This window comes from Hyperoodon ampullatus (assembly GCF_949752795.1).
Source record: "Hyperoodon ampullatus genome assembly, chromosome: 14".
In the NCBI taxonomy this organism is placed as follows: Eukaryota; Metazoa; Chordata; class Mammalia; order Artiodactyla; family Ziphiidae; genus Hyperoodon; species Hyperoodon ampullatus.
In genome coordinates, this window is record NC_136927.1 from 37,252,388 (window position 1) to 37,324,476 (window position 72,089).

The following is a 72,089-nucleotide window of genomic DNA, read 5'->3' on the forward strand; positions in this document are numbered from 1 at the left end:
GTTTTTAAGGGGTAGAATATGGTCTCCAACATGGCTCCTTCCTGAGAACTTTGTAGAAATAACTTTGGCTCTGCCAGATTTTTGATGAGACTCTACTGCAATTATTTAAAAGGAGTAGGAATTTGGATCATCAGGATGAATGTGACCTAAAGTTGTATTGAATTAGTGTTGAGGACGTTGGTTGAAGTTTAGGGATTGTGTGGCATCGGAGCCTTTTCTACCCTGCTCATTTATTGCAAGTTCCCTTTAAAAGGGTAGACATGTCTTCCAATTTAGGGACAGAAGTGCAGTAAAAATTCAGCCTGAGGAACCAAGTGTTCCAGGTGGACTGTCTGCTTTTTGCTGGGTCACCAAAAATATCATACAATTCCAAAATCATTTTGGAAGACTTCTTCTAGAACAGGGATAAGTTCAAATACTGGGAATCTGGGAGAGAAGTTTTTTTTAAAAATGTAACTGACAAAAACTCCAGCATGGATTTTTCTTTCAAAACACATCATGGGGTACATAGGAACCTAATGTAATCAAGTCTGTGTGTGTGCACACATGAGTTGTAGTTCCCAGGGAAGCCTCTATTAATTACACCCTAGAACTGTTCTTGCCTTGGACAGACAAGAGCAGAATAAATAAATTCATATTTTATTATTTTGCAAAGGATCTGGGTTAAATAGCATCACCAAAAACTGGCACCACCCTTTTGAGCCATGTGCATCAAAGGGCAGACATGCAGACAACATGCATACCTTTCCACTGCCATTTGTGGCCGAATGGCAATGCCAGCTAGACAGTGGGGAAGAGCTGCGAATGTCTCCCTTCACACCTGGGGAGCTACAGTTCCTGACCCTCAAAAATTAAACCCAGTTCCAAAGTCACTTCAAATAAAACAGTTTGGTGATGGCTTCAGCAAGCAAGGAGGCAGGGTTGGCAACTCTACACACAAAGGCTTCTCCAGGAAGCTTGAGTGGCACCGCAACAAGAAGCTATTTGAGTAAGGAGACCGTACACAGCTGACACAAGGATGGATTGAAACAATGGCAAGAGTGGGCTTATTTTTTTTGTTTTTCTGGGCTCAAGGACTCCTCCTATATCCCCACACACCAGGCAGGGTCTTTGTTTTGGAGGAGCTAGTTAAAACCTATACATAAGGGCAAATAGAAAGGCTGCATCTTAGACCCCAGGTCTGAGTGTCGTGGTTATGTTGGTTAGGAGCCTTTTCACAGAAGCTGTGAAGAGTTTGAGCAAGATCCAATCCTCCCCTGCCCCCAGAATCTCATTCTACAGATTGGGGTGCCAGGGCCACTTTAAGACCAAAACCCTCACTAGGACAAAGGGCACCTTGGAAAATTCCCAAATTGGTCAGCATCGTTAGCTGCTGGTAACAGCACAGGGAAATGATGGATGACCTCAGCTCTTGGAAGAAGAGTGTGGGCTCAGCTATGTGCAACTGTGGCTTGATGTGTCACATAAATGAGCAGTTTCCAGTGACTGTGGATGGTGCCAAGGCTAAGTCATAGACTATTTCTCAACTGTGTGTCCTTACAGGCCACAGGATAATGACACAGCCTCCAATGACATCTTCAAACTGGTAGGAAATTTTGCTGTCAGCATGACTTGGTAGAAATGAATGCATAAATGAAAACAAGATTCATGCTTTTCCTTCTTCTCCTCCATCTTTCCTCATCTACCAGTCTGAGAGTTGCTCAATCTGTGGAGACAGGAAATCAGGTTAGCACTCTTAAGGAGAGCTGTTTAGCCATAGGATGGGCCACATTCCCATCTGGAAATGGATTATGCAGAGACACTGGGTGCCAAACCTATGAGGTCATGGGGATACCTTTATAGGTTTTCCATTTTTGTCATACTGGTACACCAGCATCTTGATACAGTGTGAGTTGGCCGGCGAGATCCAAGGGCTACTTGTTATGGAAAAGTTATGGTTGGTGTAGAACTGTATCGGTTGCTTCTGGCACTTGAAGAAGGCCTTGAGGGTAGCAGCCGCCATTTTGCGGAACCGCTTGCTGATGAAGCAATAGAGGAAGAAGTTGATGGCCGTGTTCAGAAGGGCCAGCATGTTGGCAATGTCGGACATAATGTGCATCAGCCAGCGGTTCTGGATGGGTGCCCCATAGAGGTGGTAGAGGATCATGATGATACGTGGGGCCCAGAGTGTGGCAAAGATGGAGGTAATGGTAAACAAGATGGCAGTGGTTTTCCCTGTGGAGTAGCCACGGAGGCGAAAATTGCTCTTCCGCCTGAGCTTGTATACAATGATTGAGTTCAAGATGAAGAAGATGGAACAGGGCACCAAGTACACAGTGAAGCAGTGAATCCAGATAAGGACATGATGCACGGAGGTGCTGATGTAGTCTTCAGTCCAGATGTTGGGCCACCAATAGTAGGGGATGCTGGTCAGGAAGCAGGTGACATAAACACTTACAATGACTTTCCGGGTGCGGGCTGGGTAGGAGACCGTGTGGTACTTGAGCGGGTGGCAGACCGCAATATACCGGTCAATGGTTAATGGAACAGTAATCCAAATTGAGGTGTGGATGGATGAGAATTCCAGTACTTCTATGATCTTGTCGGGAACCTGAGGCATCTGCATATTCAAGACGAAATCTTCCAACAGGAAGTCCACGAACACAATGAAAAAGAGGACCAAGATGTCAGCAGCAGCAAGTGCCAAGAGATAGTTGTAGGAGGACTTCTGTCTCCTAGCCACCAGCTGAGAGAGGATGATCACGGTTAGGATATTTGCTGTGGAGAGAAGAGAATCTGGTTTACATCTGAAGCAAGATGACTTTATTGGCTACTAGGGGCCCCCAGGCATAGTGTATCAGGCACTCCCATGGAAATCAAAGGGACTGAACCCATGCTCTTGAGGGACAATCTCTGCACTGCAATCGCACCTCATACAAACATCTGGATACTATTTTGACAAAGTTTCATCTTCACATTGTACTTAATTTGTCCCTCACAGTCATGACAGTGGTGCTGCCATTGTCCTCACTTCAGAAATGAAACTGGGTCTCAGAGAACTTAAGGAGCTCACTTAGAGCCACAGAGTTAGTCCTTCATGGTGACAGGGACCAAACCCGGATCCTCTAACCCTCAATCCTGTGCTCTTTCTTTTGTCTGACTGCATGGAGAATATGGGGCTGGGATGGCATTTCCTGTTTCCTGTGCTCAAGTAGGACACTGGACTATATAACCTCTTAAGAACCTTTAGAACTTTAAGGATTTTAAGACCTTTTTTTTTTGTGGTACGCGGGCCTCTCACTGCCGTGGCCCCTCCCGCCGCGGAGCACAGGCTCCAGACGCGCAGGCTCAGCAGCCATGGCTCACGGGCCCAGCCGCTCCGCGGCACGTGGGATCCTCCCGGACCGGGGCACGAACCCATGTCCCCTGCATCGGCAGGCGGACTCTCAACCACTGCGCCACCAGGGAAGCCCCAAGACCTTTCTTTTTTAAGTGGGTTCAGAATTGAAGGAATGGAGAAGATCATGACCTTTAGATTAATTTAAAAATAAATTATATTTATTTTTAGATTAGGTACACATGGTACATAATTAAAGTTAATAGAAAAGTAAAATTTCCTTCCACTCTTATTCTGCAACCACCCAAATACCCCTCCCACAGGGCAATCATAGTTAATAAAATCTGTGCTTATGCATGTCTGTATAATATGTGTGTATATAGGTTTTGCAAAAATAGTAGCAATAGATTATTTTTCTGGGGGTCAGAATTGTTTTGGAATGCATCCAAATAATTCTGATCAGTTTTAAAAAAAAAACAAATATCTCTCTGAATAAGATACATCTGGAAAGTCATTAGGGACTCACTCTAAAATGATATCCCAATGGATAACATCTGGAAGTCATTCTACGCATTTATTCTCATTAAGTCACAACCAAGCCTGAAATTTGAACATGATTAATCCTAGTTTGCAAACAAGGGTCTGAGAGAATTTATGTCCCCTGTCTGAAGTGCAGTGGCAGAGCTGGAATCCAGGGCTCTCTTTCTCGCATGTGCCTTTAAAATTATTTCACAATAGTTCACATGTGAAAATGTCTTTAATATGCACACCCTGGTGTATTCATCACTCAGGTTAAACAAATTTTAACACTTTGCCACACATGCTTTAGTTCTTTTTAAATAAAGAAACGACACTATAGATGCAGTTGAAGTCTTCTTTGAAATTGTTCCAGCCCATCATTTCCCTTCCCCCTTTCCCTGCCAGAGGCAGCCACAGTGCTGTGGTCTTCAGGGCCACGTGTGCATACTCTTAACTTTCTTTTATACAGAACCTGCCACTCTACATGCTGCTTTTTTTCACACAAGTTGCTTTTGAGACCTCTTTTTTTTGATACATGTAGATTTATTTCACTCATCTTAACAATTATAGAGCAATTCCATTAATAACCTTATTGCAATTTATTTATTCATATATACATAGACATATTTATACATATACACACGTGTCTATATATGTATATATACACATATTATGTAGACATATACATCTAGCTGTCTATATGTGTGTATATATACACATATACTATATAGACATCTATGTGTGTATATGTGTATATGTGTATATATATATATACACATTTAAATTGCTTTTAGGATTTTGCTGTTATAAACTGCTATAGTTAATACCTTGATATGACTCTCCATGAGAAGTAGCTATGTGTCAGAGTTTTTCTCAGGTAGTATATACATATGTAGAAGGGTGTTTATTATGTTTTAGAATATGTGCATCTTCATCGTTACCAGATATTGCTGAATTGCTGAATTGTAAAGTGGTTTTACTAGTCTGCACTCCCAACAGTAGAGTATGAGAGTTCCAGTTGCTCCATAACCTCTCATTACTTGGCACTGTCAGGTTTTTTTGTGTGTTTATTTGTTTAAGTCTGTGCTGTTCTTGTTCTTGCTCAAAGCACTTTGAAATAACATTTTGAAGTGGTGGAGAGTTAAGGTACCAATTATATTAATTATCCAGTATTCATTCCCAGTGGTTTAGAACATTCAACACCCATGCTTTAAACCACTCAGCAATATCAGTACTTCTAAGCGGGGGTGAGGGTACCATGTGAGTATGTTACACCGTGCACAATAAAGAAAAATTATGAGTAAATTTTACTTTAAGTCAGTACCTAAGAAAAGAGGTCCATTAAAGAAAAATTCTTTATATTCTTAATCCTGAAATTTCAAAAGTTTACTTATGCATTCAACAGTGTTTTCCCATACCTACTATGAGCTATGCCCTGGAAGGAGATATTGAACAAAATAGGCATGGTCCATCTTACGTTCATGGAGCTTAGAGTTTATTATGCAAGAAAAGCATCAACCGAGGAATCACAGAAGAAAATGTGTAAATGGAAGCTCTAGTAAGTGCTATTAGTGATCAGAAGAATCTTTACTGAGGAAGTGATGTCCAAGCTGAAATTTGGAGACCCAGTAGGAGATAAATAGGCAAAAAAGGTGGTTGGAGAAAGTGTTTCAAGCAAAGGAAACAGCATGTGCAAAGGCCATGAGGTGGGGAAAGCATGAAGAGTTGAGTTTATTAAGGCAAGGAATACTCATATTGATTTCTACTTGCTTTGTATACATTTTTGTACTTCATAGCTCTCTTTTATTAAACAGCCTGTTGAAAAGTGTTCGAAAATGCCTTTTTCATTTAGAAATCCTTTCAGAAAACATCTAGCATCTTCCTTCTGTGTACATGGGCCCAAGATGGATACAAATTGGTATTGTAGACATTCAGAGTCTCCACTCAGAGAGTGTAGAAACAGCATGCAAGGGGCTGAGTATTAAAGAGACAAACAAGAATACAAACAGTGATACATGAGCCACAGGTGCATAGATACAGAATGAAGGGCAAAGGCTTTGGAGGAGGTTATGGGTCAAAATTTAGGCTATTCCGACCTGACAGTCAGAGTTTCATGGAACTCAAACTGTAAAACCAGCCGCATAGCACAGGGAGATCAGCTCGGTGCTTTGTGACCACCTAGAGGGGGGGATAGGGAGGGTGGAAAGGAGGGAGACTCAAGAGGGAAGAGATATGGGAATATATGTATATATATAACTGATTCACTTTGTTGTAAAGCAGAAACTAACACACTATTGTAAAGCAATTATACTCCAATAAAGATGTTAAAAAACAAAAAAACAAAAAAACCAGGTCTGATGCTTTCCCATCAAGCCAAGAGCATCAGAGCACAGTGATTTAGAATGTGGAGTTTGGGGCCAGGCTGCATGGGGTTCAGTCCTGGCTCTATTATTTATTGACTCTTTGGCTTTGGGCAAATTTATTCAATCCCGCTGTGCCATAGTTTCCTTTTTTATAAAACAGGTTTAATAGGGTTATTCTGAGGATTAAGTGAGATAATTTTTATAAAGTGGTTAGAACAGTATCTGGCATGTGGTAAGTTCTCAATGAATGTTAGCTCTTGACTGAGAATCCACTCATTCAGCAATTATTAACGGGGCATTTACTATGTGTCAGGCACTGTATGAGGTGCTGGAGATGCAGGAATTAACAAAATGGACAAGTTCCCTTTTATCATGGGGCTTATAGTATAGTGGGTGAGAGAGACAACACATAAATACAAAAATGTACAACAGAATTTCAGATAGCGATGCTATACAGAATAAAACCAAGGGATGAGACAAATTGTTGGGGGGTGTTGTTTTTTAGATTGGACATTTGAGTTCACTTAAGGATGAGGAGAGGAGTTCTGCCATAAAAAGATCCGTGAGAGGGCTTCCCTGGTGGCGCAGTGGTTGAGAGACCACCTGCCGATGCAGAGGACACGGGTTCGTGCCCGGTCGGGGAGGATCCCGCATGCCGCGGAGCGGCTGGGCCCGTGGGCCGTGGCCGCTGGGCCTGCGCGTCCGGAGCCTGTGCTCCGCAACGGGAGAGGCTGCAGCGGTGAGAGGCCTGCGTACCGCAAAAAAAAAAAAAGATCCATGAGAAAAGAACTCTAAGCAGGGGGAATGGCACGTGCAAAGGCTCTGAGTTAGGAAAGAACTTGGTATTCATGGAACTGAAAGGACTCTCATCAGTCCTATTATCATCCCTATTTTACAGGGGAGGAAACTGAGGCTTGGATTTTTAGGTTATCTGTCCATAGCCACAAACTGAGTAAGTGGGAGAGCCTGAAGTTGACTCCAGCTCTCTCTGACTTTATGGCATATCAAGTTCCACTTTGTTTCCAGCCGGAGGAAAGTGATTCCTGTTCTCTCAGTTGCCCCTGACTTAGGAAAGTGCCATCATTTCTCAGAACCTCTTTTTTCCATTCATTAAACAATGCCCACACACTCTCTCATGTCCCTGTTCTGCTCCCCAGCTTATAAGGGGGGTAGGAATGAATAAATGCTGGGGTCGCCCCAGAAAAAATGTTACACAGTCATCCTTTAGTACCTGCAGGGTATTGCTTCCAGGACCCTCCTCTGATACCAAAATCTGCGGATGCTCAAGCCCCTTAAATAAAATTGTAGAGTACAGATGGCTCTCTGTCCCCGTGGGTTCCGCATCCACGGATACAGAGGGTTGACTCTATATATTCTGTGGAGAATCACTTTTCACCACCATCTCTTACTTCCTCATCAAACCCTGTTTGTAATGTGTTGCTAAAAATTTTCCATATCCAAACTCTTCAAAAATATTCCATCTCCATCTAATTAATGCTTTAAGTCAGGCAAGTCATCAACTCCAAATTAAATTTCCAGCTATTCATGTTTGAAATTTCCTTAAGTTTCTAGTAATTGCATCTCTCGAGAAACTAACCCGCAGCATTGAGTTTCCCATTTCTTTCGTGCAGGTCGATTTGCTCCCAAGGCAATATCAAGAACACTTAGAACATCCTTGGGATGAGAGAGATGTGTGAGCCACAGAGGCCCAGAGGGGAATGGAACAATGCCTGTGTATTGATTTTCTGAAAAAGAAATGAGAAGGTAGAATTTTCAACTCTCAAGGTTGGCATTTGCTATAATTCCCTACATTGAAAAATCCTTTCATTTCCACTGTGATAGTTTTTTCCCCAAAGAAAAGGAGTGGTGTTGACAGGGTCTGTGTGTATTTATAAAGGGTGAATAAGCAAAGAAACCCAAGTCATCACCACCTGAAACTCCATTTCTCAGCTTTTTTCTCAAAGTAACAGGCCCAAGAATCTGTTGTATGGAAAACCAACCAATCCCATCCAAGCAAGTCCACGTGAACTTCATGATCAAAATGTCAATGCTTCTGGGCTTCCCTGGTGGCTCAGTGGTTGAGAGTCCGCCCACTGATGCAGGGGACACGGGTTCGTGCCCTGGTCCGGGAAGATCCCACATGCCGCGGAGCGGCTGGGCCCGTGAGCCATGGCCGCTGGGCCTGCGCATTCGGAGCCTGTGCTCCGCAACGGGAGAGGCCACAGCAGTGAGAGGCCCGCGTACCACACACACACACAAAAAAATGTCAATGCTTCTAAAACCATACCTCCTGGTATTCGTGCGTTGTGTAGTCTCCTCCCCTTGAATTGGAGCTTGTCCTGTGATTCACTTTTTTTAAAAAAATAAATTTATTTATTTACTTTTGGCTGCGTTGGGTCTTTGTTGCTGTGCATGGGCTTTCTCTAGTTACAGTGAGCGGGGGCTACTCTTCGTTGCGGTGCACGGGCTTCTCATTGCGGTGACTTCTCTGGTGGCTTCTCTTGTTGCAGAGCACGGGCTCTAGGCTTGCGGGCTTCAGTAGCTGTGGTATGCGGGCTTGGTAGTTGTGGTACATGGGCTTAGTTGCTCCATGGCACGTGGGACTTTCCCCCATCCAAGGCTGGACCAGGGCTCAAACCCGTGTCCCCTACATTAGCAGGCGGATTTTTAACCACTGCGTCACCAGGGAAGTCCCTGTGACTCACTTTCAACCAATAGACTATTGTGGGAGTGACACTGCATGACCAGGTTGTAAGTGGGCCTTTTGAATACCTGCTTTGGGATGCTCCATCTTGGAACCCAGCTGTGAGAAGGCCAAGCCACATGGAGATGTCATGTGTAGGGACTCTGGTTGAAAGCCCCAGGTGAGCTCGTAGCCGACAACCAACATCAACTGTCTGTCATGTGTCTGTGTCTGTGTCATGTGTCTGTCATGTGAGTGAGCGCTCTTGGATGTCCAGCTCCAAGGAACCCTCAAATAACTGCAGTCCCAGTGCCCTGCGGCTGCCACTGTGAGAGACCCTAAGCAAGAGCCATCCGGCTGAGCCCAGTCAGCCTAAGAACCAGGACAAATAATCCTAAATGGCTGTATTAAGCCTCTAAGTTTCAGGGTGGTTTGCAATGCTGCAACCAGAACAGAGGTTTATTAACCATTTGGTGTTTGTATCTCTAGGATATTTATATGCCTATAATTATAAATATAGTTAGTACTATGATTATCACCACAAAATGAGATCATACACTAATACTGTTGTGCAAGTTGGTTTTTTATTTTCCTTTTTAAAAACTTTAATCTATTTATTTATTTTTGGCTTCGTTGGGTCTTCGTTGCGGTGTGCAGGCTTCTCATTACGGTGGCTTCTCTTGTTGCAGAGCACGGGGTCTAGGCGTGTGGGCTTCTGTAGTTGTGGCATGTGGGCTCAGTAGTTGTGGCTCGTGGGCTCTAGAGCGCAGGCTCAGTAGTTTTGGCACACGGGCTTAGTTGCTCCGCAGCATGTGGTTTTGGACAGCTCTCAGCTGTCCAGTCCCTAACAGCTCCCTCACTGCTCTTTGACTGGTTCCCCTCTAGATGCTCTCTCCCTTCCCCAAAGAAGGAGCCATGGAACCCAAGGACGATGAATATGCCCTAACCTACTCCCACATGCCCAAGTTGGTTTTTTTATCAATTAGAAATAAATCATGGATTTTTTCCTATGTCAATTATATTCGTGAAATATTCACTTATGGCTGGACATTACTTATTTTATTTTGTTTTATTTTTATTATTTTGGCCACCGCAGAGCTTCATTAAACATCTTTGAATATTTCTGTAGAATAAATTCTCAAAAGTAGAAATGCTGGCTTAAAGGGTAACACATTCTTTCCCTTCCTCTCTCTCCCCTCTCTCCCTCCCTCCCTTTCTCCCTCCTTTCTTCTTAAAGGAAGCTAATAGAATTTGTAAGAAGGGAAAGAGCTCAAGGTGACGCTACAAAAAGATTTAGTTTAGACACCAAGAAGCACTTTCTGACTACAGTGGCAGTTACGTGGACAAGAGCAGGCCACTGACACCACAGCTGTTTGGTCCACACAGGTCTTTGAAAAGAACAAAGAGTTGTGTATCTGGGCTGATTAAATTCCTGGCGTTACCTTCTGCAAATCCTCTTTCTCTGCATCCTAAATTATATTTTCATGAATTTCCAAAAAGAGAGCAATTCACCCCTTTCAGCCACCATCCCCTGTGACTTAAATGCATCCCTCCCTCCTTCAAGGTGCCTATCTTTTGTACTAGAAGAGTCAGCCCTCATGTCCTACAGACACATGACGACCCCTGACATTGTGAGCCATTCCAGTGGTGTTATTTATATGGCTGCTGGAAGGTGCCTCAAGGACAGATTTTTAGGAAAAGCAATTTCTAAGCCTCGCAGGCAAGAAGTGATCACTGCCCTTGTTTAGATCAGCTGGGGAGTTGGGACTGAATTGGGTGATGGGGCATTGCTCTTGAGGGCTGTCATCTCCCTTACTGTTACCAGCTCCACTACAGGTCTCAGAGGGATCTTGGAGCAAGGGGAGATAAAGGGGAAATAAGATGCTGGTGCTGGCCCTGGAACCCTGAACCAAGCCGCTGCTGCTGCCCCAGCTCCCCGGTGGTGGGCAGGACACCAGGTCGCTGCGTCCAGAGGGGCCAGAGGGGGAGGGAGGCATTGCCTCGACGCGGCAGCTGCACCCACCATGCAGAGCATCAAGCGAGTGGTGGTAGGTGATGGGGCTCCTCTGCTACACAGCTGATGCCTCCCCCAAGGAGTCCACCCCCGCGGCGTTCGACGATTACAGTGCCCGAAGTGCACCTGAGTGGTGCACGGTGAGCCCGAACCTGTGGGACGCGGGGCCAGGAGCACGACCGTCTCGCCCACTCTCCCACCCTCAGCCCAACGTCTTTGTCATCTATGGCTCCACTGCCAGAGAACGTGCGGCACAAGTGGCATCCGGAAGTGTGTCACCACTGCCCTGAGGTGTACATCCTCCTGGTGGGCACCAGAAAGGACCTGAAAGCTCAGCCTGACCCCTGCGGCACCTCAAGGGCAGGGCCAGGTGCTGGCCGAGCAGATCCATGGTGTGCGCTACCTGGGGGCTTGACCTGGCGGCAGGACGGCGCTCAGCTTGGAGGCTGCCCCTGTCCCACCCCGGACAACGTGTGCCTTGGTGCCTTGTCTGCCCCCAGCTGAGCCTGAAGGACAATTCTAGCACCCCTTCGGGGGGGTGCTCCCTGAATGCCTTTTTCTCCTTAACGAGGCCCACAGGGAGGGGACCTTGGGTTCTGCTCCACTCTGCCCCAGGTATTCTCGAGAGCTCACCCAGGCCAAGGTTGGCTCCCTCCCCAAGAAGCCACCCTTGCCCCTCCCCATTTCCCCACACAGACGTTGGTGCCTCTGTGCTGCGTCCTCTCAGGTTAGGAGCTCTCAGCTGTCCAGTCCCTAACAGCTCCTTCACTGCTCTTTGACTGGTTCCCCTCTAGATGCTCTCTCCCTTCCCCAAAGAAGGAGCCACGGAACCCAAGGATGATGACTATGCCCTAACCTACTCCCACATGCCCTGGTCTTATGCATTTGCTGACTGACTCAGCCTCCCATGCCCCCCGGGCCTTTGCTACCCCATCAGCATTATTAAGATCTCTTGTCTCCAGCAGGGGATGGGGGGAGATGATGCTGACGAGACTTTTGGTGTTCAGTCTTTTTGACCTCTGTGGATGGTGCCAGGAGGTCTTCAGGTGGTTGTGCCCTGAGGGCTTCTAGGAGAGGAGCAGGGAAGGGTTTCCCAAGGGCAGCTGTCCGTCCATGTGGTCCCAACCCCAGGCACTGCCCGCTGGCCAGTGGCCAACCTTGTTTCCCATTGTTCCACTTGCTCCAGGGCAGAAGCCAGGGAATGTGGAATGTACTTGCTGAAGTTGGCTATTAGGGGCACAAAACTGACTGTGAACTAGTGGGGTGGAGGTCAGGCAGTGGGGCCCCAGCTCACGGGAAGGGAATCCCTGAGGGATAGCTTCCAGATTCCTGGAAGGGCTCTGAAGGGCCATTTGTTCTTTTTGCTCTTTGCAGGGTGAACTTCACCTCACATATCCAAGTACATAAGAACCTATCGTAGGACTTCCCTGGTAGTGCAGTGGTTAAGAATCCACCTGCCAATGCAGGGGACACAGGTTCGAGCCCTGGTCCGGGAAGATCCCACATGCTGCGGAGGAACTAAGCCCGTGCACCACAATTACTGAGCCTGTGCTCTAGGGTCCATGAGCCACAACTACTGAGCCCACACGCCTAAAGCCTGTGCTCCACAACAAGAGAAGCCACCGCAATGAGAAGCCCACGCACCGCAACAAAGAGTAGCCCCCGCTCGCCGCAACTAGAGAAAGCCCCCGCGCAGCAATGAAGATCCAACACAGCCAAAAAAATAATAATAATTTAAAAAATTCTCACTTGAATTAAAAAAAGGAAAAAAAGAACCTATCATAGCTGGAAGAGGTTGTGAAGTGTAGTGATTAATCTCCCTGAACCTCAATTCCTACATCTGTGAAATCAGCATCAATATAAATAGCACCCTCATAGGTTGTAGAGGAAATAACATGTGTAAAATGCTTAGTACAGCCCCTGGCACATGGTGAGCACTCTGTAAGTGTTAGTTTTTTTACTTTTCACACCTGGCCAGTTCAGTTCAGCGACAATTATTGAGCTAGAGACCAGACACTTTGCTGGAAGCAGAGCTGAATAGGAGAGTCTGAGCTCTCAAGGAATCCATGGCAGATTCTCGTTTACCTCCATGGATCATTCCAGGCACTATAGTCCTGTCACCTTATCTGGAAATTCTTCATTCCCAATTCCTCTAGCTGCAGCTCTATCCCACCAACAACCCCCCTCTATTTTTCTCTGCTTGGTGGAGAAAAACATTGGTCTTTATCTATGGAACTATACCCTTAAGAGCCATTACTATATGATAACTCAGTTGTTTCTTGCATTCTCTGAAACAGCTTTTGTTCTTTTAAAATTTTAGTTCTTATTTGATAGCTCTTTAATTTTCTTTGTAGCTTTACTATCATGACCTTCACTGTTATTTTTTTGTGGAGACCCTACTTGTCACCACATTTAGCACTTGAGTGGATCCTTTTCAAAGCTAGGATTGGTGTTTCCTCCTTTCTTTGAATCTCCCTTTCTAGGATCTCCTGCCCAGGGTGATAGCATAGCCTGAGGCAGGGATGACAAAAATGTTTACTCTTCAATTGACTGGTAGGGGCTGCTGGGCGCCATGTTGAAAGTTATTCCAAAACCACACCCGGGTTTAGCAGTGCTGCAATGAATTGGTGATGCCTGCCTTGGTGGAAGAAATGCTGTGGATTTGCCACAAGGAAGTCTTGGGACCTGGATACATGGTGCAGTTTTCCCAGAACTTAATAAAGTAGTGTTTTCCAGTATAGACCAGGACTAGCTGAGACCTAGCAAGCCTGCCCTTGTGGTTGAGTAGTCAGCAAGAGCTAAGATGGCTGCCACCCCAGGGCAGTCTGACTCAGGGCAATGGGGAGAAGTGAGTCATCCTCTAGGCTACAGGCCAATCAGTTGGCCTTCTCTTGACAGTAAAATTGCTTCTGGCTTTTTGACTAGGCTCAGCTTCTTTGGGTAAGCATGACAGCAACTAGATTCTCAACTGGGAAACCACATTCAAGTCGGCCAACAGACTCAGAAGTTTCCAAACCATACTTCTCAATGCCAAGCTTCATTTTCTTTTTTTTTTTACAACTTTATTGGAGTATAATTGCTTCACAATGGTGTATTAGTTTCTGCTTTATAACAAAGTGAATCAGTTATACATATACATCTGTTCCCATATCCCTTCCCTCTTGCGTCTCCCTCCCTCCCACCCTCCCTATCCCACCCCTCCAGGCGGTCACAAAGCACCGAGCTGATCTCCCTGTGCTATGCGGCTGCTTCCCACTAGCTATCTACCTTACGTTTGGTAGTGTATATATGTCCATGCCTCTCTCTCGCTTTGTCACAGCTTACCCTTCCCCCTCCCAATATCCTCAAGTCCATTCTCAAGTAGGTCTGTGTCTTTATTCCTGTTTTACCCCTAGGTTCTTCATGACATTTTTTTCCCTCAAATTCCATATATATGTGTTAGCATACGGTATTTGTCTTTCTCTTTCTGACTTACTTCACTGTGTATGACAGACTCTAGGTCTATCCACCTCATTACAAATAGCTCAATTTCGTTTCTTTTTATGGCTGAGTAATATTCCATTGTATATATGTGCCACATCTTCTTTACCCATTCATCGGATGATGGACACTTAGGTTGTTTCCATCTCCGGGTTATTGTAAATAGACAAGCTTCATTTTCTTATGACTACCGTACACTGAGCACCTACTGTGTGCTGGGTGGCTCTGTATAGATGAGATGATTTTATGAGATTTGCTGATGAACATTTTTACTTTCAAAGTTATACATTTAGTTTAAATGGTATTAGAGGAATGTTATTTTTCCATTTAGGATAGTGATAAAAGCCTGTTTATAAAATAACTTTATCAAAAAAGTGAACTGACTTAAAGAAATATTTAAGGAGATGACAGTGCAAGCAGAATGTAGGCTCTCATCTCCATTTTACAAATGAGGAAAAACTAATATTCAGAAAGGTTTAGCCACCTGTCCAAAACAGCACAGCTGGTAAGTCAAAGAAGCATTCGGAAAGCACTTGATGGTGCCATTCTGGGTCAAGTTTTGTACTAAGTGATGGATGCGACTGTGTTTTTTCAGCTCTGGGGGTTTGTCACAGAGATAGATGGGGGCAGGGCTTGAGGTGGCTCTCCAGCAAACACAGAACAAAAGAGTTATCAGAAAGGACAGGCTCCTTAAAGTGAGAGGCATGAATTTTGAAGTCTGGAGGAGCTGAGTTAACACCCCACATCTGCACATTTCTTGCTGGCACTCTTGGGCAAGTAAACGCAAGGAAAAATCAATAAAATGGGAGTAACGATGGTGTCCAGTTCAGAGGGCTGTTGTGAGGATTAGAGGGAATCTCACACACACACACACAAAGCTCTTAGCACAGCGCCTGGCCCAGGGAGAGTGTGCAGTATAAGTAGTCACAGTTATTGTCTGTGAGTGTGATGACCAGTCCTGTGAAGGTGACAAACTGAACCAGGCAAAGGCCTGGTGCAGGCGAAGCAGCGCCCGCACATCTAGGTGGGGCTTCTCCTGGTGTAGTTCTTGAGGATGGGAGAACTGGCTGTAGAAAAGACCTCTGATTTGTTTCTCACACTCGGTCAGTGAAAGTGTCCTTCATGCTGCTGTATGTTACCGATGAAAGTTGTTAAGAGAGTAAACCCTAAGGGTCCTCATCACAAGGAAAACATTTTTGTTTCCCTTTCTGCTTTTTCTTGTATCTCTGTGAGATGATGGATGCCAACTAAACTTTTTGTGGTGATCATTTCACAATATATGTAAGTCAAATCATCATGCTGTATATGTTAAGCTTACACAGTGATGTATGTCAATCATATCTCAATAAAACTGTGAAAGAAAAAAGAAAGCATCTTTAGCCTTTCCATTTTTGTTAGGAGACCCCTCGGGTTAGGCTGAGTTCTCACATAGTTGCTTGTGTGTTCCTGGACAAGCCCCTCCCCTTCTCAGAGCCTCAGTTTCCAGATCTGCAAAGTGAGCCGGTTAATAATAAAGAAATAATTAAAAAAATAGTATCATAGCTCCCATTTGGTAAAGGTGGGCAGGGGTTAAACAGGCACACAAGACAAGGAGAGGCTCCCAGGGAGAGTGAATAGCATGTGCAAAGGCAGGAAAGAGGAAGGTCCTCAGGGCAGCTAACTGTTTGCTGTTTGTCAGGCTCTGAACTCACTTCTTCATGTACATGAAGCATATTTCATGTCTACAATATCAAACATTATCTAATATTATAATATCTAACATTAAATATCCAGTACGTAATCCTTGCTAATAAAGTAGGTACTATTTTCATCCCCTATTATAGATGAGAAAGACTGAGGCTCAGAGGGTGAAGAAGTTGACTGAGGTTGGATGCAAAAGTGTCAAATGCCTCTTCCAGTTCTTCCATTCACGCAGGCCTGTAATACAAGGGCTGAGCACATGCAGTAATAACTGGTACATTTATTAACAACAATTCCCTTTATTAGGCACTTGCTATGTGTGACTCACTTGCTAAAGGTTTTACTGGCATCAAATTTAATCCTCACATGACATAAAGGGATAGATGCTATTAATATCCCTATTATAGAGATGAGAACACTGAGGCTCAGTGGGTTAAGAGACTAGCCCAGATCAGACATCAAATGTATGCTGGACCCAGGATTCAAGAACAATTTATTAGACTCTAGAGCCCATTCAATACACCTGCTCATCCAGATGCTTCCATCATTAGCTTGAGGGAACTGACCATTAAGTAGAAATGGGTCAATATTTTCTTTGTTTCTTTTTTAACAGTGTGTATCAGCTGGCATGTATGGTGGCATGAGGTAGCTGAGGGAAGAATTCCCTTCAGAGGAGTTGTAGTTCCTTCAAGAACACCCGCCACCCCCAGTCCCTGGGAATAAGCGAAGGTAAAGAGACAGGGGGTTCATCTCTGCCTCTGAGGGTCTAATCGCTTCCTCCAAGTCCAGGGCTTACCACCGAGACCCTCTCCATGGCGCTTCCTGATATGGAATGGTGCTCGCGCGGGCTAATTCTCCCTGGGATTCACCCCAGGTGCACGGTTTCCGCCCACATGGCCGTCCCCAGACTTGAAGCTGGTGGCTGCCATGTGCACAGAATGCTCATTTGTTTTGCTGTTTTGTGGACCCAGAGTGATGGTCACTGGGTGTCAGGGGACCAACAGGAAGTCAGAGGCTTCTGGGCTCTTCATCCGGAGTTCACCGGGGTGTCAGAGGCTTTTGTGGCTCTGCTTGGGTTGTTGCTACTTGATTAAATGTCTTGCACTAAGCACCATTCGTCTCCCACTGGCTGTCGGGGGTGGGTATTTTTAGCTGTGGGCAAATAGCTTATCAATTGTGCATGCAAACGCAGCCAACACAAAGCCTTCATTCCTGTTGCTGTCTTCTTCCACGCAGGCAAGGACAACTGAAGAATTAAAGGAGGTTGGCACTCATTTGCTCATTCCACAAACATTTACTGAGCTGCCCACCATGCACCAGGCACTGGGCCAGGCACTGTGGATGCAGCAATGTGCAAACGCACAGGTGGCGTGAGTCCACATGGCGCTTACGACCTATTTTGACAGAGTTGAGGTCTGCTCTGCTACCTACTAACTCTGAGGCTTTTGGTGAGTCACTCATTTCTCTGGACCTTTTTTCATTCAAAATGCACATGCTGGGCATATACTATGTGCCATTCACAGCACTGAGGTTGCTGGTGTGGAGAGACAAGTCTCCCCCCACTAGCAAGCGAGGTAGAAAGGGAAAGAGGTTGCACGACCAAGCAGCGAGCATGACTCAGGTGGCCCAGGCATTTTCTCAGGCCCACGGGAAAAGTGACAATAAGTTCTGACCTCGGGGCCTGGGAAAGTTGCACGGAAGCGTGAAGGAGGGGCTGGTGGGATCCAGGAGCCACATGGGCAAAGGAAACAGGACGGTGGGCAACACAGTCAAGAACTAGGAACATAATAGATAAAGTAAACAAATAATTCTTCAGCTAATGACCCAAGCTGTCTTTCTAGCCTGAAGGCTTCTCTTCCCAGGGGCCACTTCCTAGGGACAGCTGGTTGCCCTGCAGCCAAGGCCATGTATAAACTGCAGCAATCAGCTGTCACTTTGCACCTCCAGCTGCTTTCTAGTATTAGGTCTGCATCAAGTGTCTCCAACTTAAAAGAAGGAAAAGCAATACCATGTGATGTCAGGAAAAAAAAAAACAAAACACTGACTATTATATACACAGGTCCCAGAACATGTTGTTATGGTTAATCTACTTACCCAGGGTTCCATTGCTATAGACACCACCAGTGCTGACCACAACTATCACAACCATCACTCTGATGATTTGGGAGGCACTTCAGGGACTCCCAGTGTCATCCCAGAATGGTAAGAGGCAAAGAGTACAGATTCCGGAGCCATGCTGCTAGGGTTCAAACCTGCCTGTGCCACTCTAGCTGTGTGACCTTGGACAATCTACTTAACCTCTCTATGCCTCAGTTTGCTCATCTATGGAAAGGATGATACGGCACTTATCATAGGCTTTTGTGAGCATTAAATTAATTAATATATGGAAAGTACCGAGCACAGTGCCTGGTACCATACAGGTTATATAATTTTTTTTTTTTCTTTTTGCGGTACGCGGGCCTCCCACTGTTGTGGCCTCTCCCGTTGCGGAGCACAGGCTCCGGATGCGCAGGCCCAGTGGCCATGGCTCATGGGCCCAGCCGCTCCGCGGCATGTGGGATCCTCCCGGACCGGGGCACGAACCCGCGTCCCCTGCATCAGCAGGCGGACTCTCAACCACTGTGCCACCAGGGAAGCCCAGGCTATATAATTTTACCATCATAACTATTAGGTTAGAAATCTAGACGAGCAGGAAGTGTGTTTGATTTTCTTATTACTATTAATATATTGCCAACATCTTACACAGTTCTGGGCATATGGTAGGTGCTCTAAATATCTGTTGAATGAATGAATGAATGAATGAATGACGATGAACATAGATTAACATGGCATTTTAGACATGCAGAAGGGCTTTGTCATAGTTTTGAATAGACTGGAAGACTGCTAAGTGTTTACTGCAGAAAATGAGTCAGGTGATGTGATCAAGGGTAACTGGAAATTAATTGGAAATTAATTTAGTGTTCACTGTGTGAGATCTTTTAGAGACTACCAGCTTCTCCAGAAGAGGTTTTGTGCCAGAATCTTCCATGTGAATCCAATTTCATCTCAGCATAAATTTAGTGATGCTCAACTCTGTAGCCAAGCCTGGATCAGACTCTCAAGGAGTACAAGACCCTGCGCTCAGGGTGCTGAGATCTTACTGAATAAGTCATCCCAAGGCAGCATGGGGAGTCATTCAAACTCCCTGCTACCTTCAATTGCTCTATGCCAGGGCTTATAAACTCAAATGGCACAAGGGACCAGTTAGTTGACATCAATGTGTGAGGTGAGCCTGCGGGGGCCTTTAGTGAGCTGCCCAGCTTATACCCCCTTTCAAGAGAGCAGCCACTGTTCAGTTCCACCTGGTGGTTTCCCAGGAGGGCATGACAGCCAACTGTGGCCAGGTCATCCAATGTTTCAAGAGAGGCTTGCAAGCAACACACACACACACACACACACACACACACACACACACACACACACACAGAGGGTGGCCCATGGGTTTGAGACCTCTGCTCTGTAGCAAAACCCAGTGTCTTTGCACAGCCGACCAGATACCTCCCACACCATCAGCGCCCTTCTGCATCCCATGCAAATGCTCTTCACTTTACGAGCTGTTGCCTAAATGTGCAGTGCTCTTTCTTAGCTTTGTAGCATTGTATGGGCTATTTCTTTTGCCTGGAATGCCTTCCCTGCCTACACCACTTTGCCTGGCAGACATTTTATTTTTAAAGCCTTTCCTGATCTCCATGCACTGAAGTAAGCACCTCACTGGGTAGAGTACTTAGAACATTTTGGTACTGATCTCCTTCAAAATCTTTATCACCCATTCTCTGGAAGGCAGAGACTGTATCTTTTTTCTCTGAACCTTGAGGGCCTATCACAGGGCCCTCAAGGGTCAAAGAGTATGCACTTCGTCAATGTTAGAGGAATAAAAGTGTGACAGATGGATGGATGGATGGGTGGATGAATGGGTTACCCAAGGCACTCTCTGTGGAGTATTCATCTGCTGCCTGTCACTTCTGTGGTACTCCATTATATCCATGATGACTTGATCTTATCCCTTCCCACTGTCTTCTCTCTAAACCCAGTCTCTCTAGGTAGCCTCTTGGGAACATTTTCCTGTTTCCTCTTATGATGGCTGATGGATCTGGGCTCAAATTCCCCATTTACTTGTCCAGGCATGATCTTAACTCAGTTTCCTCACCTGTGCAATGGGGAAAATACCATCTCCCCAAAGGGCTTATTAAGAAGACTGAGTAACTTCATATATAAAAGCATTATTACTATGCCTAGCATTTAGTATGTACTCAAAAGTATTATTCATTTCTCTATTGGGTGTGATAGTTTCTTTCTTAGAGCACTGACTCTTTCCCTTGTTGGAAAGTGGGAGCACCGATTCTGAAACCAGACTTCGTGGGCTTGAATCCCAAGTTTGTCATTTCCTAGCTTTGTGATCCTGGCTAAGTTACTTAAATAACTCTGTGCCTTAAAGTTCCTCATCTGTAAAATGGGGATAATGATACCTGTCTCTTAGGGTTCTTGTGGGAATTAAATCAAGGGCTTAGAAGAGTATTTGGCACATAGTGATTGCTCAGTAAGTGTTCATTTTGTTGCTCACCAACCCAACCCAAGAGACTCAGGGGTGAGGAGGATTTTGCATATTCACCAAGACTACTCAGGCCGACTTCCAGACCCTTCCTTCTATTATAGATATTGACTCCCTGCTGGATTCAGCCACCTTGCTACAGCTGTGGATGTCATAGTAAACCCAAGGAAATGTTTTTTTCCTTTCTGTGGCTCCTATCCTGGCAGAAGCCAGATAGATCACCAGAGAGAAGCTCCATGACAGCAGGAGGCATCGTGCTATGGGAGCACTTAGGAAGGCGTAACGAGTCTAGCCTAGAGGATCACGGAAGACTTCTTGGAGGAAGTGGCACATGTGCAGTGACATGGAGGAATGGGAGCCAGTTGAATGACTGGGGAGCAAAGTGTGTCAACAAGAGGAAACAGAATGTGCAAAGGCCAAGAGGCGAGAGAAAGAGGATGGCCGTTGCAGCAGCTCAGCTCATAAGCTCAGCATGGAATGGAGGCCACAGACTGGGGGCTTGAGGGGCTGATTCCAGGCTGCAGATGTGTCTTTAAGATTTTTGAATCAGTTGCCATGTTTACAAATTGGAGTATTTCATGTCCAATTGAGGATTTGAACTTCTTTTGAAAATCAGAAGGGGAGGCCACACTGGGCCCACATTTCCACTTGGGGCTACCCTCCAGCTCAACAAGTCCCCATGGGCCTCACTCATTTCTGCCATCTGCCTGCCCCTGCCCAGAGCCGGGGAGGGAGTTGGAGGGTGACCTGGCGGGAGAAGAGGTAGAGAAGTAACAGCACTTGATTCTAATAATTCAAACTGGGTTTGAGTTGAATTTGTCCTGAGGTGATGGAGATTCATTGAACGGCTTTAAGCATTAAAGGGTTTTACTAAGTAAGATGCTTGTTATTTAGACATCCTTGAAGGTAGATGAGGGGGGTGGTGGATAACAGAGGGTCCTTTATATAACTCATTGAAACTTTCAAACATGGGTTGGTATTGTAGCTTCCTCCTGTATAAAATTTGACAGGAGCAGCAGAAATGCTGAGAGGTGCCATCTTCCTGCAAAACGTGTCCCCTCCCCCTCTGAGGCTGGCAGGGGAAAGTTCCATGGGATCTGGATGTTCAAAAACACTGGAAAATTCTCTGATGTACACCACCTGGCTGCACTTTCTCCAAGGCCACCGTCCTGGTGGTTGTTCTGTTCCACGACGGGACCTGCATTCTCCCAGCAGATGCAGGGTTGAAGCGGCAGCATCTGTGCCAGAGGACATGGACGGACAGGGAACAGGCCATGCCCAGAAGACAATGTCTAATTACCCGGGGGCCTCAGGAAGCAATTTACTCCAGTTGGAGAAATTGATTTTTGTGCCACACAGCCGAATGACATGTAGGTCAAGGAGGTGTAATTATATGGAAATGGATTTGTTTGGGAACTTCTAAAGACCCACCTCTGCACACTGGGAGGTGGCAGAGAGAGAGCGTAGCTTCCATTCTGCCCAAGCTGGGTTCAGCAGGTGAGAGTCAGCTTGCTTCCTCGTGATTTTGAGGGGGGTCTCTTTCTTTTCTAGCTTGGGGACACACACCTGAATGTCACAGAAGAAAAGAAGCAGTGCCCTTCCTAGTGCTGAGGTGATGAGCATGGGCACTGGATCCAGATGTGACTCCTACTGGCTGTGTGACCCCGGGGCAAGTTACCTAACATCTCTGTGCCTCCATGTGCTCATCTGCGAAATGAAGCCTATTGTGAGGACTAAAGAAGTCAATGCATAGAAAGTGCTTACAAAAGTTAGGGCTGCATAGTCGACACCCCTGGAATTGTGGCCTCGGCTCCCTTCTCCATCCCATTTCACTCACCACCCATGCCTTCCCTCTGTCCCAGTGGAGAGGAACCAAAGCACGTGCAGCTCCCCAAACAAGCCTCACTGTCTCCAGCTCTGGGTCTTTGCTTATGCAGTTGTCTCTTCCTAGAACACTCCTCACCCACTTTGTCTGGTTGACCCTTGTCCTTGACCCTTCAGGAGTCAGCTTGTCCAGCCCCCTGGATTGATGCCCCCCATGCTTTGCTGTAGCCCTGCTTATGACAAAACAATCTGCCTTTTTTTTTCTGAGCAGGAATGTCATTTCCAAGAGAGGACAGGGAAAGTGTCAGTTGAAAAACAAGTGGGTTTTTTTCTCCCTTTAGAAATAAGAGAAAATGTAAATAATAATAGCAGTAGTAGTAGTAATGGTGATGATGATGATGATGATGAGTGATCCTATACCTTTTTCTGCCATGAGGGAAGTGGTTTTTTGTTTTTTTTTTTAAATAATATTACTATTTAAAAAAATTCAACCCAGCTCTCCAGGCTGTATTTTTTTTTTTTTTTTTTGTCTGCATTGCACGGCTTGTGGGATCTTAGTTCCCCAACCAGGGATTGAAGCTGGGCCCTCAGCAGTGAACGCGTGGAGTCTTAACCACTGGACCGCCAGGGAATTCCCGGAAGTGGTTTTTGGTTTTTTTTTAACATCTTTATTGGAGTGTAATTGCTTTATTTACAATAGCCAGGACATGGAAGCAACCTAAGTGTCCATCGACAGATGAATGGATAAAGATGTGGCACATATATACAATGGAATATTACTCAGCCAAAAAAAGAAATGAAATTGAGTTATTTGTAGTGAGGTGGATGGATCTAGAGTCTGTCATACAGAGTGAAGTAAGTCAGAAAGAGAAAAACAAATACCATATGCTAACACATATATATGGAATCTAAAAAAAAAAAAAAAGGTTCTGAAGAACCTAGGGGCAGGACAGGAACAAAGACGCAGACAGAATTGGTCTTAATAATAAAAAGAATAGCTTCCACTTAGCAATCTATTATATGCTAAAAACTGTGATAAGTGTTTTACACTTAATAGTCACTGCTGCTCCCCTCACTTTAAAGGTGGGTATTATCAGATCCTTTCTATAAAGGAGGGAATTCAGGACTGGGTTTAGAGACTTGCCCAAGTTTACACAGTTAGTAAGTCACAAAGCCAGGATTTGAACTCAGGTCTGTCCAACTTCAAATTGTTAACTGCTACACTCTTTAAGAAGTCAGAAGTTGGGACCATTGCTTCTAATGACACCCAAATCAGCTGCAGGACAGGCCCTGTGCTCATTGGCCTGCTGGTCTGCCTCTGACATGGGCCCCATCCTTGGGTGCTCCTGACTCCAGGGTGTCCCAGGGAAAAAGGCCTTTCCCTGCCTGCCCAGGGTTTTCCAGAATGAAGAGGACACTCCTTGGTTGTACAGGGAAGGAATGGGCTACTTTCTTGGCAGAGGGAACTACAAGTACAAAATCAAGCCAATATGAAACCATGCTGTGTTTGCAGAACTGTAAAATGACAGGCTTGGCTGGCATGTGGACCGCAGGGAAATGAGGTTTGAGAATTCAAGTCTCCAGTGTGATAACCTCAGTGAAATTGCTTTGCAAACTCCCAGGGTTGTCGTGGGGACCAAAGGAGACACTGCACGGAAGCGGCTTTGCAAACTGGAAAACGTTAGGCAAATGTTAATTATCACAAGATATTTCAGAGGAGCCTTATTGGTATCGGGAAAGAGAGAGCAGAAAATTAAAATACCTGCTAACTTCTCTTGAATCCACATTCTCAAAAGAATTCATAAATGAAAAATTCTCATTTCATTGCCCTCATCTTTTTTTCAGGTTAGTAAATTGTAATAGATTTTAGACTCTAATAAAAATTCAGTCAATTTCCTGGTCATTATCAATTACACTAGCAGGTTTTGAGACTTGTAGGAATTTTTGTTGCCCACCCATAAGGCCACATCCAGCTAATTCTTTATCCAAATACTTCTTAGATGCACCCTGTCTCTTCTCTTTCCTCTGACACTGGGGTGGGGGACAGGTCTATGTCTCCTTCATTTCTGGACATATTCTTCGTCACTAGCACAGTGTCTGACAGATAGTAGGCACTTGATAAATATTTATTTAGTGCAGCATCCAAGCCTGAATGGCATCATATTATACCTGAGTTACTGCAGGGTCTTCTTAGCTCCACCCTGGCCCCTGCCCCTCTGTTCCCGAAGCCATTTGTCTACATTTGCTCAAAGCCTCAATTCATTTTCCTGTCTAATAAAATACTATTCGTAAAACTAACTTAACTAATGTTACATACTAATGCTACTAATGAAGAGTCCAAATCTACAGTTTAACCAAAACACTAAGGTAGGAAACTAAACAAAGAGGTGAAACTATTCAAGAAAGCCTAATTATTATTATTCTTATTTGCCAATTATATAATAGTATGCTTAGAGAACTCAAGACAAGTAGTCAAAATTTTATTGGAACCAGCAAGTGAGACCTCAAGAGTATCAAAGCCCAAACATAACAGCAATGGCTGATCAGAAAATGGAATGGGAAGAAGATTCCATTCACAGCATTCTAAGTGCCCACAGGTGGGGAGGATGGCCTCCTTTGCGATGACTCTGGGTTGTACTTTGTCTCCTGGGTCCCGAAGCAGCCCTGCTTGTGCCTGAAATCTCCCTAAGTCTCTCACAAAACTGATGGAAAGCGCTATGGAAATCTCCATCCCTTGCTGCAGCTAACAAGGAGTGCACAGGCTCTGGCTCCCAGTGTCTGGGTCAGAAACCTGTCTTTGCCATAGCATTAACTGCGTGACCTTGAGCCACTTAACAACTTACCATGTGCCTCAGTTTCCTTACCTGTAAAATGGGGTAATAATAGAATTTACTTTGTGGGCTTATCAGGATTAAGTTAGTTAATTCATGGAAAGTGCTTGAAACAGTGCCCAATAGGTAACAGGCACTCAATTAATGTCCATTATGATTCTACCATCAAGGTTTCAGCAGTCGTGCTCTCTAAGCTTCAGCCATGGATAGTGCCGCAGCGGGGTGGCGGAGGAGGAAGTGTGCCTTATTTGGCTGAGGATGTGGGGCTTTCACATCATCCTGAGTTTTTCTTCAGAACAGCAAGTTATTACATTTATAGGGTAATAGGTTGAACCATACAAAATGGGCATTTTAAAAGGCAAAAAGTGGCCCAAAAGTGGCCTAATCATTTTCAATTTACTTGTTTTGCCTACTGGACTGTGTATGTCTTGAAAACCTGCGCAAAGTTCATTCCTCTTTCTGGTCCCCAGTCCTTGGCAATGGTTCTGATGCTGAAGGAGGTGCTCAGCGTGTATGTGAGATGAAGAAAAGACTTGTGGTCAGAACACACATAGCATGTCCATCCCAGAAGGGAGGAAGGGGAGTTCCAGAGAGCAGGGGCAAATATCTGCCCCGATAGCCACACCCCATCCCCAGCACTGCCCCTACCCCAGGATGGGAGTTGATGCTTTCCTCTCTGTCCCATGGTACACAGGCTCCCTTCTAGTATATCACACTCCAAGCTTCACATTGAGGTATCTGCTTTTTCATCTCTCCAACTAGTCTGTGCTCTCCCTGAGAGCAGGATCCCAGATCTATTTGTGGCACCTGTAGGAAGCATTCAGTTCTCAAATGAATGAATACTGGAAAGTCCTAGCAGGATTCAGTGGGGTGGCTCCATTTGTGGGGACTCATTCCCATCTTTAACAGCTTTGTGTATTTAGTGAAACAAGGAACCCTTGGTTTGAGGTCCAAGGATGTGGCTTTGGTTTTTCAGGCCTGCTTACTAGGAGTAACTTGGGAAAGCTATTTGACTCCTCCTGACTTCAGTTTCATAATGGATGAGAAAGCCCTTTGTAAATTTTAATTCACTTTGCGTATTGGCCAACACTATATTGACATTAATGGCTATTACTGATGACTCTTTTTAAGCATTAGAAACAGCCTGGTACATAATAGGTGGTCAATAAACATTTACCCCACGGACTAGATTTGGAATTCTGAGCACTTGATTGAATTGAGTCCACTTCTGGCTGATAAAGGAGACCTTGGAAGGCTCTGGAAGACGGCAGGGTTTTCCAGGGAGTTGTATCATCACAATGTGCCACTTGAAAAAAAAAAGAAGCAACTCAATTTCCTTTTTGTAGGTTAGATGTGGGCTGGAGAGGGAATTCACCTTCCTGTCCTTGCTTAAAAATAATTTCAAGTAATTAAACCATCTGCTTGGGGAAAGGGCAATGCGGACGCCGGGAGAGTCCTTGATCATGAAGGAAGACATAGTCCCTCAAAATGCCTGCAAAGACCAGGCTGGAAGGGTGAACCGAGGCAGAGGTCTGTAGACACAGCATTTGTCTTCTCCAATGCTCTGAATACCAATGTCCACTGCAGGCCCAGCGGCAGCACAGGCACCAGCAGGGGTGCACAGGCTTGTCACAGCCCAGCTCTGCTGCTCAGTGGCTGAATTCTCTTGGGCAGCTCACGTTACTTCTCAGAGCCTCACTTTCCCCATCTGCCAAGTGAGCATAGAATTTCCAAGCTCACAGCCACTGCTGTGAGGATTAAATGAGGCATCGTGGAGAAAATGTTTGATCTAGTGTTTGTCTCAGAGTAAGTGCTCAGTAAATGGTAGTGGTGGTGATGACGACGATGATGATGATAATGATGATGGTGATGATGATGATGATGGTGATGATGATGGTTATAGTCAAGATGTTTTCTTCAGTCTCTTCAAGATTAGTAAGGAAATTACACTTATGGAATTAAGAAGGCAGTCATCTGCTTATTCATCCATCCATCCATCCATCCATTCACCCATCCGATACTTAACAAGACTCTTACCACATGCCATGCGCCAATGCCAGAGGGCATTGGAGTCAAAGAGAGGACTCAGACTCTGTGCCTACTGTCAAGGGCACATCGCCTGACTCAATATCTTTTTGATGCTCCCAGGCAGAGATAAGTTTGAGTCCCTACAGGAGTTTAAATGCCTCACCCTCACTTCTGTTATAGAATGTGTCACATTGTATTATGATTATTGATTTGCCTTCCTACCTAACTAGAGTGTGAGTGCTTTAAGGGACCGCTTCGCCATCATCTTTGTCTTTTCCCACATCGTTATCCCCTATAACCTTCGGCACAGAGCAGGGCCTCATGAAATGGAGCCTGAGCCTTTATGCAGCCTAAGAGTACAAGTGGGGCTCAGATGAGAAATCCTTGTCAGTCTCTCCTTTTTTTTTTTTTTGATGTGGACCACTTTTTAAAAGTCTGTATTGAATTTGTTACAATATTGCATTGCTTCTGGTTTATGTTTTGGTTTTTTGGCCCCAAGCACCTGCTACATGCCAGGCCCATGATGTACATCGTCTCATGTATTCTCAGCAAGGTGGGTACTCTTAGCCTTATGTTATAGATATGGAAATAAAGGCTCAGAGAAATTAACTACACACACCTAGAAAGTCCAGTGGATCTCAAATCCAGGTCTTACCAACTTCCTTTCTTGCAGTAAAGCATTTAGAGTGGTAGGAAAGTGGCTGTGAGGCCAAAAGTGTGATGGTGTAAATGGATATGGCATGTGTGTGTATTGTACACGTAGTTAAATTTGAGGAAAGGCGTTAACACAGAAAATTCCAAATCCTAGAGGGGCAAGGCAGGAGACATAAGTGAAAGAAGCAGACCAGACAGAAGAAAAAAATCTTTGTGTTGGGCATGAGTAGGGAGAGGTGGGGCTGAGGTGAGCTGGACGACACCAGCTTCATGTAAAGTGACCAGAGCTGCCTTGTTCTGGGCACTTGATGACAGTCAGGGAGAGCTCAGTTTTGCCAGACTTTAAAATTTCTCAAGAGTCATGAGAAATCTGAATTGTTATGAGCTTGTCTCTATGTTAATAGGGAAGGTGCTGCATTTTAAGAGAACCTTGAACAGTCTTCTCTCACATTCTGAAAGTTCTGAGACTGTGACCCCTAGTCCAAGCCTCTTTGGAAAGTGAATGAGGGGCTTGAGAAGAGTGTTCACCAGCAAGCATCTGACCAGCATTTAGTGCTGACAGTGATGAAGAAAAAAAGTCCTCTCATTTCTCAGAGCCCACCTCTTCTGGCCGGAAGGTCTATTCCGAGAAGATCCAAGAGGCGACCAGCCTTTTCTTCCCTCTTCCACGAGCTCCCTCTGCCCATTGTCAAGATGTCCTCAGTGTCTCCACCTAAGTCCTGGGGACATTACTCCCTTCCTCTTGCTGGACCCTGGTCCTCAGAACTGAATGCAGTCACAGTGACAATGTCCCTCTGCCACAACTGGCCACAACTCGCTCCCGTTCATTTGCAAGTGACAGAGCTGAAGGTGACCCTATTCTTCTCACCCAGGCACTTGCTTCCTCTCTGATCAGGACTCTTGCAGCTGACAGCTGGGTCATCAGCGGGACTTGCCCATGGCCATGACCGAGACCATGGCCCTCCCAACGCGGGCGCCCCCCACGGCCCCAGGGCGGGCACATGTCCCAGAACATCGTTAGTTGGCTCACTTCTTTTGGCCGCTTCTGTTTTACTTGGAGACGGAGGAGATGGTGGAAAGGGCAGGAGTGGGATGTGAGGGCTGTGAACGTGACCCTTGACCCGCACTCCCACGCGTGCCCTGTGCCGGCGCCCAAACCCTTCACATCCCTTCCCACGGCAGCCACCTCCTCAGCTTCTCGCTGTTCCCCTCGCACCACCTTCCCTCGATTCTTCTCACAGCAGCTAGACAGGCCTTTGAAAACCTCACATTAGGTCATGTCACCTGCTCAGTGTGTCTTGCAACACTTAGAGTAAAATCCAAGCTCCTCACTGGACCGAAGGGCCCGCAGCATCCAGCCGGTGACTCCCTCGTCCCCACCTCTCGCTCGTCACATCCCAGCCCCCGAGGCTGCATGCAGTCCCCCTCCCGGCTTTCACCCTCCGGGTCCCTCTGCCCGCACACCCTTCCTTCCCCGCTGCCACTTCCACCTTCTCATCACTCCAGTCTCCACTCAGACATCAGCTCTCTGGAGAGCCCTTGCCTACCCCCCATCACTCTACCACGTCTTCTTATCCCCGTAGCGTGCATCACTAGCTAACACGACTCTGCGGATGCATATGGTTGACTTGCTGACTGCTCGTCCCCCTGCTTTTTCTCCAGGGACAACAAGGGTTCCTGGCACGTGAAAGGGCCTCCACATATGTATGCTCAGTGGGAGACTGAGGCTCGAAGAAGGGCAAATTACCTGCTCAAGACCTCACAGCTAGCAAAGTGGAACTTAATTCCTAAACCAGTGTTACTTCCCTGATCCCTCTGGCCAGGAGCAGTGGAGTTCTGGAAGGGTCCTGGGTGTGGAGGGCGGACATGTGTAGGAACCACATTCTATGAAGGTCAAGAGCGTGGATTGTGTGATTCCTTTAAGGAACATCCATCCCCACCCTCCTCAAAAACTGGCCCCACTGGTTCGAGTTCCCTCTGCTGTCACTGCTCTGTTCTACCACCTTCCAGGGAAGCCGGTGCTTTTCTTTCAAGAGGCAGATGGTGGTTCTTGTCAGCGGTTCTGTGGAGCTGAACCGTGGGGTGAGGCCAGGAATGCTAAAAGCAAGGGCTGCAGCCAGAACAGAATCGCTGGCCATTCTATGACTTTGATTGTGGAGTGTGTGTCTGTGTGGTATCTTTGTGTGTGTGTCTGTCTATATGTCTGTGTGTTTGCGTGTGCGTGTCTGTGTATGCACATCTCTGTGTATCTGTGTGTGTGTAGAGGCCCGCAGTTGAAGTGATGCGGCTGATAGTTTGCTCTGCACTTAGCTGAAAAGAAATGTCTGTGGCAGAAAAGCAATTCCCTGAGCTCTATCGATGGCAAACGATGGGCAAGGAAAGAAGTCGCTGGTGGGCCCGTCAGTCCTCACACTGCAGAGCGTGTTGTCCCAACTCAGGGTCAACGTGCGTGGTTTTTTTTTTTTTTTTTTGCGGTACGCGGGCCTCTCACTGCTGTGGCCCCTCCTGTTGCGGAGCACAGGCTCCGGACGCGCAGGCTCAGCGGCCATGGCTCACGGGCCCAGCCGCTCCGCGGCATGTGGGATCTTCCCGGACCGGGGCACGAACCCTCACCCCCTGCATCGGCAGGCGGACTCCCAACCACTGCGCCACCAGGGAAGCGCACGTGCGTGGTTTTTATGAAGCTCTGGCTTCCTGTTCCCCTTGGCTCTCATCTCACACCACGTTCTTCCCCCACCTCAGCCACCTTTTGGCCCCCAGACTCAGGCGCTCCTTCTGTCCCACTGTGCGGGCACCAGCTCCCCTCCTGCCACAGGTGGCTGCACAGCCCGCTCCCGTCCCGCTCATCCTTCCATCCTTCCCTGTCTCAGCCTCAGTTTTCAGCTGTTCCCCTCGAGGGTCCCCATCCTTGGGCTCCCCATTTGGGCAGGCCCCCATAAAGAGCTCTCCATGTGCCTCTCTCTCCTTCATGATCTTTTCACGGGTGACTGTTTACATTTATTCGGGTTTCTGATCATGCTGGTCTTCCCCATCTGTGTGTGTGGTTGTGTGTGTGTGTGCGTGGTGTGTGTGTAGTTGTGTGCACATGTGCACAAAGGCAAGGCAGGGGTCTTCTTTGGTTTGCCATATGCCTAGTACAGTGCCTGGTACTTGGCACTGCCGGGCACATGGTCAGATGGATGGATGGACGGATGGGTGGATAAGGGAATCAATGAATGCAGATGCTCTCTGGATTGAATTTTGTGCTCTCTGGTTTCTCATCTCATGCTTCTTCGTCATGGGGCAAAATGAAAACATACCTATGGGTTAAGAGCCCTCGCTTCCCCTCAGTGTAGTTCAGCTGGTTATGCCTTTCCTCAAGAGAAGCCCCAGTCATTCTGCTTCCACTTGATAGGAAGACCAAGCTCCTGGGTCGTCTGTGCACAGAAGTTCCTTCCCTTTGAAGCCCACCGGGGTCCAGCCACTTCCTCCCCACACCCTGACCCTACCTTCCTTACGTTTCCCTTGGTGGGGGTAGAGATGGCAGGATTATCCCCTCTGCAATGACCAAAACTCACTTGATTTGGAATCTGGAAGGTTTGGGGTCAAGGTCACCCCTAATGAGCTCTGAAACCTTGGGGGAACTTCCTTGCCCTCTCTGGGCCTCAGTTTTTTCATCACGAGCATTGTACTAGATCAGTGTTCCCCAGATTTTAGTAATTGGCCCACCAGTGTTGTGACTTTTGCCATGTTCTTATGTCCCCTGTACTGTTACTTACTTAACATCTTGTTTTAAAGTGATTTGCCTTTTTTTCTTGAATTTATATTTTATATAATACTACTCTCCAATATAAATGTAATATGAACTACATATGCACTTTCAATTTTCTAGCAGCCTCATTTAAAAAAATAAGAAACAGGTGACATTAATTTTATTTTTATTAATTTATTTTTTGTTGCGCTGCGTGGGCATCTCTCTAGTTATGTCATGTGGGTTTTTCTCTCTCTGGTTGTGGCATGCAGGCTCCAGAGTGTGTGGGCTCTGTAATTTGCAGCACGCAGGCTCTCTAGTTGAGGTGCAAGGGCTCAGTAGTTGTGGTGCACAGGCTCAGTAGTTGTGGTTGCCCTGCGGCACGTGGGATCTTAGTACCCCAACCAGGGATTGAATCCGCGTCCCCTGCATTGGAAGGCAGATTCTTTACCACTGGACCACCAGGGAAGTTCCGACATTAATTTTAACAATATATTTTATTTAACCATGTTCATCCAAAATGTAATCACTATAAATTACCCAGATATTTAACTTTTTCTCATACTAAATGTCCAAAGTCTGCTGTGTATTTTACACTTCCAGCACATCTCTCTATGGATGCTAAATTTTCACTGGAAATCCTTGATCTCTGTTTAGCTGTTATAAAATGTACAGTTGAAAGAGTAGACTCACATACTCAAGTTGTTCCAAGCACACAGTTATTTTCTAATAATTGAGTCAAGTATCAGATTTTAATTGTAAATTAATTAAAATGAAATGAAATAAAAAACTCAGTTCTGCAGGTTGTACTGCAGGACTTCCCTGGTGGCGCAGTGGTTAAGAATTCGCCTGCCAATGCGGGGGACACAGGTTCGAGCCCTGGTCTGGGAAGATCCCACATGTCGTGGAGCAACTAAGCCCGTGCGCCACAACTACTGAGCCTGTGCTCTAGAGCCCGTGAGCCACAACTACCGAAGCCCACGTGCCACAACTGCTGAAGGCCACACACCTAGAACCTGTGCTCTGCAACAAGAGAAGCCACCGCAATGAGAAGCCCGTGCACCACAATGAAGAGTAGCCCCCTCTCGCCGCAACTAGAGAAGGCCCGCGTGCAGCAACAAAGACCCAATGCAGCTGAAAATAAATAAATAATTAAAAATAAATAAATAAATAAATGTCAAGTGCTCAACAGCCACATGTGGCTGGTGGTGACTACAGTGGACAGCATGGACATATGACAATCATGGATAACAAACCCACCTCCCTGTTGTAAACAGAAGGTAGCCTTAAAAATAAATACAATGACAATACAAGAGTGACATTAAATTCTAGCTAGATACTCTGCCTGCTGAGGTGCTGAGCCCTAGGTCTGCTCTGTGTCTGTTAAAAAGGGAGATTTAGCACATATGTAAAGGTGTTAAAAACACACTGGCACCTAGCTGAGACTCTCCTTTTGATGGAATCAAAAGGATTAAGAAAACTGAAAAGGGATTTAATGCTGCAGCCTTGTACCACCTAAAATAATCCTGCATAAAACATCAACAGACCACCCAAATCTAGATGACCACTCTGAACTCTGAAATTCTGTAGCCTTTTGCTCCTTTACTCTTATCACTTTGCTTCCTCTTCAGAGACCACTAGCATGTGATCTTGTAAAAAGTGAACTAAGCAAGACTTGGAAAAACTAAGTTCTGGTTCAGACTGTCATTCCCAGCTCTGTGACTCTGGGTGAGGTCTCAGTTTCCTCATTTTGTGAAACGGAAGTGTTTGGACTCACCAAATACCAGCAGCCATGGAGTGGCGGGCTCTGGGCCCTGGCTAGCCGCGAACTGTCTCATTTTGTCCATAGCATAAACCCTGTGAGAAAGGCACTGTTCCACTCATTCTGCAGGCGGAAACGTGGAGGCTCAGAGAGATTTGAGCAACCTGCCAGAGCCCCACCAATAGAAGCCACAGAGTTAGAACTTGAATCCAGGTGTGAGGACCACTGAGCCCACGCTGTCAGGTTCTCAAGGCAATTCCCATCCCCCCACATGGTAGGTTTGTGTTTCAAAACATTATCAACATGAAATGTGCGGTATTTCTTGGAGCTTTTCCTTCCAGCTTATGCCACGTCCCTGGTTTCCTGAGTTGGCATGCTTTTCTGATTTACCCACATTTTATTTGGGTCTCCATCTCTGTTATTTCTTGCTCCTTCTTTTAGCTTCTTGCTTTTATTCTCCACTCACTGTTACCCCCTTGGTGTTTCTTGGTGCTTCTGGAAGATGTGCCTACTCTGGAGTTTGTGAACTGGCAGCCTGGTGGGCCGTATCAAGCCTGCAGACCTGTTTGATTTGGCTCAGGTGATGCTGGCTCACATAGTGTTTTTAAAATTTGTGAGTTAGTTGCCAACATTTAAACACTGGGACATTTCAAATAAAAATCTGGATTTCTAGAGTTTTTGGAACAATTTGGCAACACTGGACCATTGGCTGGAAAGCTGAGTGGTGGCAGCACTTTCTAACTCCCCCAGGTCCCCCTCCTCCCTATTGTCTATCATCCCCACCTCTCAACCCAGCCTGAGTGTCAGTTGTCAGCTGTCATTACACGTATGCTGACATTTTCTTATAATAAAGCTGGACAGCAGTGCTGAATATTGCTCTGTCATTTTCTAGCTATGTGACCTTGGGTAAGTGTCTCAATGTTCTCATCTGGAAAATGAGCATAATATTTATCCATGCCTCAAAGCGTCGTGAGAATTAAATGAGCTAATGTATGTGAAGTGCTTTGAAGAATCTCTAGCACATAATGAGTGCTACATAAGTGCTAGCAATTATTAAGAGGAAAGGGCAGTGTTTTTGGTACATACGTCTCTATCATTGAGAGAAAATGAGAGACCGAAAGAGCCACGTATTTTCAGAAAAACAGCAAGGAAGCACAATTCTATGGCTAAGTGAAGCAGTTCTTAAAACTGGCCCATTTTGTTCATTTATACTCTCTGACTGCCCCGTGCAGGTATCTGAATTCAAGACACCTGCCCTCCCCCACCCCTAGCATTGCAGGGCTGCTTCCCCTATAAACATCGCCCGCATATTTCAGATCTACATGGAGGTTCAGTGGCAGGGTCTGTGCTCATCTCCCTGCTCCACTTCTGTGCACGATCCTGGCTGCAGCATGTAGGGTGATCTTGCTGGTGGTGCTTGTCATTCCCTTCACTAGCTTTAGCTGAAGACCATTTCGTGTTCTGGACTGATATTATTTCTGGAGGTTTCACTGAACCACAGGCAGCTCTCTTAGGAGTACAAATTCCCTAGGCTTATGATGGCATTGATGGCTTAATCCATTGGATCATTCTCTCCTAGTTTGCCAGGACATGGAGCTTCATATCTGGTGTGTACACTTGGAGTGGAATTGTGCATTTATGGAAAAGACCTATGTATAAAGCAGTGTGTGGCTTCAGGGCTCGAACACATTGACATGTTAGGCAATAAAAACAATGTGAACTACTATTTGTTGAGCTTCTACAATGTGCGAGGGACTATGAGAAACCTTTGTGCACTTCCCTTGTGGCACAGTGGTTAAGAATCCGCCTGCCATTGCAGTGGACACGGGTTTGAGCCCTGGTCCAGGAAGATCCCACATGCCACGGAGCAACTAAGCCCGTGCGCCACGACTACTGATCCTGTGCTCTAGAGCCCGTGAGCCACAACTACTAAGCCCGCATGCCACAACTACTGAAGCCCGCATGCCTAGAGCCTGTGCTCCTCCATAAAAGAAGCCACTGCAATGAGAAGCCCGCACACAGCAACAAAGACCCAACGCAGCCATAAATAAATAAATAAATAATAAATAAAAATTAAAAAAACAAAAGAAGCCTTTGCATGTTTTATTTCAAATTGCCACAAAACAATGCAGGGCACAGAAGTTTAATAACATTTATTGAACTCTTAGTCAGAGACAAGGATTACAAAGCTACTGTTCTGAACCCCAATCCAAGGCCAGCCCAGGCAGCCTCCAGCATAGATACGTCATTGGTCTGTACTTATGTCCCATCTATGGGCCACGTCTCCAACTGAGTAACACAAGCAGAGCCCAGCTTTCCTGGGCCTTTGACAGACCCATCAAGAATGACTTCTCCAAGGTCTTACAGTGAGTTATTACCAGAACCAATCCTGGAATTCAGGATTCCTCATGTAGCGCTCTTTCTCCCACTGTTATAACAAGGATCCTAAGGCCAAATGCGCATTAAGAGGGGCCAGACAGGTTTTAGAGAAGAATTAGGTGCACCATGTAGGGAGTGTTTCGAACTGGGGTGCATGTGTGCTTTTGAGGGGGCAACCACTAAATTATGGTACAAATATACAATGGAATACTATGCAGTTTCATTAAAGAACGAAAAAGTCATTATATATACTGTTCTGGGTGATATATTAAGCAAAAAAACAGCAAGATATAGGATGGTGTGAATAATGTGCTCATTTTGGAGAGAGTAAAAAAAAAGGGGAGAGTTGAAATCCTCTATTCATATTTGCTTGTATATATACTTAAAAACTCTGAAAGAATAAATAGGAAACTAAGATACTAATGCAGTGGTTACTTGTGTGGTGGTGGTGATGATGGGGTGGATTTGGGAACTGGGGAGCAGGGGAAAGGAATGGGAGGGAGACTTTGCAATGTGTGCCTTTTTTATACTTTTAGGTTTTCAAATAATATGAATGTTATTACCTATTTAATGTCTGTGTATGTACACACACACAAACACACACATCCACACACACAGCTGCATAGGAAAAGCAGCCTATTACTCAGCTCTAGCCAATTGCTACTTTCTGGGAACATGAGCCTAATGTTTTCAGTTCTGATTTTTTAAGGGAACCTGGAAATCTATTTTTTTTTAAATCCCAATTTTTAACTTCAAATTGTTCATTGTTAATATGTAGAAATACAATAGAGTTTTTGCATATTAACAGTGTGCAAACATACTGAACTCAGTTTGTTCGTAGGAACTTTTATTGTGGAGTCTTTGTGATTTTCTATGAAGGTAATTATATCATCTGTGAATAGAAACAATTTAATTTCTTCCTTCCTGTATACCTGGGTTTTTTTCCTTTTTCTTGCCGTATTGCACTGGCTAAAACTTCCAGTATGATGCTGAATAGGAGTGATGAGAACATCCTTGCCTTGTTTCAGATCTTAAGGGGAAAGCATTCCAACTTTCATCATTAAATGTGATGCTAGCTGTAGATTATTTATAGATGTCCTTTATCAGGTTAAAGAAGTTCTCTCCCTGTTCCTAGTTTGATAAGGTTTTATCAAATGGATGGACGTTGAATTTTGTCAAATATTTTTCTGCATCTGTTAAAATGATTATATGGATTTTCCTTTTTAGTTAATATGGTGAATCACATTGTTACTATGGTGAATGATTTTTAAATGTTGAACTAGCCTTGTATTCCTGGGATAAACCCAATTTGGTCTTACATATTATCCTTTTTATATATTGCTAGATTAGATTTGCTAATATTTTGTTGAGGATTTTTATGACTATGTTCACGAGGACTATTGGTTGGTAGTTTTCTAGTAATGTCTTTTTTTTTTTTTTTTTTTTTTTTTTTTGCGGTACGTGGGCCTCTCACTGCTGTGGCCTCTCCCGTTGTGGAGCACAGGCTCCGGACGCGCAGGCTCAGCGGCCATGGCTCACAGGCCCAGCCACTCCACGGCATGTGGGATCTTCCCAGACCGGGGCACGAACCCATGTCCCCTGCATCGGCAGGCGGACTCTCAACCACTGAGCCACCAGGGAAGCCCTCTTGTAATGTCTTTGTCTGGTTTTGATATTAGGGTAAAGTTGATGTCATAAAGCAAGTAGGGAATTTTCCCTTGATTTCCCTAATTTTTAACTGATGAAAAAATGACTTATAGAGTGCTTACTGTGTGCCAGGCATTGTGTTAGGCACGTAACTTATTTAATACTTACAGAAACTCTATGAAGTATGTACCATTATTATCATCATCCCCAATTTATAGGTGGGGAAACTGAGGCACAGAGGAGTTAAAGCCACTTGCCTAAAGTCACACAGCTTATAAGTAGTAAAGCCAAGACTCAAACTCCAGAAGTCCAGCTCCAGACATTGTACTCTTAATCTGTTTACTACATTTTCTCTAAAGATTTTACAGGCAAAAGAGAACACATCTGGAGGGCTCAGCCCAGCTTAGCAGCCACCATTCTTCCACCTGTGGTTAACAACAACAGTAACTAGCACATGTCAAAGCACTTACTACCTGCCAGGCTACAGACTCATCATCTCCTTTCATCTTGCACCAGCCCTCAGAGGCAGGCAGGCAGTTGTGGAAATGCTCCCTTCTGCGGGGCGGCATGCAGTTTCAGGCTTCATCTTCTTCACTTTGTCTCCCTTAACATCCATTGTGCCTTTTAGAAGGTAAAATTTAAAAAATATCTTTCAAATCTCAGTTTAATTTTCCACTACTCCTTCCTTATCAGGTGGGTTCACCGGTCCTCCCTCCCACTCTCTTCCCCCAGGCATTCAGGCTCATCTTTTCCTCTTGCACTGCCTTTTGCTTTGCACTGTCTTGTCCCAGCGGGCCCAATCAGTGTCTCCAACTCTACTTTGTTGGCTTACTGTATGTGTTTTGAGAAGTTGGAAACATTTTGCTTATTTAAAATGGAGGAAGAAAGAGATGGAGTTTTAAGAACAGCTGGGACACCAGTTTTCTCCAGTGAGCCCACAGCACGAACTGAAGTTAGTTAAAAGAACTCGTAGTAATGAAGACACTGGATGCAATGGAAAGAGCAGGTGTTTGCATGCTGGCTGGACTGTGTGACTGTAGATGAGACGCTCCACTTCTCTGAATCTCAGTTTGCTCTTCTGAAAAATGCGTTCAGGGCATGTGCAGGTCACAGGGATGTGGTGGGGATTCACCGCAATAATATAAGCGTTTAATACAGGGAAAGATCCAGTGTGGAGAAAGTACTGAGTGACAGTGCTTTCCACAGTCCAGGCCCTATGCTAAGCCATTTTAACATAGGTTATCTTATTTAATATACACTGCCTGGGGCTTCCCTGGTGGCGCAGTGGTTGAGAGTCTGCCTGCCGATGCAGGGCACACGGGTTCGTGCCCCGGTCCAGGAAGATCCCACATGCCGCACAGCAGCTAGGCCCGTGAGCCATGGCCGCTGAGCCTGCGCTCCACAACGGGAGAGGCCACTATAGTGAGAGGCCCACGTACCTAAAAAAAAAAATATATATATATATATATATGTATATATATATATACACTGCCTGTGTGCTACGGTTACCACCATTTTATAGGTAGGGAAGATTGTGGTACAGAGAATAAGAATTCTTAAGTGGCAGAACTTTGCCTATACTTCACATTAGAACCTTCTGGATCCCACACCAGCCCAGTTAAATTGGACTGTCTGGGGTAATTCTTAGAGGCAGGGGATTGGACCACATGGCCTTTCCCAAGCTCTTCCTTTCAATCTAGAGGCTGAAAGTGCTAAGAAACAGCCCCGCTTTCCCCTAGTTACTAGCTCCCCTGTTGCCAAACGGCCATTCCCCATCGCTCTTTCAGTCTCCAACCACCATGGCGAGAATTTGGAATTGGGGTGAGTCCACTGCCAGGAAAAGTGACTCAATTAAAATCTCAGTTTTCAACAATATTACCAAGCCCTGCGGTCTGTTACTTCACAGCCAGCATAGCTGAGCCTCCCAGTCGGAGGCCAGGTAGCAAGGGTTTGCGAGTTGCTGGGGCTAGGGGCAGGGCGGGGAATACTTCGTGAGCTCAGCCAGAGGAGCACAACACTGAGCTGAGTGCTCTTCTCAGCATGCTTCCCGGTCCCTTCTCTGGCTCAGGCAAGGCTGAGCAACCCCCCTCCTCCTTAAAAGCAAGGCAGCTTCATGATAACCACAACTGCAGCAGCACAGCAGCAATCAATGTGTGGTGTGTCAGGCACTGAGCTGTGCGCTTCACTTGCACCCTCGCCTCCATCCACATCTTTACTTCTCACCACAATTTCAGGGGTAGGTACTCTCATAATGCCCATTTTACAGATGTGGAAACTGAGGCACAGAGACATGAAAGGTTCACAAATTAATACCCAGCTCTGCTTCATTCTACAGTCTGCATTCTTAGTTACTAGGACATACTTGTCTGCCCTTACGGTTTTGAGAGAATGACTTAAGGATTTCACTTTTGAACCACCTTGCAAGCCATTAACAAAGCCCATGATCTTCCTGCAAGCCTGGCTTCTCCAATCGATTTTCTCCAGAATGTTTGGTCCTTCTGCATCCATCACAAGCTCCACTTATGAGCTCCTTGACCTCAGAGACTGCATCTTAGGGGTCTCTGAGTCCCTTTTCTACACCTCCTTAGCCCTTGGCACACAGTAGGTGGTCATAACTCTGAATGTATGAACACATCAATGCCCTTCAAGTTCTAATCACAATCCCCCACTCTTTTAAGCCTCTAAGCCCTGAGCTCAGCCTTGAAGAGCATGTGCCTGGCATATAATAGGTGCCAATATCAATGGGTCAGGAAGGTCCTAGCTGGCATAGGAGTTAAGCTGTAAAGGTGTGTGGTACCTTGACTCCCACCTTGAGGTGTCTGAAGGTCTGAGCTTTCCCTCATTCTCCCCATTTCCCTGCTCTGGACCCTTAGAGCCTCTGCTCGTCTTTACGGTTCTGTCCCTTAAGGGGTTTTCAGAAGAAAAGCCTGAGAGAGTAGTTACTCTTGAGTCCAAAGAGGAGATGGAGGGGTGAGGGGTAGGAGTCAGAAAGGGGCCCTGTCACTTCTCCGGTTCAGCAAATAACCAACCTTCTCAAAAACACTCCCCGAAGGAGAGCTCTGGAGAGGCTCAGGAGGGCCAACATGGGGAGGTGGGAACTGGGCCGAAATCAATTCCAGCTCTAGGTAATTACAGGACACAAGCCACCACCCCAGCAGGGCGAATCAGGTTAGCCTCTCTGTGAGGGCAGCCAGAGCGATTAGTTAGTAATAAAATTCCCATCACTCACTGGGGGAGAAGCTCAGCCTTAGCAAACTTATGGTTTCTTGAACCTGCCAAATTTGGGAGGGAGGATTTATTTAAACAACCTTAGCAGGGTCCGTGACTACCAAGATGAATGTTTTGGAAAGGAAATCTCACAAGGCTCTCAGAAATCCAGCTCCCAAGTTCCCAGGATCCCAGGATGCTAAAGACAGTGGGGTTGATGATGCTACGATTCTAGGCTTTACACAGGACTGGATTTTTTTTTTTTTTTTTTTTTCCTGTTTCTTTCTGTCCCTCTCCCATCTGCATGGAAGTGACCTTTAGGAATCTTTCTGCCACAGAGACTGTCTCAGGGACTATCTGGAAGAAAGGCCCCTCAAGCTGGAGCCTCAGGAAGCCCGCCCCCCACCTCAGGCGACCATGGCAAGCACCAACTCCCCCCTCAGTAAGCCCCTTCCCAACAGCTCAGCTCTCTTCAGGAACTCAGGACAAGTCTCAGCTATACTTTGGACAGGAGGCTAGGATGTGGGACCAGCCAGACATGTGCAGCAGCTGTGAGCTGCCTAGGGTGGGTGGACCAGGAGGCAAAGCCCAGGGGTGAGGCATGTCCTCAAGGAGACTGTGACCCCCTGAGGTGGCGGCCTCGGCAGCCCGCGTGTACCTCTGCACCCTTGCCCTGTCCAGGGCATGGCTCCGGAGCCGCCCCGCCTCTTTCTAGCCGGCCTAGAGACGCGTTCCTCAAGGTGGCAGCGGGGGCTCATCCCTCGCTCCATCCCAGCGCCCCCCGGGGCCAGAGAGTGCCCAGGATCAGGGGTTCCAGCTTCATCTCGGGTCAGGCGGCAACACGCCGCAGGGCAGAGGGGCAGAGGTGCCCCCAGTCTGGGGGCGACGGGAGAGGGGAGGCCCCCGCGAAGCCACCTGTCCGGACTTGCAGTCGAGTCACACACAGCCCCCTCTGGACCCCCTCACGGGCGCCGACCGCTTCAGTCGCGCACACAAATACACACAGACACGCTCGAATCCCGCGCACTCACACCCACCCCACTCACACCCTGCCCATCGCCTGCCGGGTACACTCGTGAGACGCACACACGCACTGTCCCCGCCAGGCCACCGCAACTTCCTTTCCCCCAGCCTGGAAATGTCCGCAGTTGCCCTTAAGGCGTAAACTTTTTCAGAGGGGGCGTCAGGGATCGCACCGAGAAGGTGGCTAGGCCTGGGGGTCCCGGGCAGGGTCACCCCGCACTTGGGGCTCCCGCCTTCCCTCCCTGTCCCCCACGCCCCTCACCTGGTAAACCGAGGCACAACAAGAGGCTGTAGTAGACCACGGGCACGAAGCCCAAGCCGCAGGCCCAGCCGGGGGACCAGGACAGCGAGCTGTTGGCTACGAGGTGGGCGTGCGTGTGCTCCATGAGCGCGCCCCTCGCTCGCCTCAGCTCGGCGCCCGGCCTGCCAGCCCTGCTCTGGACGCCGGCTCGGTGGTGGCTGCCGCCGAGGCAGCAGCTGGAGCAGCAGCGCCTCTCCCTGCAGGACTTGCTTCTACCCTCGGCCGTGGTCCCCTCTGCTCCCTCCGCACCTGCTCGCCTGGAGTCCCGGCTCAGCCCTCCCGCAGAGCGCAGGGCGCAGGGCCTCGGGAGGGGCTCCCGGAGCCCGGTTGTGCACCTCCCACCTCCGACCCTCTAGGCTCCCGCCTCGGAGCCGGGGGGCTGGGACGCCGCTCCCCGCAGCCAATCAGCTGTGCCTGGACGCGGTGGAGGTGGAGGGGGGGAGGTGCTCGGGAGGAGGGGGTCGCAGCTGCCTCTCTCGGCTTCGGTTTCTGGATTAGAGATGGAGTTAGACCTGGGAACCCCCGAGCAAGCCTGGGTGGGAACAGACTACCCTCATCTCCCCGCCGCGTGGGAGGGGCGTGGTGTGGGTGGGACCTGCTTCTCCCGCAAAGGCTCCGTACTCCTCCAGCGTGTCCTCAGTTTGCCTTTCTCAACCTTCCCCAACCACTTCTTTTCCCCACAAGCGCCCGCGCCCCACCCCCCACCAGGGCTTCGAGTCCATCTCCATATTGAGGATTCTCCACCCAGGGCAGGGGGTGGGAAGAGGAGGCTGTAGGAGCGAGGATGCTCTAGGGTTTTCCGTTCTCCTGGACCAGAGGAGCTGAGCTTAGAACTACCATATGGCCCAGCAATCCCACTACTGGGCATAAACCCTGAGAAAGCTGTAATTCAAAAAGTCATGTACCCCAATGTTTATTGCAGCACTATTTACACTAGCCAGAACATGGAAGCAACCTAAGTGTCCACCCACAGCTAAATGGATAAAGAAGATGTGGCACATATATACAATGGAATATTACTCAGCCATATAAAAAGAAACGAAATTGAGTTATTTGTGGTGAGGTGGATGGACCAGAGTCTGTCATACAGAGTGAAGTAGGTCAGAAAGAGAAAAACAAATACCATATGCTAACACATATATATGGAATCTAAAAAAAAAAAAAAAAAAGGTTCTGATGAACCTAGGGGCAGGAGGAATAAAGATGCAGATGTAGAGAATGGACTTGAGGACACGGGGAGGGGGAAGGGTAAGCTGGGACGAAGTGAGAGAGCAACACTGACATAGATACACTACCGAATGTAAAATAGATAGCTAGTGGGAAGCAGCCACATAGCACAGGGAGATCAGCTCGGTGCTTTGTGACCACCTAGAGGGGTGGGATAGGGAGGGTGGGAGGGAGAGGCAAGAGGGAGGGGATATGGGGATATATGTATATGTATAGCTGATTCACTTTGTTATACAGCAGAAACAAACACAACATTGTAAAGCAATTATACTCAATAAAGATGTTAAAAAAAAAAGAAAAAAACAGAAAAAAAAAAAAAAAAGAGGAAGTGTGCCTGCATCTGAGTGCGTGTGTTGGCTCTGGGGGAGGCTGGCGGTGGACTGTCCCTGAGCTGAGTGCCTTTGAATGGAATGTGGACAGGGTTGCAGAAGCCCTCCACATGGAGCCCTCCTGCCAGGGATAGGATGTTGCAGCCACTCAGACACACTCATCCACACTCACACAGACACTATACCCCGTCATGGGGACACAATTACACTCTCAGGGGGCATGTGGAAGCCCTCTCATCCCACATCCAGACACGTGAAAACACAGGGGCATCTTTGTCAAGGTGCACAATGACCACACTCATGCGACACACCAAACACACAAGCAGACTCACGTGGGAGCTATCTGGGGGTGGTCTAGTGTTTGAGGGTTGAATGAAGGATAAAAGAGGTAAAGCAGGTGGGATCTAGGCAATCTTGGAGAGTTGGGGTGAATGGGCACCCCCTTCTCCTCAGGGTAGGCAGAGGGAGAGTTCCCCATGCAGCTCTTCTGTGAGCCACAAGAGAATTGGGAAGGGAGATACACCTGGGGCTCAAGGCAGTGCATGTGAGAGAGTTAAAGATTCTGCAGAAATCCCAAGGAGAGGTGGGGCTGAGCAGCTGTCATCCCAGGAGCATGTGATGGGCTCAGAAAAGACTATGACCCCACTCTGAGCCCCGACAGCCACCACCCCAATAACATTTATTGCAGGGGAAAGGGGACTGGGTGGGCTTTCCCCAGCCTCTCCAGGTCTCCCAAGATGGAGGGGACCTTTGCCCCTTCTGCCCAGCAAGGGGCCTGTGTCCAGTTCCCATCACTGCTAGGATTGTTAGATCATTACATATTGTTGTTAGATTATTACACATCATGTGGGCCCAGTGAGACCAGGTCTGATATCTCAAGCCAAGTTAGATATTGAAATTTTGTTGTGAACTCTCCCATTTAAATGTGACTGTCCCAAACAAAAACAGAACAAAAAACCCCAGTGCATTGATAAATAAAACAGTGCCATCATAGGAGGCTTGGCAAATAATTGTTCAAGAACCTATAGATTAGATTTGTCTACAGGCAACTAGACTGAGATGCGAAACTGGGGCTGGGGAGGGGCAGGTGTTTGTGATTTGACAAAGCTCCCAGTCTATTCAGGTATCTCCTTACCTTGCGAACCATGGATAATGCCTCAGGGCTTTTGCACTGGCTCTTTCCTCAGCTTGGAGTGCTCTTTCTCCGTAAAGCTGCATTAACCTGCTTCTGCAGGTCTTTGCTTATACGTCTCCTTCTCATTGAAGCTTTCCCTGCCAATACTATTTAAAATGGAAATTTTCACCCAAACCCTGTCCAAAATGCTCACTTCCTCCGCCCCTTCCCTGCTTAATTTTTTTCCATAAGCTTAGCACCATGGACATACAATATACAATTTAATTATTTAGTTTGTTTCATGTCTGTGCTTCTACACAGAGCTTGCATTTTGCGGATTCTCAACAAACATTGAAAGTATAGAGGGCCCCAGCACAACTGGCCTAGGGCGTGCCGGGCAGGGGAAAATGAGTTTATCTTTGTCTGTGTGGAGTGTCAGAACATTGGATGTTGATAGGGTTGGGGTACGACACAATCCTAGGTTTAGCATGTCATTATCATATATGGCTGCTACTTTAAAAATAATTTGTGTGGTTTGATTCTGGGGCTCTAGTTAGAGACTCTTTATAAAACTATAGACTTGACTGGGCAGAGGGACTGGGCTGCATGGGGAATCTTAACATGCCTTGTTTCTGAGCCTCCATTTCCCCATCTGTAAAATGGGGATGAAGGAAACCAGGTATGCCTCATTCTAGGGATGCTGAGCAGGGAGAGATGGTGTGGAGCAGCAGAGACAGTGCAGACTGCAGTTCTGGAGAACAGGGAATTGGACTGGGTTCTCTGCTGCTCTATTGAGAGCCTTGGCAGCTTGTCAATGTCCAGGTTTCCTGGGAAATGGATGGGTGGGAAGAGAAGAACTTTAAGGTCCAAGGTCAGGCCTTGGGTGTTCTTGGTCCTGGGGGAGGGACATGATGAGTCAACAACAAAGTCTGTTTAATTTTGCTCAAGCGCTGACCCACTTGACTGGCTCTGTAAGACAATGGAGTATGTGAGCTGACAACTGTGGTTGATGAAATTCATATACTTATTCATTTTCAACAGACTTTCACTGGACATTTGACATGTGTTGACCAGGACTGGCTACATAATTGCAGGGCCTGTTGCAAAAATGAAACTGTGGGGCCCTTGTTCAAAAATTAAGCATTTCAGAGTGGTAACAGCAGAGCATTAAACCAAACATGGAGCCCTTCTAAGCGAGGGGCCTGTGTGACAGCACGCCCATGAACCTGGCCCTGCTTAGGGTACAGAGGTGGGTAATAAGAGTTAACATTGATTGGGGGCTTATGAAACAGGTATGTCTTCACTCATTTTATCCTCATGATAACACTGGAAGGAAGGTACAATTATTAGCCCCATTTCACAGGTGAGAAAACCAAGGCACAGAGAAGTTTAGTAATTTGCCAAAGCCACCTGGCTGGGATTAGGTTCCAGGTGGTCTGGCTTCAGAGCCTGTGCTGTAACCACTGGAAGGAGCTTAGTTTAGTGGAAAGACATGTATCCAACAGAAAACTGTTACACAATGTAAGGTGGGCTCCATGTGACACTAGGGCTGGGACTTCATCTATCTTGTCCTCTGCTGTATCCCAGTGCTAAGAACAGTGTCAGGTAGGTGTCCAGCGATAAATCTTAAATGAATGAATAAATAAATATAATAGAAATATATGGAGAATGTTAGGGATGGGGGTTGCAAACTCAAATACATATAAGCCTGGGCAGGTAATAAACATGAGTGAGGCAGAACCACTGTTCATTCTTCAGTTCCATAAGGAAATATGCTACTTCTCATTTTCCTGGTGACACCTAGCCTTCTTGGTCTAGCTTTCATTTCTCCGCCCTTTGACAGAGACAGTGGTATAAAGTAATAATTCTTTAAGAAAAACAGTAGCACAAATATAATATAAATTGTAACTAACACTTTATTCAGTGTTGGGAAGGCAAAAGGGAGAAGTGGGGACTAAAACAAACTAGAATTGTCTGCCCCCCACTGTACTGAGTTCAGGGTATACAGTTGTTCTAAAAAGTTGGTCTCTGCTTTCCTGGATCTTAAGTGCAAAAGACAGGCATGACTTAATCCATCTGATACCATAAACAGACAGACAGACAGACAGACACACACACACACACATATAAACTTAGATAAATGCTTTACGGAAAACATCATAGGAATGAGAGACCATATACTAGTGATGTCTGATGTGGTTTGGCAATCAGGGAAGGCTTCTTTGAGGAAGCAATATTTAGACCTGAAACAAGATGTGAAGGATGAATAATAGTTAATTAAGGAAGGGATGTGGGGCTGGGAGTGAGGAGAGCATCTCAGGGAGAAAAAAAGAGCAAGTGCAAAGGTCCTGGGGTGGGAGTGAGAAGGACTCTGAGGAACCAGAGGACCAGGGAGACTGGGGTGCAGTGAGCTGGAGAGTACATGGAGCCGGTTGCGGTTGGAGAGTGGGAAGGGCCTTGTGGCCTGTGGTGAGTTTGGTCTTTACCTCTGGTTTTCAGCAGGGGAGTGCCAGGTTTAGATTTGCATTTTAAAACATTTGCTTTGTCAGAGAGGTGGAGGATTGATGGAAGGGAGACAAGAATGGGGGTGGGAAGACAAGTTATGAGGCTGTCAAGTTGGGCATGTGAGAACTGATGTTGTGTTGAACTCTGGTGGTGATGGTGATGGAGTGGACTGCCTCCCAGCAGTTATAGGAGAGCGAGTGTGTGAGGAGGGGGAGGAGGAAGGGGAGGGGGAGGGGGACACACCCGGACAGAGAGGGAGAGACAGAGAGGAAAAGAAAAAGAGAGACAGTGAGAGTGGAGAGAGACACAGAGAGACAAGGGTTAGATGAATAGACAGAAAGACAGGCAGACTGATAGGGAGAGAGACACACACAGTGATTATGACTGAAATTATTCAGGATGGAAGGGCTGGTGCAAGGGAGCTTGGAGCACCCTAGGCCCACGGTGCGGACCTGCCCAGTCCTCCACCTCCCATAAGAGTGTAACTTGTCCGCTGGTCCCTCCTCACTTTTCCAGACTTCTCACCCTCGAAGCCTTTCCTAGTCTGCACACCCCCTGTAGCTCCCTGCACAGACCCCCCTCCTCTACAGCACCACACCCTGCTGCTGCTCAGGCATTACCTGTTACCTGCAGTTCCTGGATTCAGATCCCCTCATGGGCAAGGTCAGTTTCCTTCCTCTTTGAATCCTTAATGTAGGACCTCACTGAGGGCTGTGTAGTGGGTCCTTGGACCTAGACCTGGGCGTGAATCCCAGATCAGCTCACTACTGTGTATTCATCAGGAATCTTTTTATTGAAATCAATATAACAAAGCTCAAACCAGCTTAAATTTTAAAAAGGAATGTATCAACTCATAACTGAAAAATATAGAAGTTTGCTGAACTTTAGGACTTGCTGGATCCAGGAGCAAAAAGTATTTGTCCCTTTCCACCAATAGGCTCTGCTTTGCTTTGGATTAGCTACATTCTTATACAGGCTCTTACAACATCATAAAAAGATGGACTCCAGCATCCCTGGATGTATCCTAACAGCTTAGTAACCTGAGCTAAAATAGAAGTTTCATTCTTGTTGGACCAGCCCTTCTCATGTGCCCATCTCAATCCAACTCACGAGTTGAGTTGGATTTCTGAAGGCAGACCCAAATGCACTAATTGGCCGGGTGGGGCTCACGGGTCCAGCGATGGAGCCAAAAGAAGAGGTCAGTTCTTCCCAAACCACATGGACTGTGAGATAAGGTAGACCATTTATCCAAAGGAAACTTGGAATTCTGTAACAGGAGAAATGGGAATAGATGCTGGGCAGGTAAAACCAGCACATCTGCAAGCTGAATTCAGCCCATGGGATGCCAGTTTGCTAGTCCTCTGTCATAGCTAAGTCATAGGTTTTGTTTCATTTAAAAATGATTTATTTAATTTAAAAACCAGACCTTATATTTTAGAGCAGTTTTAGGTCGCAGCAAAATTGAGCATAAGGCAGAGAGATTTCCCATATCTCCTCTGCCCTCACACGTGTAGATCCCCCCCATCATCAACATCCTGCACCAGAGTGGCACATTTGTTACAATTGATGAACATGACACATTATTATCACCCAAAATTCATATTTTACATTAGCCTTCACTCTTGGTGGTGCACATTCTATGGGTCTGGACAAATATATAAGGACATTAGCCATCATTGTAGCATCATAAAGAATATTTTCACTGCCCTAAAAATTCTCTGTGCTCCACCTATTCCTCTCTCCCTTTCCCTAACCACCTCCCTTTATTTTTATGTCAAAAGTATCTTGTGTATGAACCATAAACAAACACTGAACTCTAGTTAGTGACATGCATACTGAAATTCTGGAGTGAAGTGTGTCACTGTGAGTGGCATGCATCAAAAAAATGAAATGATTGGTGACTAGAGAGAAGGGAGGATAGACATGTGTTAAAGCAGGAGATATTAATAGTAGAGTCTAGGTCATGGGTATATGAGTTTTCACTCTCTTTCATTTTTTACATATCTTTGAAAATTCTAATAGTAAAATATAGGAAAAAATATCTTGTGTAAGGTCTCTTGGCCCAGCAGGTTATTACAAGCTATTGTTGAAACCAACCCCGCCTGGTGGTGTTGCAGCTCTTTAGACATCCAGCCTTCAGAGATGTTGCAGAAGACCATTCCTTCCCTGCTATTAAGCTGTCAGTATGGTACCTGGCATTTTCCCCTGATGCTCCGGGTTCTCCACTGCCGTTGGCCAGCTCTGCTAAAGCTCTTACCAGTTTGTCTGCAGCCTCTTGTTTGCTTTCCTTGCGTTTTTTGGCTGTGTTGGTTTTACTCTGTAGGCATGGCTTGTGGTTGAGGCCGTCTTGGCGAGCTGCTGAGGATTCATTCCAGCGCTGCTTGTAACAGCCATGCGCTAAGTTCTTTGAGGGGCACATCGATTCTCATAGAATTTGGATAAAGTCTTTTGTTGCTTGTCATTGACCTGTCAAGTGGTCAGGGGCTGCCACAGAGCAGGAAGAGAATATTTCCACAATTGCATGCCTCTCTCTCCCCTACAGCCCAGCGGGGGAGCAAAAGAGTCCAAGTCACAGCTGGGTAAATTTCATCAGCAGGCAAAGAATAGCTGTTGATGAGGTGAAGGAAATGGGCCTTTGTCTGAGAGGAAGGGAGGTGAGGGTTAGGAGAGTGTGTGTGTGTGTGTGTGTGTCTATTTGTGCACATGTACATGCACATGTATACATGCACAGGTATTTATATATGTGTGCATGTGTGCTCATGCCTGTGTGATGTACCTGCACATGTATATGTCTTTATATATGTGTGTGTATGTGTGCGTACATGGGTGTATGTGTGTATAGTTGTTAGACTGTAGTTGTTAGATTGAGGGAGGGCATGTGTGTGTGTCTGTACGGGTGTGTGTGGGTGGTCGATTGAGGGAGGGTGTAATTGACCAGAATGTTGAAGCAGGAGGAGAACAGTCTTTTCTCTCCTTCAGAGAGACGCGTGAGACTTCTGAATAGCCTTTAAGACTCACTTTGCTCCTGTCATCTTACCTGACAGAAGTGAGTTGGAGGAGAGGGAGAAAAGAGGAGGGGAGGAACAGGAAGTGAGAGGAGGAGTGAGGAGAGGAGAAAAGAGAGAGGAGCTGGAGGAAAGAAACAAAACCAGTCCGTCTCGCCAAATAACCTGTTTCCTATCAGGTGGGGAAACGTGTTTAATGGCAAAAAGTAAAACAAAGAGGTCATATCTGAGAGTGACACATTGTGATTTCTTAAGCATATAAGTAGTCTCTGGGCAGTGGTTATTTCACATTTAGGGGCTGTGCAGAATCTTATTCCCCTTTTAACACATCCTGATTCCCTTTTAGAGAGTGAGCCTCCCCGCTGGATGTGTTCTCAGAAGGAGAGTGAATTCAGGCACCTGCCAACCCTTTACGGAAGCAGAAGAGGCCAGATCCTTTGCGCCAGGACAGTCAGGGGCAGACAGGTATCCTCAATTTGGTCAATTAGACGCTGTCCTCTGGGGCTTAGAATCTTGAATGAGTAGAACATGGGCAGGAGAGGTAGATTTCATTCATCTCCGTGGGGACGGCCCAACAGGACTCACCTGCTCTGGGTCCATTTCTGTGATTCATGTTTCCTGCTCATTCCCAGATCTATGGCTTCCAGCTTCCTTGTGAGCCCTCTAATATCTCCTCACGCCCATGTTCATGGCAGTATTATTCACAGTCGCCAAGATGTGGCTACAACCTAATGTCCATCAATGGATGAATGGACAAAGAAAATGTGGTGTACACATACAATGGAATATTATTCAGCTTTAAAAAGGAAGTAAATCCTGCCATTTGTGGCAACATGGATGAATCTGGAGGACATTAGGCTGAGTGAAATAAGCCAGTCGCAGAGAGACAAGTACTGCATGATTCCCCTTACGTGGGGTATCTAAAAGAACAAACGTATAGAAGCAGAAGTAGAATGGTGGTTGCCAGGGGCTGGGGGTGGATGGGAATGGAGAGTTGCTACTCAAGGGACATGAAGTTTCAGTTATGCCAGATGAATAAATTCTAGAGATATTATCTTTAACCTCATGCCTATAGTTAACAATATTGTATTATACACTTAAAACTTTGTTAAAAGGGTAGATCTTATGTTAAATGTTCTCACCACAATTAAAAAAAAAAAATCTCCCAAACATAAAGATGGTCTAAATAAGGCTCTGTAGAGATGTGAGGAGTACTTCTCAAAAAAGCCCCTAAAACCCTCCCTTTCATTTAAAAGACACGCACTGATCAGCCAAGGATTTTTTTTTTTTAGAATTCGAAGATTTTATTTTATAATTTTTATTAGAGTTGATTTACAATGCTGTGTTAGTTTCAGGTGTACAGCAAAGTGCATCAGTTATACATATACATATTTTTAGATTCTTTGTTCTCATTACAGTAACACTTCATAATTCATAGGACTTTACTTTTAACCAAGTACAGGCATATCTTGTTTTATTGTGCTTCGCAGATACTGCATTTTTAACAGACTGAAGGTTTGTGTCAACCCTGCATTGAGCAAGTCTACAAGGATGCTGTTTTTCTGATAACATTTGCTCACTTCGTGTCTCTGTGTCACATTGTGGTAATTCTCGAAATATTTCAAACCCTCCACTAGCAAAAAGATTACGACTAGCTGAAGGCTCAGGTGTTGGTTGGCATTTTTTACCTGAAGTATTTTTTAATTAAGGTATGTGCATTTTTTTAGACATAATGCTGTTGCACACTTAATAGACTGTAGTATCGTGTAAACAACTTTTATGTGCACTGGGAAACAAAAACATTCGTGCGACTCACTTTATTGCAATATCTGCTTTATTGCTGTGGTCTGGAGCTGAACCCGCAATATCGCCCAGGTTTGCCTGTGTGGTCACATAAACCATCCTATTTGAATCCTCATCATTACTGTGTGAAGTGGCCGGGGCTTAATTAGCTCGTTTTGCACATGAGAAATCCGTGGCTCAGAGAGAGGAAGCAATGTGCCCATGATGACCTGGTGCTTGAGAGCTGTGGGACCCACAGAGAGAATTCTATCCAATTCCCCCACTTTACAGTTGAGAGAATGGAGGTCCAGAGAAGTCAAGTGCAGTGTCCATGACCACACACAGTATTAGTGTCAGAGCTGGAACACAAACGCAGCGTTTAAAACTCAAAGCTGAATCCATTCTTGGCATGATGGAGAGCTGGCTTCAAAAGAGACAGTAACAGTAGAGTTACCATCACGTCTATGTATTGTATGAATAAAAAGTTACCAAATGTCATTTTCCTTTGATTTGTAGAGTTACAGAAGACAAGAATTCTCACACACCATATAACACCTAGAACATTCCAGGCACTCAGGTTGTCAAACTAGAAGAGAAGGTTAGAATATCCTTTCCAGCCATCTATCATGAGAACATTCCCCTATTTCTTGAGCTTTTTTTCCTCCAATCACTGCACTATAACTGCCAAAAATTCAATTTTCTTTAAGAGCCTTAGAAATAGTCTTAAGAGGGAGGCACAGGGTATTGAGAGCAGTGAGAGTGAAGGTGTTTACCAGAATCTTTCCCGCAGGGATAAAACATTGAAATGTACAGAAAGCATGACTCATCAATGTACAGATAAGGCCAGTTCCACCACGCAGCAATGGGCACAGAAGCAGAGCAGCTAGAAAGGTCGGTAGGTAGGTCATCTAATGGCTGGACCAGGTTAGGTGGGGGCAGAGGAAAGAGCTGTCCTGCTAGGGAAAGTTTCAGAGTGTCCTGAATACCTGAGCATTGAAGGCTGTCTTCTCGAGATCAGGGTTGTCATCCCAGGGACTCTGCATTACTGATGTAAGAGACAAATTTACAATGTAATGTCTGGTTCTAATATTGCTCTGCCTTTCTCTATAGCTGTGCTGTGGGAGGAGAAGCTGCAGCAGACTTGAAGAGAGAATGGAGTGCTTTGCCCAGGCTTTCCCAGGTGAGGGTTACCCAGACACCTGGCTACTAATTTCTAAAGCCGGCAGGTCCCTGAGCTTCCTTAGGAGATACATATGAGGCTTTCCCAAATTGATAACTTCTGATTCTGGAAATAAACACTATGATCTATCAGTGTTGTAAGATTTCAAACTTTGGAGCCTGAAGGAACTGTGTTGAAGAGGCTTATGTGACCTTGGCTGAGTCATTTCTCCTCTCTGTGTTCCAGTTTCCAGGTAAACCAGAGATAAATAAGGCTTCTGCCTCATAGGTCTAAGATAAAAGAAATAACCTAGTATTTCCTGAAATTTAGCAATTTGAGTACCATGTGCATGATTTTTGCTGCTTGTACTATTATTTACATAGTATTTTTCTTTAAGTTGATTCACTTAGAAATACATCTATTTAAAAATTAGATATTTAAAATTAATTTTTAAATTAATTTTTATCACATATAGTCAAACTAGCCTCTCTTGCTCATAAAGAAGGAAATCATTTAAGAAATCAAAGGGGAAAAAAACTAATGTCATTAGAATTCTAGCTAGTGTTGTAGCCTGCCAAGGCTCTGAGTCTAAGGCTTAACTCATTCTTTGTTGAAAGGGGAGATTGTTAAGTGTTAGAGAGGCGTTAAAGGTATGCTAGCACCCACTTGAGACTTTCCCTTGCTGCAATTGGAATGATGGGAAAGGAATGAACTCTCTCTCCTTGTGATTCAATGTCATTTAGTATTGGGTATAGGAACCTCTAAAATTATCTTCCCCATAGTCTCTTGTCTTAGTTTGTCAGGCTGCTATAATAGAATACCACAAGAGTGGGTAGCTTATAAACCACAGAAATTTATTTCTCACAGTTCTGGACGCTGGGAAGTCTAAGATCATGGTGCCAGCAGCTTTGGTATAGTGACTGGTGAGGGCTTACTTCCTGGTTCACAGCCAGAGCCTTCTCATTGTGTCTTTATACGATGGGATAGGGCTAGGAAGCTCTGTGGGGCCTCTTTTATAAGGGCACTAATTCCATTCATGAGGCTTCCACCCTCATGACCTAATCAACCCCAAAGCTCCCACCATCTAACACCATCATTTTTTGGGGTTAGGATTTCAACACATGGGTTTGAAGTGTGGGCACAACGGTCAGACCATAGCATTTTTGTGACTATATTTGGGGAAACATTGTGATAATGTTTGTCTTACATAGTGCTTGGCCCATAGAATATACTCAACACACGTTTATTCTCTTTCCCTCGTCCTTTTGTCATTGCTACTTTTTAAGTGACTGTCAGAGGGTCAAACATGGTGGCAACACATCCAATGATGAATACACTTTTTTTTAAATCAGTTGCCAGGGCTGATTTGGTTTGTAGAAGGTGAAACTTTGTTCTCAGTTTAAAATGCAGGTCAGAACCCATCTGCTATAGGATATTTTCTGGTCTAAATACAGCATTAGAGGTCAAAATGTGTTGTAGCAGGAAAGGGAAAGAAATAACAATTTTGAGGACTTCCTATGTTTTTGGTTCTTTGCATACATTGCACAATTATTTCTCACAATTCTTCAAAATAGGATGCATTGCCCCCATCTCTCTATTAGATAATACTATAGATATCAATTATGGAAATCTTGCTATGTGGTAATGTATTGGCTATATTTTCTTATTTTCTATATTCTTGATGTTCTGACATCTAGGGCCTTGATGCTAGAGATATGGCCCCTTCCAGGGCTAGCTAATTCCTAGAAATAGCAAACAACTCTTTTTGAGTATGATTTTGATATACAAACCAACCGATACAGATCCCATACCCCCCAATCATTTCCTTTATCAAACTCTCACACACCAAACCAATGTTCCCCTGCCCTAAATCACTCCAGGGCTAGGTACTAGACAACTAGGGACTGCCCCTATACTCCAGAGCCCATCAAAATTATTCAATCATCCATTTCTAAAGTTACTCAGTATACCTACCCTGCCTCACCCTTTCTTTCCTGCTAGTACCCCAATAAAGGCTCTGGGCCATACTCTGCCATATCCCACTTCTGACTCCTGACTGACCCTGGTGCTTCACTGTGTGGTCCTGCCTCCTGTTTCTAGGGATCTGTGAGTATAAACTTCTTCCCGCATGACAGTCATTTCCACGTCTGCGTGTCTAACCATACCTCATTAAAACAAATCCGGGGTATGAGTTTTAGAATAGATGGCACTCTGGTAAGAAATTGCTTTATTTAAAAACCTCCTCCAATGCTTTCCTTTCTCAAGTAAACTCCAAAATGAGAGTGATGAGGCTTCCCAGGGTCCAGCCCTTGTCTACCTCTTGCACTTCACTTCCCTTTGCTCAGTCCAGATGCAATGACCTTTTAATACTTTCCTCCATGATTGTGTCAAACTCTGTTTTGCTTCTGGGCCTTTGTACTTGCTCTTGCCCCTGCTCAACCATTATTCAACTTTCTGTTCAAACTTCCCCTCTGTGTCAAAAGCAGCTCTAGTTTGATCACTGCTTGATATTATTTTTTATTTTAATTATATGTGTATCATCTCTTACCTCACACTCCAGTGTGAGCTCCGCAAGAACAAGGATCTAGTCTGTCTTGTCACCACCAGAACCTGACTGTCATACGGAAGGTTCTCAGTAACTACTCATTGAATGTATGACTTATATAATTTCATCTTCACCACTCTAACAGGTAGGTAAAACTATCTTCCCCATTTTACAGTCAAGGAAACAGCCTCAGAGAGCTTATAAGTAAATTATCTGAGGTTACACAGCCAGTAGGTGGCAGACCCAAGGTTTGAATCCAGATAGTCTGACTTCAGAACAATTATTCTGAGGGCCTAAGAGTTGAGCATTGTGCTTAAGACCACCTAGATACGGAGGATTCCAGGCCAGCTCTGCCTGACCCCAAATTTCCTACTATAGCTACCTGATCATGTTTTTGTTTGTTTGTTTTGGTTTTTTTAGAATAAGATAGTTTGAGACTTCAGAGCCCTGATTGCCCAAATACTCAAGGTCAGTTTGTGCCCAGGTTGGCTGATGGAGAGGTGACTGAACCGTAACCATCAGCAACATCTCATGGATTTTTGGCAACAAAAGTGCATAATATTCTGATACCCATTCCAATATGTAGGGTTTTCCCCTCCACACCAAGCAATTCTCCAACACCAGCTGGGTGTCCTACAATTCAACTCAATTCTGACACTATCTTCTTGGAGATAATGTCAGGTCCCACAGGTTACAGGCTCAGTCCCACAGGATGTCCCTCATCCACACCCTGTCCTACTCCACATGTCTATCGCTAGTCAAGGTTGTCACCTGTGCTTCTGACCAACTGGCTATAGATGGGAGGTTCCAACACCCCCCTCCTCGGGTTCAATTAATTTGCTAGGGTGACTCACAAAAATCAGAGAAGCATTTTGTTGACTAGATTACTAGTTTATTATAAAATGATAGAATTCAGGAACAGCCAGGTAGAAGAGATGCACAGGGCAAGGTATGGGGAAAGGGGGAATGGAGCTCAGCACCTCCACATGTTCACCAACCTGGAAGCACTCTGAACCCCCTCCTTCTGGGTTTTTATGGAGACTTCATTACATAGGCATGATTGGTTACATCAGTGGCCGTTGGCTAGTGATTCAGTCTCCAGTTCTTCTCTCCCTGGATGTCAGCGGGGTGGGACTGAAAGTTCCAATCCTTCAATCACAGGGTTCATTCCTCTGGTAACCAGCCCTCATCTAGATGTGGTCCATAACTCACCTCATTTACATAACAGAAGACACCTTAATCACTCCCAACACTTAGGAAATTCTAAGGGTTTCAGGAGCTCTGTACCAGAAATAGGACAGAGACAAATACATATTTCTTATTAAAAATCACAATATCACAGTGCACAAGAAAATCTAATAATTAATGAGGCAATCCCATAGCCATCCTTGGAGAGTGTATCCCCAGAGACTGACTGCATCTCTGGAGACTGAGGGTCACCCATCTGGCAGCGCTCACCTTCTCCTGTTCTCCACTGTCAGCTCTAGACCATGCTGCCCCCTTCTCACAGTCTCACAGCCTCAGTTCAACAATGTGTTCCCCACATTCCTTGACCAAACATGAAGAGCTCTTCAAAACCTGTGCTTAGTTCATCCTTCCACTTCTCTGTCCCAGTCTCAGACCCAAACAGCATTTGTCATGTAGCCACACCAGTTTCTTTGAAACTAAAAGAAACCTAGTTAGATTTGAATCCCAGCACCCTGATTCATGCACACAATATTTGTTGATTCAATGAATTTCATGTCATCGTAACAACACTTTGAGATGGATGCAAGTATCATCCCCATTTTAAGGATGAGGAAACAGAGGCTCAAAGATAATATTTTATAAGTACTTGCCCAAGATCACAGGGCTGGTAAGAGATAAAACTGGATTTGAATGTAGATGGTCTGACTCAGGAGTCTGCACTCTTAGCCATCTCCTCAATGTCCCAAGAGGTTAAGTATGTATGTTTGTAATCTACAAATGTTAGTTTTCTTTCTTCCACTTTATTACATATCTGTAAAATGGAGTTAATAATAGTATCTACTTTATGAGTTTGTTGTAAGGGTGAAACATAATATTTCAAAGGAAATATCAAATCTAAAAAGTTTAGTACAGTATTTGAAATGTAGTAAGTGTACAATGAATCTTATTCTTAGTAGTGCAGGTATCATTATGGCTGATTTTATTGGGAAGAATTTGGCTGCAAATAACAGAAAATCTGATTCCAATGGATGAAACAAAAAGGAGATTAATTTTCTCCCATGAAAACAAGTCCTAAGACAGAGCTATCCAGGGCTGTTAAATCAGTGTTTGGTTGAGTGATATCGTCAGGGCCCAGCTGTCTTTATCATCTGCTCTGCTGTCTTTGATGTTTCAGCTTTCCTCTCCAGTTTGTTCTTCTCATGCTTGCAAGATGGTGGCAGCTATTCTGTGCATATCACACAAAAGAGGGGCCATTTCTTTCCCTGTGCATCTTTATTTTTTTCAGTGAAGGAAAGCTTTTTTAAAAGCTCCCTTAGTCTTTGAGACTTTTCAGGTCTTCATGGCCAGAGTTGTATTGCCATTCCACACTTCAACCAGTCACTAGAATTGCAAAAGCATGAGTGGCAGGGCTTCATACTCCTAGGGAACTGTTGACCAAAACCACCCGTTTTGGCCAGTTTTGCCTGAGTTGTCTCACAACAGGAGGTTCCTATAAGGAACATGGTGCAGCTGCTGAAAATTAACCTGGAGAATTTGGGAGGGGCCAAAAGAGGGAGGAGATGACTAACCTCTCAGAGTCCTTCTTGCTGGAATCCATCTTGGTTGAGAGATGTGTGCACCACCAGGAAGAACCCTGAGTCAGACAATGGGCCAAGCAAGATGATCGGCCAGTGACAACCTGGAAGCTAACCCCATTACCATAAAACCTAAGACTGCAAGCCGTGCGGCAAAGCAGTTCTCCTGGGTTCCCTTACCCTGCTGCTCTTCACCTGGGCGCCCTTTCCCAATAAAGTTTTTTGCTTTGTCAGCATGTGTGTCTCCTCGGACAATCATTTCCGAGTGTTAGACAAGAGCCCACTCTCAGGTTCTGAAAGGGATCCCCCTTCCTGCAACAACTGATGACTCTGATGGGACCCATTCTTTGCTACAACTGGCATCCCGACCACTCAGGGTTCTTGGGGACCAGCTCACCCACTGATGGACCAGACCCAGCAGCTGCTACCAGGACCCTTTTGTCCTTGGTCTCCTTCTGACATGGACGACTGACCAGAGTGCCCCAACCGGGTAAGGAACAAGAGAGTTTGTTGCCCTCTTTCCCCTTCCCTCTCCCTTTCCTCTTTCCAACCCCTCCTGTCTGCCCCCTCCTTTCTTCTGTCCTGGACACAGGAGTCTGGTTGAAGGGCCTCAGCCTGATCTGAGGGCCAGAGACTGATCACCTCCGGTGGGCAGAGAACTCAAATTATCTGGTATCTGGTTTCTGGTTTTTGGTAGGGCTGAGTTCCCGTCCTCCCTTCCTGTGAGCCCAGGGAAAAGTCCTGTAATGCCTGGGCTTCTGCGGGTGGCAGGAGACGTCCGTAAGGCCACCCCTTTTGTCTCCCCTCCTTCCCTTCTTCTTTCAACCTGGCTTTCTTCCCTCCGTTTGAAATCATTGAAGACCCGAGATATTTCCGTTTACTCTGTCAATACTCTGATCTGAAGTTCTGTGTCTCTGTAGGAGGTTTTCTGAGAAACTGCAGCCTTGTATTTAAGGGAATATCTGGTTAGGACAGCTGTGAGTATGTGTGTTTAATACTTTGTGTTCTGTGTTGTGATTTGTGATGGTCATTCTGCCTTGTAAAATGGGAAATTCTCGTTCTGTTCTACTGTGAAGCCCTCTTGGGTGAATTCTGCCTGACTGGAAAGATTTTAGCTATGAGCCTGTGACTAAGAAAAGATGATATTTTATTATAACATTGTGTGGCCACAACATTCTTTAGACTCCAGAGGAAGTTGGTTTAGGTAAAACTCTTGAAAATTCCCAAACTGGTTCTTTTTGCATGTACAGTTAGTAAAAGCAAGCTTGATAAGACATCTTTTCAGAATTCTGACCTTGAGGGAATAAGTCCTTCTAGAAGAATTTGCTTTTCTCACCCTGTACCTTGAGACCAGGGCACTCAGGATCACTTATTTTATCTAGATCATCCCTAATTCCTGAGACTGAGGAAAAAAAGATAGGGGGAAAAAGTCTTTAAAATTTTTACTTATTCCAACTGTTATTTATAAACTAGTGAGTTTTATATTGTAACACCCAATTCATGACTAAGTTTAGAAAATGAAGCTATGAGATCTCTGGTTGTGTTTGTCTATATGCCTGTGTGAATTATATATATGTCCTTACCTTTGGATGGTATTATCAGATTAATTTGTCAATGAGTTCTACTTAATTGGCTTAAAGGAAATTAAGCACTTATATAAATTCTCAAAAATATGGAACGTAACTGGCCAGAATTAATTTCAGGTTCACATGAACTAGGAAATATTCAGTATTAAATTAATATATGGTATTCAAGTTAGTTTAAGTTTGTAAATTTAATTAATATAAACATGTCTTTAGAGTCATCAACATTAAGTATAATGCCTTTATTGTACCTAAGTTTAATAGAAGTCGAATAAAACCTTATTATACCTGTTACAAACCTGTCAACAAGGAAAGTAACTAAAAAAAAACTTTTAAGGAAAGTAAATGTAAATGATATAAGAGCTTTTAGGTAAACTCTATAGGAATAATTATGTTTTAGGAATGGCTACTTGAGGATGATCTCTCTAGATATTTGGTAACATTAAATTTTAGAGTTGTGTTAAATTAAGTTAAATGATGGAAGTTTGTTGAATAGCTGGGTCATTCCCAAATAAAATTATTAAACAGAGAAACTAAAGGTATTTTGGACTATTAATGAATATGTTTGGTGCCTCCCTGAGATGTTTTTAGAATTTATCACTGGTATTTATGTTTAATGCTAATGTAAAAGACAGTTCATGGTTGCTTAAGGAAAGTAGGATGTATGTTTTCAGTAAAGAAGTTATGAGAAATGGGATTACATTTTATTAAGGAAAAAGAAAGTGAGTCTATCTTGGAGCTGGTTGTTTTTGGATGGAAAAATGAGGGATGTGCTAGTATAGATACAGAAAGTGATGGAAGGTTTGTGGGAAGCAGGCACTGAGTTTTGTGCGTGGTTGGGACTGCCTGAGTTTAGAATGAATTTAAATGAGTAAATGAATTTTAAAAGTAAGCTGGTACAAAACTTGAATTTGGTTTTTCTCTCTTAAAAGAATAAGTTTTCTTAAAATGTTGAAGTGACTTTGATAACAGATTTTAAGTTTCTTTACCTTTTAAGTGAACAGTTCTGTATTTACCTTTGAAATCTTTCATTGTCACTTTGGCTAAGTGAATAAATGTTGTTTCACAGTGACCTATGATCCTATCTGACCAAGTGTTTTAAATCCTTTTTGGTATTTTTAATTTTGGACAAAACTTCCTAAATCAAATTCTAATGATGTCTTTTTGACTGCTAGCTAACTTTGGGATGCTTCAAAGGGCCCCTGAAACATCCCAAAGAGAGATATTAAACTCTATTAGGTGCGTTTGTATGTTAAATTACATGAGAAGTATTGTCAAATGAGTAATAAATCTTCTTAGGCTCTATTGTATGGTAAATGTTATTAATATAGATATCCTAGAAATTATATGGGGTTCCTAAGGATCTGATATGTCCTGGTAAAGTGTTATCAGTCATAATTATAGTTATTATCTGAAAGTGTATGTCACAGTAGTAATCAAGTTTCTTTGTCAGTTGCATTGTAATCAGATTTTAAACGTGCCTTCTTAGGTCTTTTGTCATTATAGATAGCTATGGTTTTACTCTGATGCTTTTGCAAAAAAAGCTCCCTCTTCAAGAAGATTTATGGAAAGAACTTTTGGATAAATACAAGTTTCTTACTTTCAGACCATAATGCTGAACTGGGTAAGAAATTAAAGAATCCTAAAGGAAAGCTTGATGGCTCATAAAAAGTTACCAGGAGGATTGTTTACTGAGTGAACTGGTGAATATGGTTATAATTTTTATGGGTTTCATCTTGGAGTATTACTGGTCTTGATTTGTGTCTTCCAGATACAGGGAAGCTTTCCCCTCAAGTTACTTATGACTTAACAACAACTTGGTAAATCACACCTCTGTGAGTAAAATCGTGGCATTTCTCTTTTCTCTCTACCCGATCCCTCCAGAGATTGGAAATTCTTAGGTTCCCAGCAGCTTTATAAGGTAAATTAAATTAGGAAGGCCACCTCCTGACAGGTGCAGGAATCTGAAGGTATTTTGTGGACCTCAAAAGGGAGGAATTCACCTAAATCTGTAAGGCGGAATCTGTGAGAAGCCCTTGGCATGGTTTTCCTGGCCATAGGGGGCCTTCTATCCATTAATCAGACTTAATTTGCAGACAAATCAGTCTTGATTTGAACATATTTGACAAAAGTGAGGGTAATATTAGAGAGAAAGAGATGTATCAATGGATATCAAATTCTAATTCTGTTTACTGAGGTCTGTATTCACTAAGATTCACTTCCCAGATAGTTCCTTGCTGTTAGGTTATATTGTGTAAAGTTTAATTGAATTATTAAAAGGGCACTCTAAGTTTGTTTCTGAAGCTTAACTCAGTAATCTGTCTTTGAATGAAAATCAAATGCTTCATGATTTGCAATCAGGAGATTAACACCAGGCTATGGTCATTTAAATTTAAAGCCTCCCTTATGTTGGGAACAATCAAACCATACTTGTGATAACCAGCCTAGCAACACTAGGAAATTGGGCTGGGTGCTTTATGGACAGTGCCAATATACAATTTACCTTATAGATAAGAATTGGTACAGAACAGACTAAGTCAGACGACTTGAGATATACTGGGCTGCACCTAATGGAAATTCTTGACTTAAATTCTTCCTTACGACCTTACTAATACTGCTAGCTGTACTATTTTTTACAGTGCCTGTTTTATAAAATTGTTGTCTCTTGCATTACCAAATGTGTGACTGAGCCTCTGATAAAATGATGATATGTTCCTATGAGATCAAGGATTGTAATAGTGTAACTCCAACTATGGGAAAAAGCAACAAGAGGGACTATTTTCCATAAGAGACTAGTAAGACAGGTGGTCCAGAGACTTTTGGCTACTGTTAATGAGGTCTAGGCCAGTAACAGCACATTGAGTGGCCTACTAGCGAAATCTTTGCCAGACCTGGGGATGAGCATTCCTAGCACTGTGGGACAAAATGGTCATGAAATACCTGCCAAACCATGGTCGAATTTATGACCATGATGGAACCCTGCCAGCTGAAAGTTTATGACCATGATGGGACCCTGCCAGCTGAAAGTTGGCACTTGTCATCTGCCTCTGCAAGGATTAAGTCTATGGTTACTGTGGTCACTGACCTTCAACACACCCTGAAAGGAGTTCAGGGTGGAGATCAGGAATGAGGTACTCTGTGCTCTGGGAAAAACTGGCAGAACAGGCCTTCAGATAGTTAGATACTTTCAGGAGAAGATTTTATGAGCCCAAATTCTTGCATCTTCTCATATCTAGAAAAGCACTGAAATCATTAACAGTGATATCTGCTTTGGCCATTAAGGAGAGAAATGCAATTGAAAGTCAAAATGGGGTAGCTGTGGTTCAGACATCCAAGGTAATACTAGGTGGCATTATGGACGTGATTTCAGACAAGTCCTTGTATTGCTGAGAACTTGAGTTTTCTGAGCTGCGTCAGACTTGGGATGCCACCAGCCATTCTCAAATCAATATCTGCTGGCCTCTGGTAGCTGCAACCTTATGGTTTCAAGATATCCTCTTGTAACTATTAAATTTCTTAGACAATGAAATTGCTTTAGATCAGATATTAACAAAAAGAGGAGACATATGTGTAGTGGCCAATAGCTCCTGTTATGTATATGTTAATGCTACATCAGAAGTTAAAACCTACTTAGGTAAAATTAGACAACTGGCTACCTGGCTATAAGTCTCCCCAAGATGCGAGGTCCAGACTGGGTTTCAAACTTATTCTTCTGAATTCCTTGGGGAATGAGATTGATTTTGTCTATTAAAATTCCAGTTGTCACTCTTCCAACTACTTCTAATTGGGTCGGTTACACCAAAATGACAGACCAAGAAATTGAGATCTTAATCATAAAAGACTCAGATCCAGGACTTGGAACTCAGGAATATTTCCAATTTGGTGTCTATTCCCCAGATTGAGGAGGACTATGCCCCATTTCGGCAGAAAGTGGCCAGAGTGGCTGTCGCTCCTTTCCCTGAGAGACTGAGGAGTTTCAAAGAAAAGGGGGAATTGAAACTGAGCAGGACCCTGTAGAGCTCCCAGGTACAAATCCTTTCTGTGTCCCATGTTTCAGCCTCCTTGACCTCCCTTGAATTCAAAAGAGCAGATTCAAACAGTTGCTAATCAGGGAAGGTAGGGAATGCAGAAGCGGGGGAGGAGCAGTAAGTGGTGGTGCTGCCCTGGGGCAGGGCCCTGGTTCCTCCTCAGGAGTATGCATAACATAACTTCAGGCTGAGTGCAAGATTCCTGGAGCACTGCCCTGTTACCTCACCACTAACCAATCAGAAGAAAGTCACACCCCCTGCAGCCCTCACCCCAAGTTTTGCCTTTCCTTTTCTGTTAGGCCTCCTGTTTGGCCCCTGTCTGCTTACAAGGTTTATCTCTAATAGGGTCCAAGAGTTTCAGACTAAATTGTTGTTACTATGAGGGTGGAAGCCAGTTTCAGACAAGGAATACCTTGATTTAGACCAGGTGGAGAGAGACTTCTACTCTACTAGGCAGGACATCACAGAATAGTAAAATGATACTGAATATTCACAAGTTGATTTTAAGGACATGATCCATCATTTACAGGCTGTGAGACTCTGGCTAAACTGCTTAATATTAATTTTTCTTGGAATTTCAGTGAGGAGAGTGATAACTATGATAATAATACTTGCTACCTTTTATTATGTGCTTGGTAAGTGCCAGGTACTGTAATAGATGCTTTACCTGCATTAACCAACTTAATTCTCATAACAACCTATATTACCTAGGCACTGAATCCATCTTACAGATGAGGTATTAAGTAACATGACAAGATCAAATAACTAGTAAGTGGTGGAGCCAAGAAGTGAAGCCTGGTTTGTCATATTAAAAGCCCCACACTTTTAGTGCCCACGTGATAGTGTCTCTATTTCCTATACAATGGGTTTCAGTTTCCTCATACGAAAATGGGCATAACAAGATATTCCCTTGCCCACTTCATATGGTTTAGGGGAGAATCAAACAAGATTGGGTCTGAGAAACCCCAATGAAAACTCTGAACTACAAGTGGTCACTTTTTTTAATATGGATAACAATTGGTAGTAGACACAAGAAACATAGTCCAGCACCCTCAGTTTATGGTCACTGATGCTGAATTACCACCATCTACCTGCTCCATTAAGGAGTCTGAATCCTTAGTCCATCCTTCCCTCCCCACACCCGCAGGCTGAAGTATTTATATGCCTCATTCTATTTCATATGCCCTGGTGCCCTAGCTCTTCTTCCAAGTTGACAGCTAGATAATATGATAAATTAATTGGTTCCAAGGTGCTAATGGAAAAATGATAGGTGCTGGAGGCACTGCCATCTCCATCCTCCCCTCCCTCCCTTCCTCCATGTCTTTCCCCTTATCTTCCCCTCAGCCCACAAGATGTCCACTTTGGTAATAGCTTCTGGGAAAATGCCCTCTGTTCTCCCACCTCACATCCCTCTACTGCAGTGACTACACTGGGAGCAGTTTTGTTCCCCAGGGGACACTTGGCAATGTCTGGAGATATTTTTGGTTTTTAAAAATGGGAGATGGAGCACTGCTACTGGTACCTAGTGGGTAGAGAGACCAGGGATGCTGCTCAACATCCTACAGTGCACAGGACAGCTCCGTACAACAGACTTATTTGGCAACTAACATCAGTAGGGCTGAGGTTGAGGCTGAGGCTGAGGCTGAGAAACCCTGCTTTGCTATGGTCAGATTCCTTAAGGATTCTTAACTAAGGAGGATGAAGTCAGTGGGAGGAGAATAGTCAAGGCTTGTTTTGATTTCATGCTTTTAAAGTATTGCACAGGCCACGAATTTTGTTTGACCGGCATCTAAGGCTCTCTTTTGCTAACAGATCCCACCCCCTAGGAATAGGTTTAGGAGATTGGCCAAAAGGGAAGAAAAGACCCAGGAGTAACCAGAGTCCTTCCTTGAGATTTTTTTTTTCCACACCCGGTGGCTTGCAAGATCATAGATCCCCTATCAGGAATTGAACCCGGGCCCTGGCAGTGAAAATGCCGAGTCCTAACCACTGGACTGCCAGAGAATTCCTGATATATATATATATTTTTTCAAATGGGAGGCAGAGGAGAAAAATCTTTTTCTACACTGGGCCGAGGGCTGTTAGGAAGTAAACTCAGAGAAAGCCCAGATAGGAGATCATGAAATTGATATTCAGAAAGAGGCATACCAATTTCATGGTGAGAGACAGAGATAGAGGGTAAGCTGATGGCATTGGAGACACTGATTCTAGCCATTTCTTAGCACCAGCCCTGACCTCCCTATTGTTTGGCTTAAAAAAGTTCAAACTGGGCTTCCGCTTCCCTGGTGACGCAGTGGTTGAGAGTCCGCCTGCCAATGCAGGGGACACGGGTTCGTGCCCCGGTCCGGGAAGATCCCACATGCCTCGGAGAGGCTGGGCCCGTGAGCCATGGCTGCTGAGCCTGCGCGTCCAAAGCCTGTGCTCCGCAACGGGAGAGGCCACAACAGTGAGAGGCCCGCGTACAGAAAAAAAAAAAAAAGAAAGTTCAAACTGAGTATCTGTCATTTGCAATCAAAGAGTTCTAATTTAGCCGTGTTTAAGGAAAAATTTTAGAGAGACAAAGGAGAATTTTCTGGGTGCTGAGCACATTGTGCCTTACCTGGGTGGGATCTGACTAGGGAGAAGTGATGTATCACAGATAGATCTTCTTGAGACTTGTACTTCTTAGAGGGCAAGTGAAAAGTGAAGTAATGAAGGTTTTGGAAATTCTAAATAATGCACATATCAAGAAGACATTTTTATAAAGAAATTTCCAAATTTTTATAAATTAAGTTCCAAATATTCTTCTCTTCTTATGATGATGATTTATCTATTTTTCTCCGACCATCAAACATAGATTAGAAAACTCAAGAGGGAAAGGAAAACCTATTGTATTTACCCATATTTTCTTTACTGTGTTCTTTCTTCCTTCTTGATTGTCCAAATTTCCTTTTTAAAACTTACCTTTCTGTCCAGAGAGCTTTCTTTAGCCATTCTTTAGGCTTCTGGTGACAAATTCTCTTAGTTTTCCTTCACCTGAGAATATGTTGATTTCCTCTTTATTCCTAAAGGATGTTTTCACTGGGTATAGGATTCTGGATTGACAATTTTTTCTTTCAGCACCTGAATATGTTGTGCCATTTCCTTTCAGCCTCCATGTTTTCTGGTAATAAATCTGATGTTATCTGAATTGTTTTTCTCCCTGTTAGTAAAGTGTCCTTTTTCTGGTTGTTTTAAAGATTTTTTATTTGTCTTTAGTTTCCAGAAGATTGTTTATGAAGTGTGACTCTCTTTGGGTTTGGGAGTTTCTTAACTTATTAAATCTGAAGGTTTCTGGCTCTTGCCAAATTTGAGAAGTTTTCAGCCATTATCTCTTTGAGTACTTTTTTGGACTCACCCTCTTTCTCCTTTTGGGACTCTAATGACATGAATCTTAGACCTTTTACAGTCCCACAGGTCCCTAAGTCTTTTTTCACTTTTCTTTTTTCAGCATATTTACTCTCTGTTGTTTAGATTGGGTAACTGCTATTGTTCAATCTTCCAGTTCACTGATTATTTCCCCTCTCCCATCCATTACGATATTGATCCCATTCACTGAGTTTTCAAATTTTGGTTATTGGCTTTTTCATTTTAAAAATATCATTTGCTTCTTTTCCATATCTTCTGTTTGCTGACACTTTCTATTTATTTATGAAGGTTTTCTATCTTTTCATTTTCCCTAGTGTGTTTGTAATTTTTCATTAAAGCAATTTTACAATGGCTACTTAAATTTCTTGTCAGATCATTTTAACATCTCTGGCATCTTGGTGTTGGCATTTATTAATTGTATTTTTTCACTCAGTTTGAAATAATCCTGGTTCTTGGTCTGATGAGTGATTTTTTGTTGAAACCTATACATTTTTGTATTATGCTATGAGACTCTGTATCTTCTTTTCTTTAATCTTTATTTTTTTTAATTTAATTTTTTAATTTATTTTATACAGCAGGTTCTTATTAGTTATCTATTTTATACATATTAGTGTATATATGTCAATCCCAATCTCCCAATTCATCACACCACCACCACCGCCCCTCCCTTCCCCCCCTGGTGTCCATACGTTTGTTCTCTACATCTGTGTCTCTATTTCTGCCTTGCAAACCAGCTCATCTGTACCATTTTTCTAGATTCCACATATATGCGTTAATATACAATATTTGTCTTTCTCTTTCTGACTTACTTCACTCTGTATGACAGTCTCTAGGTCCATCCATGTCTCTACAAATAACCCAATTCCATTCCTTTTTATGGCTGAGTAATATTCCATTGTGTATATGTACCACATCTTCTTTATCTATTCGTCTGCCAATGGGCATTTAGGTTGCTTCCATGACCTGGCTGTTGTAAATAGTGCTGCAATGAACAATGGGGTGCATGTGTCTTTTTGAATTATGGTTTTCTCTAGGTATATGCCCAGTACTGGGATTGCTGGGTCATATGGTAATTCTATTTTTAGTTTTTTAAGGAACCTCCATACTGTTCTCCATAGTGGCTATATCAATTTACATTCCTACCAACAGTGCAAGAGGGTTCCCTTTTCTCCACACCCTATCCAGCATTTGTTGTTTGTAGATTTTCTGATGATGCCCATTCTAACTGGAATGAGGTGATACCTCACTGTATCTTTGATTTGCATTTCTCTAATAATTAGTGATGTTGAGCAGCTTTTCATGTGCCTCTTGGCCATCTGTATGTCTTCTTTGGAGAAATGTCTATTTAGGTCTTCTGCCCATTTTTTGATTGGATTATTATTTTTTTTAATATTGAGCTGCATGAGCTGCTTATATATATTGGAGATTAATCCTTTGTCCATTGATTCATTTGCAAATATTTTCTCCCATTTTGAGGGTAGTCTTTGCATCTTGTTTATGGTTTCCTTTGCTGTGCAAATGCTTTTAAGTTTCTTTAGGTCTCATTTGTTTATCTTTGTTTTTATTTCCATTACTTTAGGAGGTGGGTCAAAAAAGATCTTGCTGTGATTTGTGTTAAAGAGTGTTCTTCCTATATTTTCCTCTAAGAGTTTTATAGTGTCTGGTCTTATATTTAGGTCTTTAATACATTTTGAGTTTATTTTTGTGAATGGTGTTAGGGAGTGTTCTGATTTCATTCTTTTACATGTAGCTGTCCAGTTTTCCCAGCACCACTTATTGAAGACACTGTCATTTCTCCATTGTATATCCTTGCCTCCTTTGTCAGAGATTAGTTGACCATAGGTGCATGGGTTTATCTCTGGGCTTTCTATCCTGTTCCATTGATCTATATTTCTGTTTTTGTGCCAGCACCATATTATCTTGATTACTGTAGCTTTGTAGTATAATCTGAAGTCAGGGAGTCTGATTACTCCAGCTCCGTTTTTTTCCCCCTCGAGATTGCTTTGGCTATTCAGGGTCTTTTGTGTCTCCATACAAATTTTAAGATTTTTTGTTCTAGTTCTGCAAAAAATGCTATTGGTAATTTGATAGGGATTGCATTGAATCTGTAGATTGCTTTGGGTAGTATAGTCATTTTCACAATATTGATTCTTCCAATCCAAGAACCTGGTATATCTCTCCATCTATTTGTGTCATCTTTGATTTCTTTCATCAGTGTCTTATAGTTTTCTGAGTAAAGATCTTTTACCACCTTAGGTAGCTATAGTCCTAGGTATTTTATTCCATGTGTTGCAATGGTGAATGGGATTGTTTCCTTAATTTCTCTTTCTGATCTTTTGTTGTTAGTGTATAGGAATGCAAGAGATTTCTGTGCATTAATTTTGTATCCTGCAACTTTACCAAATTCATTGATTAGCTCTAGTAGTTTTCTGGTGGCATCTTTAGGATTATATATATATAGTATCATATCATCTGCAAACAGTGAAAGTTTCACTTCTTTTCCAATTTGTATTCCTTTTATTTCTTTTTCTTCTCTGATTGCTGTGGCTAGGACTTCCAAAACTATGTTGAATAAGAGTGGCAAGTGTGGACATCCTTGTCTTGTTCCTGATCCTAAACAAAATGCTTTCAGTTTTTCACCATTGAGAATGATGTTTGCTGTGGGTTTGTTGTATATGGCCTTTATTATGTTGAGGTAGGTTCCCTCTATGCCCACTTTCTGGACAGTTTTTATCATAAATAGGTGTTGAATATTGTTAAAAACTTTTTCTGCATCTATTGAGATGATCATATGGTTTTTATTCTTCAATTTGTTAATATGGTGTATCACATTGATTGATTTGCATATATTGAAGAATCCTTGCATCTCTGGGATAAATCCCACTTGATCATGGTGTATGATCCTTTCAATGTGTTGTTGGATTTTGTTTGCTAGTATTATGTTGAGGATTTTTGCATCTATATTCATCAGTGATATTGGTCTGTATTTCTTTTTTTTTTTTGTAGTATCTTTGTCTGGTTTTGGTGTCAGGGTGATGGTGGCCTCGTAGAATGAGTTTGGGAGTGTTCCTTCCTCTGCAGGTTTTTGGAAGAGTTTGAGAAAGATGGGTGTTAACTCTTCTTTAAATGTTTGCTAGAATTCACCTGTGAAGCCATCTGGTCCTGGACTTTTGCTTGTTGTAAGATTTTTAATTCACAGTTTCAATTTCATTACTTGTGATTGGTCTGTTCATATTTTCTATTTTTCCTGGTTCAGTCTTGGAAGGTTATACTTTTCTAAGAATTTGTCCATTTCTTCCAGGTTGTCCATTTTATTGGCATAGAGTTGCTTGTAGTATTCTCTTATGATGCTTTGTATTTCTGCAGTGTCTGTTGTAACTTCTCCTTTTTCGTTTCTAATTTTATTGATTTCAGTCCTCTCCCTCTTTTTCTTGATGAGTCTGGCTAAAGGTTTATCAATTTTGTTTATCTTCTCAAAGAACCAGCTTTTAGTTTTATTGATCTTTGCTATTGTTTTCTTTGTTTCCATTTCATTTATTTCTGCTCTGATCTTTATGATTTCTTTCCTTCTACTAACTTTGGGTTTTGTTTGTTCTTCTTTCTCTAGTTCTTTTAGGTGTAGGTTAGATTGTTTATTTGAGATTTTTCTTGTTTCTTGAGGTAGGGTTGTATTGCTATAAACTTCCCTCTTAGATCTGCTTTTGCTGCATCCCATAGGTTTTGGATCATCATGTTTTCTTTGTCATTTGTCTCTAGGTTTTTTTGATTTCCTCTGATTTCTTCAGTGATCTCTTGGTTATTTAGTTACATATTGTTTAGCCTCCATGTGTTTGTGCTTTTTCCATTTTTTCCCCTGTAATTTATTTCTAATCTCATAGCGTTGTGGATGGAAAAGATGCTTGATATGATTTCAATTTTCTTAAATTTACTGAGGCTTGATTTGTGACCCAAGATGTGATCTATCCTGGAGCATGTTTCATATGCACTTGAGAAGAAAGTGTAATCTGCTGTTTTCAGATGGAATGTCCTGAAAATATCAGTTAAATCTATTTGGTCTATTGTGCCATTTAAAACTTGTGTTTCCTTATTAATTTTCTGTTTGGATGATCTGTCCATTGGTGTAAGTGAGGTGTTAACTCCCCCACTATTACTGTGTTATCGTCGATTTCCTGTTTTATAGATGTTAGCATTTGCCTTATGTATTGAGGTGCTGCTATGTTGGGTGCATATATATTTATAATTGTTATATCTTCTTCTTGGATTGATCCCTTGATCATTATGTAGTGTCCTTCCTTGTCTCTTGTAACATGCTTTATTTTAAAGTCTATTTTATCTGATATGAGTATTGCTACTCCAGCTTTCTTTTGATTTCCATTTTCATGGAATATCTTTTTTCCATCCCCTCACTTTCAGTCTGTATGTGTCCCTAGGTCTGAAGTTTGTCTCTTGTTAACAGCATATATATATATAGTTCTTTTTTTTGTATCCATTCAGCAAGCCTGTGTCTTTTGATTGGAGCATTTAATCCATTCACATTTAAAGTAATTATCAATATGTATGTTCCTATTACCATTTTCTTAATTGTTTTGGGCTTGTTTTTGTAGGTCCTTTTCTTCTCTTGTGTTTCACATCTA

The 72,089-nt window shown here is 44.3% G+C and overlaps 1 protein-coding gene across 1 annotated transcript; it reads right to left on the minus strand.

Annotated features, from left to right (window-relative positions):
- Positions 1–1,822: 1,822 nt before the first annotated feature.
- GPR139 (G protein-coupled receptor 139) lies at positions 1,823–42,114 on the minus strand (the record flags this gene model as incomplete). Its single annotated transcript, XM_079718536.1, has 2 exons — positions 1,823–2,757; positions 41,991–42,114. 2 exons carry the CDS (start codon positions 42,112–42,114, stop codon positions 1,823–1,825), a joined length of 1,059 nt encoding a protein of 352 aa, XP_079574662.1.
- Between the last annotated feature and the right edge of the window lie 29,975 nt (positions 42,115–72,089).